Here is a 72,089-nt window from a genome sequence, read left to right as displayed (position 1 = left end):
CACTTGAGAAATGACTGTTTTGTAACTTAGATTTTTATTTTCAATTTATTTTTCAGTTTCTAGTTATTTTTAGACTTAGGATTTATTTTTAGTTATTTCTATTCGTGTTCATCAAAAGATCTAATTTGTAGATTCAATGCAAACTCTGTGGATTTATACGCTTCAAATATTCTATACAATCAGGATTTCTTCTTAAAATCTTATTCTTGATTCATTCATAATGTTTATTTATCTATCATGTTTATTGTGTTTATGAAATTCATGAGGAACTAATCCTCTTATGGGGGATTAGCGAGTGGAGGTGTGATTAATTAATTTCTAAGTAGGGTTTTCTTAGCGCATCAACTATTTGGGATAAGAAGAACTTAAACCCTAGGCTAACAACCCTAATAAGTCATCTAGGTAGGAATTAACCCAAAATTGGTACTGCCTACCTATGAACCCTTTACCCCAAGCCGATCTAGATTGTGAGGTCGAGAGATAAATAGTGATTAATTAATTTCTATGTAGCATTTTCTTAGGAGATCAATTGTTTGGGAACTTACACTATTCAATTATTATTCATGGCTACTCTTTCTATCGAGTTTATATTGTTTATGGTATCCATGAGGAACTAATTCTCATGTGGGGCATTAGCAAGTAGAGGTATGATTTGCTTTGTAGGGTTCTCTTAGTGGATCAATCGTTCAGGAAAGGAAGAACTTAAACCCTAGACCTAACAACCCTAAGAAGTCATTAAGGTGGGAATTAACTCAAAATTGGTATGGCCTATCAGTGAACACCTTAACCCCACACTAGTCTGGATTGTGAGGTCAAGAGATAAGTAGTTCTTACTGACTTGTTATCCTAGTGGAACATCAGAAGATCTTGCTAGGATATCGACTAGTTGATTGAACAATAAACTCGAAGCGACAGTTGATTATGATTACCAAAACAAGCTAATAACCCATGCTCAGATTTGATAAATTTACTATTTTATTTTTCATTATTTCTTTTCTTTTTATTTTTATTATTATAAAGAATCCTAAAAACCTTTCTTTTTATTTGATCATAATATAATTCACCTAAAGTACTAATTAGACCTATTTATGCTTAAGTTAGAATTAATTTAGTGCTTGCCTCCATTGGGTACGATCCTCAGAGTGCCCATCCACTCTATTGTAACTATATTACAACCTAACCCGTATACTCGCAAATATCGCTTTTTCATATATTAGCACATCATCATTACTATCATTTGGCACATGCCCACAACACAACACAATTCACAATAGCCATCACACACATCTCATGTCACAATATCGCATCATATTACTCAGTCCACAATTATTCACATAATCACACATTTTGCCAAAATAAATCAAGGGGAAATAGAAATCTTACACTTGGAACTTAGGATACGGGTTTAGGCTATTCCTAAGCTCCCAATTAACACTATGAATCGTGTCTACTAGCAGTGATTCCAAACACTCACAATAACACATCATATTACTCAATCCACAATTATTCACATAATCACACATTTTACCAAAATAAATCAAGGGGAAATAGAAAGCTTACACTTGGAACTTAGGATAGGGGTTTAGGCTATTCTTAAGCTCCCAATTAACACTATGAATCATGTCTACTAACAGCGATTCCAAACACTCACCAATCACTTGAAGCCTAAGATAAGGGTTTCGGCTTTTCCTTGCCTTATTCCTTGCTTGTAGAAGGCTCCAATGGTTCTGATGCTTCACACATAATAACCACACAATATACACAATTAAATAGCAGCCAAAGACTCACCTAAACCAACCAATAAGGCAAGCCTAAGCTATATTCCTCATGAAACTAAAATGACTAACAAACTTGAAAATCAAATATATTAATCTTTACTCATTCCCAATGCCTATAATCGATTCCAAACATATAATTATACAACTAAGAACAATTCCCAACCTTCAAACTACTCAAAACTATGCAGATTCATGGATTTGAAATTTTCACATACAATGGAATTTTCACAAAAACTCAATAAAATGTTGGAATTCCTTAACGATACTTTAAGGAATGTTTAGAAACCTCTAATCACATCAAAACTAATGGAAAACACTTTGAACCCTCGTTTTTATTCAAAATCTTAAAATCCACCACTAATGAATCAATTTTCGATTTTTATTCAAAACATTCAATTTAATGGGTAAAAGCTCAGTTTAAAAGATCAGATAACATTAGCAACTAATAAGAAATCAAGTTGTTACCTTCGGTGGAAGAGAAACGAGCTTTTGGTTGAAAACTCGAAAAACCACAAGCTTGAGATATGACAAAATCAATGGTGTTTTTGGTGTTTTTCTTCGAGTTCTATGAAGATTAATGGCTTGGGTGATGATAGAAATTAAAGGAATTAAGGTTTGTAAAATAAAATCAAATGGGAGAAGCTTGGGTAGAACAAGAGAATATAACAAAAATATGGAGAAGAAACCAATGTGGGTTTTATGAAGATGAAGGGGGAAAATAGGGTATTTTTTAAAACTTTGGGATATTTACCTTAATGGTACTTATAATTCAAACCCTTTAACAAAACAGTCCTTATTTTAAAATTAAAGATCTTTTCTACCTTATTTTCAAAAAATTAATTTAATTTTCAAAAGGGTATAGTCGAAAATAATTTTAGGTTACCATAATTCAAATTGTTCATACCCATTCCAAGCCAAAATTCCAAATTTACCCTCAAAAATTCTAGGCTCAATTCTAGGGTGTGACAAGAGATGCCAAAGAACTAGGAGTATATCGAGAAGAGACAAAATGCCACAAACTGAGACACTTGAAGTAGAGGTATTCTATGTTTGGGGAATTGACTTTATGGGACCGTTCCCAAGTTCTTTTGGGAACCAGTACATTTTGCTAGCTGTTGATTATGTCTCTAAATGGGTGGAAGTTGTAGCATTATCGACCAATGATACTAAAGCAATAGTGAGATTTTTAAGGAATAATATTTTTGCTTAATTTGGGACACCCCGTGCATTGGTAAGTGATGAAGGATCACATTTTTGTAGTAAACTATTTGAAGCTGCCTTAGCCAAGTACAGTGGGAGACATCGAATGACAACATCATATCATCCTCAGGCTAATGGCTAGGTAGAGGTATCCAACAGATAAATTAAAGGAATTTTAGAAAAAATAGTAAATCCAAGTCCGAAAGATTAGGCAATAAGATTAGATGATACATTATGGGCTTATAAAACAACGTACAAAACTCTGATAGGTATGTCTCCTTATAAATTAGTTTATGGAAACAAATTGTCATTTACCGATTGAATTAGGAAAAAAAATCATATTGGCAATCAAAAAATTGAATTTAGATCCAAAACTAGAAAAGAAAGAAATACTATTTCAATTACAAGAACTAGAAGAATTTTGTTTTATGGCATATGAAAATATAAAATTATACGAAGAAAGGAGTTGACGGCGACATGATGCAAAGATTAGGAAGTGACTGCTCCTACTTGGACAAAAAGTGATGTTATTTAATTCAAGATTGATGTTATTCCCTGGAAAGCTCAAATCAAGATGGACTGGTCCATATACCATAAACCAGGTGACACCTTATGGGGCAATAAAACTTATATAAAAAGGAGGTCAATTTTTTCTTGTACATGGGCAGAGAGTCAAACATTAATTTGGAGGAACAAAAAAGGAAGTCATTGACACTCAGACCTTACAATGCAAAATTATATGAAGCTAAGATAGAAACGAGGACCAATTGAACAAAAAATGCGAACCAAATGAAATAAGTGACATGATAGAAAACATTGAAGTAAGAAAAAATTGGTTTCAATGTCGCAACCTCCACACTTCATGTCGCAACATAACACGAAATTTAGAATAGGTAAACTGCCTTTAACATCGCAACATATTTCAGGGATGTTGCGACACACATGCATAATCTATTGATCAATTTTAAACTAACTACTGACGTCTTTATAATTGAATTCCAATAGATTTAGAACTCTTTAACCTTCTAACAATTATAAATATTTTTCCTAACACAATTGTAATTCCCAAAGTGTATTAATGTCTTCTTCAAAGATAAACAGGTCACATCACTCTTCTAATTACCTACACATCATTGTCGAGAAAATAAGATTCCTTGGCCACTATTCAAGAACGTGACAAGATCAAGAAGAGCCACTACAACCTGTTCAGGTTTGAAAACAAATTTATAACATCATGAATTCATCTGTTTAATTCCAGGAAAGTCGCATAGATGAATGTCTATAGCAATTCCAACCTTACAGGTTTATCCAATAACAAGGATTTGATCTATTAATGAGAAATTATAAAGGCGTGTGGGAGATTACAACAAAAAGAGAGTGAACTAAATTCTGGTTACCACCTGAAGAATAAATAGTTATACCCATGGTACAGGAATTTTATCTTGAGCTGAAAGAAAGGGAAGCAACAAAACCCTTCTATAAGATGCGAACCTTTGTTAAAGTCAAAGAAGTTAATGTCCTGGTAATTGAAAGAAGTATTTTTCAATTTTATGATGCTCCATAAAGAATTATCGTGATTACTTACATAAAATAGATCTCAAAGAAATCAAGAACGTAGACATGGAAGATATTTTGAGATTTTTAACAGAGGGAAAAGAAGTTTGGGCATATCAACCAGGAACAACAATACCTAAGACATTGAACCAAGCACTGATGACTGCAAATGCAAAAATATGGATGAAATTTTTGTGTTCAAGGATTTGGCCTAAAGTTGATCTTTTTGATATTAGGTCGATTCAAGCTATTCTAGTTTATGTCATCCTGAAAAAGAAGAAAGTATGCATTGGTACATGGATATATCAAAATATGATCGAATGTGCACAAAATTAGAAAAAATGAGCATTCTTTCAATATCTGATCACAGAATTATGTAAAAGAGTAAGAGTGTCTATTGAGCAGCTGGACAAAGAGATGAATCCCCTAAAGAAATTGCCAAGAGATGATGTCTATAAGCAGTACATAATTCTACAAAGGAAACAAAAGAATGAGAGGAGAACAAGAAGACTCCAGGAGGAAGATGAATAATACGTTAAAATAATATATACATTTAGTAGGATTTTATTTTTCTTTGAGTTTAAACTTTGTTAGGAAAGTTAAGTTAATTCTTAGGATTTTGTAATTAGTCATGTTTAATAATTTACTACTATTCCATTGATATATTTATGAATTTTTGTACAAAATCCCAACATAGTAGAAACACAAACAATGTGAACTTCCAACAATCAAAGGAGGAAGCACCTACCAATTGCCTACAAAACTATCATGATCAATCATGTAACTTTGTTCCTTATCTTTTCAGGGCTACATATTGAGGACAATGTGTTATTTAAAGTGTGAGGGGTAACATAGAAAATTTGTTTTAAACTTTCATTTTTCTTGTCAATTGTGTTCTTGAGCTTGTAGAAATACAAGTGATTGGTTAGGAGCATGTACATAGGTTGATTGTATTTATGGTAATTTTGGCATGATGATATATGATTTTAAATTTTTTATTATTAGACTATTAAGCTCTATATATTACACTGTAAATAGATTTTAAGCAATCAAATGTACCGAATGATAAAGAGAATACAAGGAAACGAGCATGCTAGTATGAATGATAGACTGTTGAATTTGTAATTGTTTGGTTGACTAAATTTGTGAATACTGAGATACCTAGGGATGACCTAAGGCATTTTTTGGTATACACCCATAGCCAAAAAGCTAACCCTATTTATTCATCCTTAGTACCTATTTTGAACCAAAAAAACACTTCTTAATGAACTTCTATACAAAAACCGAGCTAAAATGATAATTTGTGCTTACCCTTTTCCTTGGTCCTGAATTCCATGATTATAGACATCTGGCCATACGTGTTGAGGGTTAAGTAGATACATTACGACAGGTTTTGTAAAAATAGAGTGAAATAAGAAGGATCAATGTGATATAGTGATTATAAAATGATCGGAGCTAAAAATTTGATATAGTGATAATAATATTGTAAAAACACTTCTTGATGAACTTCTATACAAAAACCAAGCTAAAAATGATAATTTGTGCTTACCCTTTTCCTTGGTACCGTATTAAGGCCTAAAGACACGGGCAAGGTAACTTGAGGTTTTTGCTCTCGAAAGAAACAGACCATTTTACAAATTTTTAGAGCAGTAAACTGAGTATGATTTTTCTGAGGCATTATTGAAAGTAAGGGTATATTCTTAGTAATCCCGACCTTCTATATCAATATCATATATCCTTTATTCATTGTCGTTGTATCTTTACCATATCATTCTTAGTTATTTATTTGTTCATTTATATAATATTCCTGTAGTATTTCTCATAATTGCCATTACATTCCTACTCTCATTTTACCATAGCATTTCCAAGTTTTCGTTAATTCCACATATTGCATACATCACTATTCCTTTAATTGCCACTACATACTTACCATAGCTTTACCATAGCATTAGTTCTATTTTATATTATAATAACTTGACCACTTTTGTGCCTCAATCCGATCCTCGTGGGAATGATACTCACTTATCATTTTATTACTTGATTCGACGTGTATATTTTCACAATTCGCATATCATATTCACACACGATAAGTTTTAACGCCATTACCGAGGAATTGATAATTTGGTGTAATTTGGTTTGGTTATTTTACTTAATTCCATTAGTTTATTTAACTTAGTTATATTTAATTTCTATAGGTTTTCCATCAGTGAATCAGAAGAGGCATTCATGTTAACAAAAAATATCCTTTTGACCCAGAGATCGAGAGAACTTTATGAAGAAAGCAGAAAGAACTATGAAAAATGGCTAGGAATGGGAATAATCTTGGTCTTAATGATAATCTAAATGGTCAGGATGCTAATCCTCTTAATCGTAGGATGATAGATGATCGAGACAGACCAATTGGGAAGTATGTTATTCTAATTTTGGATGATCTAAATCCAAGGATAGTCAGACCACAAATACAAGCTCAATAGTTTGAACTGAAACCGATAATGTTTCAAAGGTTACAAACAGTAGGACAATTTGGTGGACTACACGCTGAAGATGCAAGACTACATTTAAGACTTGTTCTAGAGGTTTGTGACTCGTTTAGACAACAGGGTGCTCCTGAAGACGCTCTGTGACTTAAACTGTTTCCATATTCTTTAAGAGATTATGCGAGAGCATGGCTGAATGTTTTGCCATCTAGAACAGTGGCATCATGGAATGATCTTTGCCAAAGGTTTTTGCTACGGTATAGTCCATCAAATACGAATGCCAAGTTTAGAAATTACATCACATCCTTTCGGCAATCAAAGGATGAAACACTATATAAAGCTTGGGAATGATTTAAAGAATTACGTCGGAAATGTCTGATGCATGGATTCCAGCACTGAACTCAGATAGAGATATTTTATAATAGAATGAATGTGCATACAAGGATGGTAGTTAATGCCTCTACCAATGGTACTTTGTTGGATAAATCTTATAATGAAGGAACTGAAATTTTGGAAAAGATTGCCAACAATGATTATCAATATCCTACCATGAGAGTTTGGACGGGTAAGAAAGCTGTTGGTACCATAGAACTTAATGCAATCACTTCATTGACTACCTAGGTATCATCTTTAATTAATATGATCAAAATAATGAAGAGACAACTATAGTTCAGGAATCATGTGTTTATTACGGTGAAGACTTTGTGTTTGAGGACTGCCCATCAAACCCAGCATCTTTGTGCTACATGGGTAATTTCAATTGGAATACTAATCTCTATTCCAACACCTATAATCCAGGGTGGAAACAACATCTAAACCTTGGTTGGAATAATCATGGTAAGGGAAATTTTAACAATGCTGCAAGATAGAATGCCATCAGTGCACCACCTGGTTATAATCAACCTATGCTGGGGCAAAAAGTCCAACAAGTCAGTCATCATCATCACCACCATCTATTGAAAACTTGTTGAAAGAATTCACGACTAAGAATGGTGTCGTAATTGAGAGTCAAGTTAAATCCCTACGAGCTCTTGAAAAGCAAGTGGGATAAATAACAAACGCTCGAAATTCAAGGCCACAAGGAGCATTGCCAAGTGATACTGAAAATTCGAGAACCCAAGGGAATGAGCAGTGCAAGGAAATCACTCTTAGAAGTGGGACTTAGTTGGATGAAGTTGTTTAAGATTCCACGATAGAGGAAGACAAATCTAGTCACAATCAATAAAAGACCTCAGAACCTACTGAACGGCAAACAACACCTGAAAGGGTACATTGAGAAAAATTGTGACAAAATCAGATCATGTTGCCAACAAGAATGCCACAGCAAAATAATATCAGCAACCAAAAGGAAGACCACCTCTACCTTTTCCTTAGCGATTCCATAACTCTAAACAGGATGTTCAGTTCAAAATATTTTTAAAGGTCTTGAAGCAGCTCCATATAAACATACCGCAAGTAGAAGCTTTGGAAAAAAAATGCCCAATTATGTGAAATTTATGAAGGTTATAATGTCGAAAAAGCGTAGATTGGAACAATTTGAGACTGTTGCTCTCACTGAAGGGTGCACAACAATGCTGATGAATAAGTTGCCTCTAAAGTTGAAGGACCCATGGAGTTTCACTATCCCATGTTTTATTGGAAATCATTATATTGGTAAGGCATTATGTGATTTAGGAGCGAGTATAAATCTAATTCCTCTATCTATTTTCAAGAAGCTGGGAATTGGAAAAGAAAGACCTACTAGGGTTACGTTACAACTAGTTAATCGATCTTATGCCCATCCGAGAGGTAAAATTGAAGACGTACTAGTAATGGCACATAAATTTATCTTTTCTACGTATTTCCTTATTTTAGAATGTGAAGCTAATCATGATGTGCCAATTATTCTTAGAAGACCTCTTCTTGCTACTAACAGGACTTTAATTGATGTGTAGAAAGGTGAATTGACCATAAGGATGAATGATCAGCAAATCACATTTAATGCATTTAATGCCCTAAAATGTACTTATGAGAATAAAGAATGTTGTGCCATTGACTTGATAGAAACAAAAGTTGAGAAAGAGTTCATGAGATTTTTCCATAGCAATTCTGATAGTGATGAAGGTTCATTTGAGCGGAAACCCTTGTGTACTTTGCTGGAGTAAAATAGACCTTTTAATTTTGATGAATAATGCTTGGTAGCTCATGTATATCCACATGGAGCTGTTGACGTCAAGGACATGAAAACGAGGGACACATTTAAAGTTAATGGACAAAGCTTGAAGCACTACTTGGGTGCTCATGTGGAGCAAGACAAACATTCCATTAATCTTTGAGATTTTTAAATTCAAAACCAATATTTTAAAATTTTGTAGATTTAAATTTCTCTTAGTTATTCCATTTTCATTGTTTAATAAAATGCAGGAGGGGAAGGGGTCAGTGACGCAGATCCCATTGAGACAAATCCTGCCAATAAAGAGAATGCACCCAAAGAACCAAAGGAAGAACCTGAGAAAATAGAGTATGTTAGCATTGAGACTAAACGTGAGGACGAAGAGAAAGCAAATCCGTCAGTTGCACCACTAGTAGATAGCACTGTGGCTGTTCCACCTCCTTCTACTAAAGTGATGACTGAACAAGATCATGAGATCAATTGGATTATTGATGAACTCATAAGATTTGATAATGAAGAAGAGGATGTACCACCCAATTTACTTAAAAGGTAGATGCGCTATAAGATGAGTGCACAAAAGACCACTTGTTGCAATTAAAGTACCACCATTCAATTCCAAGCTCAGGAAGTTTTTCTCCCCTTATTACATCTCATTATGTATATATATATGTTCTTGCATTCATGATTCATATCTGTACATGCATTGAGGACAATGCATCCCTTAGGTTTGGGGGTGTATTGTGCATCTAGACTACATTAGATATTTAGTTGAGCATGCGTGTCTTAGTATTTTTGTTCCTTTGCCATTCATGTTCCCATATCACACATAACTGTAAAAAAATTATTTAGACTTTGATAAGTGTATTTTTGTCTGTGATATTTAATGAGGAACTTAATTCTTCTATAAACTTAGAAAGTTGTGAAAGTGGATTAGGTGATTTTAGCTTAGGATAGTTTGTTTGTAAATTGATCCCTAAAATTACAATTACAATTGATCCATAGTAAGTTTCTTTTGATTAAGTAACATGGCAATACTCAATAATGAATAAAGTGGCAATGTCTAAGAAAATTCTTCAGAAAAATATGCCATCAATTACTCTAATGCTTAGAATTTCAGAGTAAGTCAGCACCACTTTGTTTGCTCTATTGTGCTGTTGACTAGAAAAGCAAGTTTGATTAAGAGTGTGTAAATTAAAATTAATAATAAGTAGTATAGGGGCACTCCACTGTAGTACTAGGCTGAGTAGCTAAGGGGGTAGTTGTTTGCTCCATCCATCTTTTTAGTCAAAAGCCTTAGCTTCATGAGTATTTAAATCGTGACATGATTGAGTATTTGGCAATTTAGTGTATGCTCCATTGTAATTGTCGAGTCAAAGAATCATATGACGAGCGGTATCCCCTAATCAAAAAAATATGCATAATAAATGAATATGTATGTGTTTGAGTATGTATAAGGCCAAATGAAAAAAAAAACTAAGTTAGTTAAAAGATTAGCTAAGTAAATTAGAAGATACTTGCTATAGTGAAAATTGCATGAATACTTAGGATTTTTCTTTCTTTTAGGGAAAATTTTGTTGCATTGCCTTGCTAAATAAGCTATTAAACTTGATCAATATTTTAAACATAGAAGATTGTTGAGAACTAAAGTACAAAATGCTCTTTAAATGGTCTAACAGTCCAAAGGTAATTATGTTGCTATGGCAACTCTTACATTCATACATTCATGCATATTTTGCTTGAGGACAAGCAATAACTCAGGTTTGGGGGTGTGATAACTCTTAAAAAGAGTTATATTTCATGCCTTTAGACCAAGCTAATTGCATGTACTTAAGTAAATTTAGTTTCATTTTAGGACATTCCATTCATAATTTTCATTGCATTACATTAAGAAGATTGGACTATGCTTAAATGTTCTTCTATGTTACTTTTAATTGCTTAAGGTCGGGCTGTGTTTGGTGGTTTGGCAGATGCAAGTTGAGGAATAAAAAATAAAGGAGTGAAGGTTTGTCGAGAAAAAGGGTTGGACATTTTGTCAACACAAATGCCATGGCAATACCGAGAAGATCAAGTCAACACTTAACGCATACCAATTTCATCCCAACTGTACTTGTACCAAAATAATCTACCTAAAAAAGAGGAGAAGATAATCTTGGGTTGTTGGTTTTTATCCTAGAAAAAAAATTAAAAAATGAGAAGATAATCTTGAGTTGTTGAAAGAAGAATTTAAAAAAAGGAGAAAATAAACATGGATTGTTGGAGTTACCCTAGGAAAACAAAGCTATAAAAAGCCAAAGGAGAAACCCTAAACGGTGAACAAGTGTGGAGAGCCTTAGGCAAAGATAGAGGATAACGACTGAGTAGAGACTGAAAGAGAAAGACAAAAGCAATCCCTCTCAGCCATCACAGGACACTGTGCTACTATAGTGTGAACTAGACACGTGAAAGCTGTCTCCCCAAAGTCTTCCGTATTTATTACTTTTTTCTTCCATGAATTGAATGATGAAAATAGTGTTGGATGTTATTTTGATTTTGAATTTTATGTGCCAACCCATGAGCTAAATCTCATCGGGTTGGGATTAAATGATGAAACTTTTTATTTTATTTAATGGTTAAAGCATAGATCCGAATCAATTTTCTGTTTCATTCAATTGTTTTATTTCTAAATTGTATGCGTGCAATCCCTAGACATAAATGACTGTTCGGCATGCCCATAAAATAAATCTAATTTTGAAAAGGTTAGATTAGTTGGATCAATATTGAATGATATGAGCAAGTACTCCACCGGTACTTGTAGTAGACTCTAGACATAGAGTAGTGCTCATGCAAAAGGAAAACAATACAGGGTACTGTATTAAGGCCTATAGACACGAGCAAGGTAAATTGAGGTTTTTGCTCTCGAAAGAAGCAGACCATTTTAGAACTCTTCTGAGCAATAAATTGAGTATGATTTTGCCGAGGCATTGCTGACAGTAAAGGTACATTCTTAGTAATCCTGACCTTCCAAATCAACATCATATATCCTTTATTCTGTACTGCTGTATCTTTACCATACAATTCTTAGTTATTTATTTGTTCATTTACATAATATTCCCGTAGTATTTCTCATAATTGCCATTACATTCCTACTCTCATTTTGCCATAGCATTTCCAAGTATTCAATAATTCCACATATTGCATACATTCTTTTATTTATATTTCGTTAGCTTGATCAACTAAGTTTGTATGAATATTAGAATAAATTGTGTGGTTTATTTATATCTAGCATGTTTCAGTTATGGATCTGATCTATTAATTAAGTTATTATTTATCTAAAATTGGAGATTATTAAAGAGTACTTAGTATATTAGGAAGTGACGCCTCTAATAGAATTTCGAGATAGGTGAGACCGAGAGGTGGTAGCCTATCAATTATAATTTTTGTCAAGCGGTGAGACCGAGAGGGTATCCGTATGCCTAGGAAGAGGCCGAGAGGGTGACTTAGGTGGTAATCCTTAATGAATATGAGACTAAGAGGGTATTCATAGCTAAGGGTGGTAAATAACTCAGCTAAGGGTAATTAATGACTTAGTTGATACTTAGGGATTCAATCGATTATAGGCCGAGAGCTCGCATTATCGACACTAGGAATAGGAAACTCGATTAGGTTAATTAAGGTTTATTAATTTAATTAATTTAATAAATACTTTAACTGGAATTGCACTACTAATTCATTACTCGATTAGATAAGTAATTATTTTCTGTAATTAATTTAATAATAAATTTCTCCAATATGTAATTACTTAGGTAAGATCCTCAAAATACTTACCGGTGTTTCGTTGTAACACTTCTATATTACAATTTGATATGTTCGCTTGCAGATATCACACTTAATTTATATATGTTTATTTGCACAATTTTAACTCTAAACGTTCACACATTTGTAGGCAGTTTAAAGCTAAGATTGACTTGATTCCGTCTAGCACAAAGCACGGGTACTATTCAGTTAAAGTTTATTACTACAAATATCACAAAATGACTCAGTGTTTAAAATTTTCAAATCTTCCGTTATAACCGTAAAACTATTTTCTTAACCATTTATTTCAACATCAGTGAACCGTCGTCTCCACCTCCATCCACATTTACCCTTCAATGGTATCGAAATGTTTTCACATTTAAAAAATTATAATGTATTTAAATTTAACTATTAACATAGAAATCTTAAAATATATACACTGATATTTATCACATCCACAAATGTGAGTGAAAATAATACATCATATATAATTTTTATTTAAAAATATGATTTTATATATGATTATTGTAGTTTGAAAAATAACATTAGAAATTACATAACTAGTTTATATATTATTCAGGGTTTGATTTTTATCTAGATAATTTTAGTGGGCTGATGATTTTTTTTAAATAATAATGATTTTTATAATTTTTATTTAATTAATTTTGACTTTAGTATTTTTATCAACTAGGTTGGTGTCATTACACTCAAGGGCGAAGCTAAAAGAAAAATTGGTGAGGGTGAAATTCTTTTATAGGAGTTAAAATGTAATTTTATCATTGTATTGACATGTATTTTTATAGTGTTTAGAACGATTAAATCAAAAGTACATTATCTTTATAAGGTCAAACTATAATTTTATCATATATTAACTTCAATTTTTAAAAATTTTGAAGAGCTAAACCTGAAATTTCCCATTTAAGGGGGAATGGCCCCTACCTCCCCCGCCTTCACCTAGACTACACTCACAACATCAAACTCAATTTAAAAAGTTTATATATATATATATATAGATAGATAAATTAATTAATTAATGTTAGCAACACAAGGGAACAGTGGTTAAGATTCTTTGTTAAAACCCTATGACCAAATATGTATTTGGACACCACATGGTAATTGAGTGAAATTGTAATTACTAGAATGGTAATTACAAGATATTATAATTCCCTAAACATGTTTGGTCAATAAAGTGTAATTATATCAAAATTCCCTATTTTGCGTTTGGTAGTACAAATTGTAATTACATAGTTACATAATTTAATTTATTTTTTAAATTATTAATTATTATAAAAAATCATCAATAATACTTGAGAAAATAATTTCTAAACAAGCAACAAAAATCAAAATCAAATCATCGTATGTAATAAGAAAGTAGTCAACAATACAACTACTAATAAAAATAACAAGAAAAAATAAATGTCATATACAATTTTATCTAATTGCTTTAACATTCCATATTTGTTGGGTTTTTCTCTCTTAACATTTAACACATACTCATTATCATCATTTATTGGTCATTGACTAATTTCTTCGTCATTTGAATCAAACTGAATTTGTATGATTAATATTGTTATAATCTTTTTGCATGCACTCTTCAAAGTATGGATCATCTCAATTTTACCTACAAATAAAGTTATGAAGTATGCAACATATTAGCACAACCTAACGTTTTTTTAGACTATACTAAGGAGGTGTTGGTATATGAAATCTTTTTTTTTTTTAGAATAGGAAATTTCCTATCAACCACATTTTGAAGCTTTAAATGTCTCAAATGAAAGAATTCACGAGCCATATTTGGTGTTTGTGTCTAGCTCTATTCTCTCAAATGGTATCATACCCTACATATGGTACAAGAAAATCTTTTGTATTTGCAGAGTCAACATCTACTACACAATATTTTTCTAACATGTAACAATTTGAATAGTTTATAAGAAAAACAAAGTAATTTACGAAAGGTAGTGATGATAATATTTGTGGATTATCAAATTCTATATTTAACCTACTGGATAGTTAACACCCTAGCATTTGAGGCACAAATCAACTTTATAATCCTTCAATTATAATAATTTTTATAAACCTAATTTGCAGTTGAAGGGTGCCCAATAGCAAACCAACTTCATAACATTTCTATAGTATTTATAATATAATCTTTATAAAAAAAATAGCATTCAATAATTTTTATAACCGCTCAAATAAATGTCATGCAAGAGTAATATAGAATTTATAATATAACATTTATAAACTTAATTTGCTATTAGATCAAAGATTGCGTGAAATAATATTATTATTGTATAAAATAATTTTTGCAAACTTGTATAAAAAATAATTTCTTATAGGTAAATCATGTATGTCTGTTTGGGAAGTCGTAGGGTAATTAGTAATTGCATATAATTACTCTAATTCTCAACCTCACCCTAAAAATTGAAAAGTGCAGAACTGAATGGTTACCCAAACATGTCATATTCTGTGTAATTATAAGCAATTACACTCAAATCCAATTATTAAATGTTTTCCAACAATCCCGAAAAATTAAACTTTATTAATGTAATTGCGTCTCCAAATTTATAATTGACTTTGCGCAAAAAGTAACATATCTATTTATTTTACAGCAATCTAGAAAAATATACTTTTTGAAGATTTTTGTGAGTATAAAGTGCATGACATGTTAAAATAAAACTTTATTTGTTTTTTCTTGTGAGTTTTATACCTATAATTTGGTGAATTTCGTTTTCAAATGCCATGATGCCAACATTTTGGGCCTTTGCTTTAGAACCATCACAAATCAATTGCACAATTCCTATACTAATTCATTTGTTTGTATTCCCCAGGTGAATTGTATATATAATTTTTTCACCAAAAATGGTCTACTCAAAGTACTTTTAAAAATATATAACGAATTTAAAATTGATTATATTAATCTTTAAAATAACAAAAAAATCACTATTTGAATATTAATTTAAATAATACTATTAATAATTTATTTTAATGCCAATTTCTAAAAATTTTGCCTACCAACTTTGAAAGAGGTAATTAATTTGGTAGTTTCAAGGGAAGATGTCTAATAAGTCCTCTATGGACAGGGTATCTTTGAAGGACATGCAGCTCAATGCTAACAATAATAATGCTGTGCCTTTTGCTTCAGAGGTGGATGATATTGAGCTTTGGGCCGGTGACGTTATAACCGAGGGTTTCCCCTCTAGACAGAGTGCATCATGTTCTTATACAAAGCATGAGAAGAACAATTATTATAAAACTTTTAGGGAGAAGAATCAGCAATGTCCTACTTAATAATATTTATGCTTTGTGGAAACCTGTTTATGGATTTAGAGAATGATTATTGGATGGTCAAATTCTTGGACGAGACTAATTATTCTAACTCACATTGCAATTGTGATTTATGAGAATTTTAATCTAAATCTTTTGGAGGGATCAGAATACTCTATTCATCGAGTCTTTCTCTGGCTTCATAACGATCTTCCTTCTTCCTCTATTCTACCGGATCGGTCAAAGGTTATCAGGACTTGGTCTCATGATACTTTCCTTATTCCAAAGGTGACTTGATACGAAATAATATCAGCTACATCTGCAGTAGCACTTTCACCGCAACCTTAGTATTTGGTAGTAATTCCAAAAATTAAATTTTGAGTTAATCAAATTGAGTTATTCAATTTTTTCAAATCAATTCGAATAAACAATCTGGTTTTTGAGTTCTAGTCGATTAGACTTTTACAACTCAAATAATTTGAATAACTTGAATAGTAGTTTCATGGAAATACTCATTGGATCCTAACAGTTTTGGAAATATGCAGAGTGATTTCTTTCAATAAAAAATTAAAAATTAAAAATATTTATAAAATATTTTTTCCAAAATTTTATAGATATATATACAATCAAAAAATTAAAAATTATTAAATATATAAAAATTTTAATTTATATATATTTTTAAAAAATTTAAGATGATAAATTTGAGGTATTAAATAAGTAAATTACCAATTCTAGTTAATTATCTTGTTTTTTTTCTCTTATTTTGTTTTAAAAGAGTTTTCAAATATATGTATATATGGTACTTATGTTCTTTTAACCTAGGTTGTGCTTGATAATTTGAAAAATTAAGCACTAAATTTTTTATATTAAAAATTATTTGGTAAACTAGTAAATATAAGTACTGAATATAATTTTATTGTTTGATAAAATTAAATGCATATTTTTTTTAATTTTAATCTTATTAATCTAATATTTTATATTATTTTGAATAGTTTTGGATAAAAGATAAATATGATCATTTGAATATCTCAATCTTTTTAAAAGAAGGATAATTTATTTCAAATTTTTAATAAAATAAAATCAAAATAATATTTTCTACCTTAAGTGATAAGAATTACCTACCTACTTATCTTATTCGACATTTTTTTTGTTGAAAATCTTATATTAAGTAAAAAATTAAAATGATTATCGAGTACATTTGAAATATTAAAATGTTGAAAATTTTCATTTTCACTAAAATGAATAAAAATTTTCAATGGTTTATCAAACACATCCTTAAAATGTAGTCATATTATCAACAATATTTCAATACGGCCGTTGTAAATTTTTTAATTTAACTCGAACACATTTATTCACTCGACTCGAATTGAAAAAAATTCCAAATCGAGTTATGATGATAAAATAAAACTTTTCAACTCAACTGACTCGAAACTTTTTTACTCAACTAGATGAAATGCTTACCCCTAGTATTTGGATAAGCTCGGTAAATTTGAAGAGGTAATTCTTTTGGGTAAATTTTTGTTTTTTTTTTCAATATTATGCATAGGGAACGGAAAAAAAATAATTTCAAAACTAAAATTAAACCTAGCAATATATTTATTAATTTTATATAAAAATATTTCATTTTTCATTAATTAGTTAAATTATATACTAAAATATAAAGCATATATCTTAAAAAGTATTTTTTTTATTTTTTTTAAATTCATGATTTTTGTTGATAATAAATTAGTGTATGTTGATCTCTCTTATTCCTTATTTCTATGTTTAAATAGTTATAATCTTTAAAAATTGTATTTTATAATTAAATATTTATGTGCATTGACTAACACACAAGTGATAACTATTTGTTTTAGATTGTAGGAAGTCATATTATTTGTCAAGTAAATGTTAGGTTTCTCTTATGTTATGTTTTTAATTGAGATAAAATATAATAATTAGGATGAAATTTTATAATAAAATGATATTTAATAAGAAGAGAAACTCAAAAGGAAAAAACAAACTTTATGTTTTTTAAAAACGATTGAAACTTATTATATTTAATGTGTGAAATACCAAAAAATTTAATTATTGTTTCATTAATTTAATGCAAATAAAATTATATTTAAACCTAAAATAAATATTTATTTTTTAATGTAAATTTTACCTTTAAAATAAAAAGAAATAATTTTAAGTTAATCGTATCTTTCTTAAAATCAAAAGACAATTATAAAGTATCAGAATAATTAGTACGTAATTAAAACACCATTAATTTAATTAATACATATTAAAATTTTAACATGTCATTAGTAAATTATATTATTGTTATGAAAAATGTTTACATGGAAATTATTGGGTTTAGGGTAGAAGGGACATTGGTATTTTTTTTATAATAATTATGTTGGTTGTGATGCGTTTAGTTTTATTTTTAAAAGCATATCTTTCTGTTTAAAGATTGGAGAGGAATTATAGGTAGTTTTAGGCATTGTATAAAAAAAACTTAAAAATATGTTATAAATTATAATGAAATTAATGCTCGATTCATGTGTCTTGGGTTAAACGGTGTTCTTATGCTCTTAAATTATTAAAGCAATGATGCATTATCTAAGAAAAATTATGAAAATGTGAGAATATGAAAGTAAAATTGCTACCATCCAAATAATAGAAAAATAAAATAAAATCATTAGCTATACATAAATTATAACATTGCCAAGCAAAAAGGAAATAAATTATGAGTTATCAAAATAGCAATAAAAATGCATCACTTATCCAAATATTTTACCAATCACTTCTTCATGAGATACGAAGGAAATAGAGGAAGCAATAAGTACAAATGAATATTGTACTAAAAAATATAAGTATGCGAGATAAATAAATAAATATTGTAACTTCTATTAAAATTAATATTAAACAAATCACGGGAGTTAGGTTAGATGGCAATGATCTCTCCTACTTTAACTAGTAGTTGAGGGTTTGATCCTCACCTTGGGTGTAGAGTAACTTTATTAAAATTTGTGGTTAGTATCTACCTTCTTAATGGGTCAATTACTTCATTATCTTGAGAATTGAATGATGAAAGGCTCCAATGTTATTCTGTTAAAAATCTTTTCAATTATAAGGTAGACTTTACTCTCTTTTTTTTTCTAGATTTATGTAATTTTAATGCGATTTGCACCTTTCAAACCTAGAATGAGTTGTAACAATTTATTTATAATTATTTGTCAAAACCACTTATTTTTGCTCCTATGTCAATTTTTTATGAAATCTATTTTCATTTTATTACCTTGTATAAAAGATATTGGTTGCATTGTCTTCCTCATCATTCGGAATATTAATTTTCTCTTATTAATTTGATTTTAGCATTATATATATTATTTTCAATTTCTTAAATATCAAATTTAACCTTTAAATTTTAAGTTTTACCTAATTTGCACTTATTTATTCACATAAGAGCTGAAAAATATTATTAGATGTAAATCTAAATCAATAAAAATAAGTAAAATATATTAGAGAAATATGATAATGACTTTATTTACTCCTAAAAGTATAGATATAAATATAAATAATAAAAATAGAAAATAACGACCATTATAATCCTATTTACTGTTAAGACTCACTTACAGAGTTGATTTTATATTATATTCAAGATTTTATTTAAAATATCTTATAATTAAATAAACCTTGATATATTAATAATTCATATAACATATATCCATATATTTATTTATTGACTAGTATACTAAAAACAACCCTTAAAATATTGACAATTTAAAATTTTAATGCATAATTTATAAATTGCATAGTAGAGAAAACTTAGTTAAAGAAGATAAATGCATAACTAAAAATAAAAGTACTTTCATTTTTTAACAAAATGTAAAAAAGATCTTTTTTTAATATTTTCACATCATGAATATGTTTTTGGTAGTGTTGGTTCCGTATATTGCAGCTGCAGGGTTTAAACAAAATATTTGGTTTTAGGTATCTCAAGGAAGGTTTGCCAAAAGGGCAAATAAATTGCGGTCCCCCATTTCTGTGGCCAGAAATTCCAACGTTTTAAACAGGCATAAAAATGGAAAGAAGAAAATTAAGATTACAAAAACAGAAATCCAGATATGCCTATTCTACCAAAACTTGTATTCTAGCAACCAATTATCATTTATGCTGATAACTATGATTTTCTCTTCTTGCTTGTTGATTTCGAACCATGCTCATCTTTACCTCTCTTTTTCCCACTTTTATTCGATTGGACTTCGCTCCTGCTGGATTTCACACTGATGACACCGCCTGAAAGCACCTTTTCACCACCATTTTCCAAAGCATCCTCCAGTTCACCTTCTCTGCCCTCAATCGCAAACTGTTGGAGTAACTGCGGATTTAACACACCATCCGACTTGCCTTTCATTTCCTCCTATAAAATAAGACATCAAGTCAGATCAAAATAGAAATGAGACCCGCCACAGAAGAAATACCATGCTGATGGACCATACCTCAACTTTCTTTGCAGCATCATTGAGGTCCTCATCCACAGAGATACTATGAGGTTCCAACACTCTCTGGAGGGGAAAACCATATATATAAAAATACCAACTATGCAATAAAGGTGGGTGAACTGCAAGTTAAAACTTAACGACTTACTTCTTTTAGTCGAGGTAAAGCAGATTCAATCTCCTTTGATGCAACCCCATACAAATATTTGTACAGCTTTATCATAACCTTCTTAAAATATGATAGTATCTGCTGCCTCTCTAGTGCTTTCTTCAATTGTTCCTGCAAAATGACAATAAAAACAATTAAACACGTCAGTTTTAACCAAACTTGTCTGTCATTCAATTCCTCCCTCTTATATATTGGAAGAGCCCCAAATGCAGATATGTAGGTCACCCAGGTGTGTTAGTCATGTAGGTACCATAATGTTAACAGTACCAAGACCGGATATTAAACCAACACGCAAGGATAGAGTCCTTTTTTCCCCACTATGCAGTTTACAGTGGTCAAAGAGTTGTAGAAGTCTAACCAGGTGTGTCAGTGTTGTGTAAGCAAAGCATGTAATAAGAAAGTTGAGTATCAAACCTCAACATAAGAGACATCCCGGTTCTGCAAGCCCATGCAGAGTAGAATAGAGGCCTGAACATATGTTAAAGTAACTGGGATCTTCCCTTGGAAATAAAGATGTGCGAGGATTGATAGAAGGTCAGTGATCTGAAAAAGGGAAACACAAAGTACTTAAAAAGGCAATACTTTCAACCTTTAAGAGGTAAACTCTGTATTGGATAATGTTACTAAAATAAGTTTCACCACGATGTACATAAATGTTCTCATTCTGCAAGGTTTAATTAGTCTTTGCTACTGAATGGAAATAAGACAGAGCAATATGGCAACATGACAGTGGAATGCTGACATCACAATAATGCTTTACTTTTCCCAACAGATAAATTTCTCAAAGAAATAAAAGAATAGTAAATTAAAACGCAGCTACATTTCATTATCAAGTGCAGATGTCATAATTTGATAACACTATACCAGTTAGGCGTGATATAGGTTTATGAATAAATCACACAATGCAGTGATGTACTGCATTTTCTATCAGAAATCTTACCGAAAGGTAGTCGATCAGATTATTTGAATAATCTTTCAACCGTCCCATATCATATGGTGATAATAGAGTATTAATTAACTTTGAAAGTTCATCTGACTTGGAAGGCGCAGGCTCTATATCCGTAAAGTCCATCTTAGGGTCCAGGACACTGAAAGATAGTAGCATCAGCATATAACTGAGACGCTCTAATTTCCAGGAGATAAAATTTCAACACTGACCTCATAGCAAGCTTATATTCCATGTCACGGAAATCACGGCTTAGATTTCTACTGAACTGTAGCTTGAATTCTGAAACAGTCAAGGGAAATAAAATTAAGTAGGAATTACATATCAAAGCATTGGCAAAAAACATTCTTAGGGAATAAAGGACTTGCCTTGGTAAAATGGACTGAAGAAACCCCATTCATCACATCCACTGACCTCGAAATCATCATTGTTCAATGGTTTAAGGACCATACATGTATGTTCACCCGTCACATTATTCTGTTCCCAGTTAAGGTGGAAAATATCAGACTCCCAGTTGATGCTCCAATCAAAAGGTAAATTTTGATGCACATACAAAATCTAGCCTGGGGCCAAGTAACAAGGTAGGAGAAAGATAATCTTAACTGGAATCTGGCATATGTAGAATGGAGCAAATTTGTGTTTCTTCCAGAAGCGAAAAAGGTCCAAGGTAAGCCCAAAGGAAACACCAAGGTAATGGAGCTTCTCAGGTCGGCGTTCACGCAGATGTACAAGCAAAGGAGGAAGATCTGTCTTAGGTTTAATATTTTCTTCCAACAAGGAGACCTAGAGATACAAATTTATTAGTTCTTCACTGAACCTAAAAAGCTTATACAACTTCATAAACACATCATAAGCATATGCCATTTTTTGGAAAGCAAAAAAACCTGAAAATGTATCAAGGACATAAAACACATCAAAATCTAGTAAAAGGAAAGTATTTTGAATCAAAGAAACCAAAATACAGGCCAAAAAAAAGAAACCAAAATAATTGTTTGTGCCAAGATCTAAGATCTTGAAGTTAAAACCTCAATCCCGCATAATACACCTAGTATGGTTTAGGGTGGAATGCTTGAACTTAAAACCCATTAAATACCATAGAAGAGCATACTAATGCTTAACATGGAAAAAAAAATCTGCAGAAATAAACTCGGTTGTGAGACAGTTTGTAACATTGTATATTACATAAAAAGGAAGAATCTATACAAGCATGCTATTAAGGAGAAAACCCTTGCAACATCAAAGGTTGGAATGTTGGCATGAAACCATGCAAAAATGTTTTGTTTCTCACAATGCCTACAGTCAAGCATAATAAAATCAATTAAAAGTATGAGATAAAGCTTTCTAAAGTCATGAACCTTCTCTGCTGCTTCTGAAAGTCTGAGTTGTGACCCTTGTGGAGTCTCCTCAGCATCTTCAACATCTAGCTCAGAAAAAGACCTTAATTGTCCTTCATAATATCTACAGACAGTCGAACAATTCTTAAAATGATTCATCTTCTACAGGCACTTGACAAATTAATGGTCAGAAAATAAAATAAGTACATTACTCATAAAATGTACAAGTTCTATTATTTATTTACTCAGGAAAAAAAATGCTTCCCCTAAATTGCATAAGTTTATCATATTGACAAATTCTATTACTTATTCAGTTTCTCTCATGCCCTGCAGGTCTCAAACTGGGTAGTAATTTTTTGTCAGCAAAAGAAACAAGATATTGCAACCCACAATTTACTTCTTTCTACTCAAGAGTAGTCCACTCTCCCAAGTTCAAACATCAAACTTGGAACCCGCACATACAAGGTCATGATTCCGGAACAATAAAGCACTCTGATTATTAGGAATCCAGATAGAAAATTTTAATGGATGGAGACGGTGCAAGTGCATTGCACATCTGGAATAGAACAAAAATTGATCAGACCAAAGAAAGAATATACCAAAGATGCACGTACCTTGTCAAGAGTTCAATAGCAGCAGAACCATATCCAAGCTTCATAAGCCCAATAAAAAAGGTGTCAAAATGTTTAATTACAATCCAAACAACCAAATACAACAATATATGCATAGAACATAAATTTACCCTCATAGCACTAGGATGAGTGGCAATGCGAACAATGCGAGCACCAGAAAGACTTGGGAAATCAGGATCTCGGAACTGCTCACAGAATTTCCATGGTATTTGGTCTCCATGAGGTTGATAGCCAACACTTAAGCTTTTGATGGCCGATTTACGCGAAATTTGACCTTCAAGGGAGACCTGCGATAAACTAATGTGAATATATAATGATACAGAAAAAGGACTCTTCATGAGAGTTCAACTTACACTAATTATTAAGTAATTTAATGAAACAGTTGAGAACCATTCTGCTCATAACACAAATACGTGTAGAGCTAATTTTTTGATACCACCGCTGCATCTAGTTCTCTAACAAAATATCACGAGCATCAGAAACAGGGAAATCTATATGGAGGAACTATATGATTACTGATTTCTCTAGCCCTATTCTATTTCTCTTCTATCGTACATCATCATCAGACCAATTACAGTAAAAAAATTACTAACTTATCCAACAAAATTATGGGTAAAATATAGTTTTCCAATATTTATTGCATAATGAACCAGTAACAATAGCACAGAGTTCCAAAATATCAAAACTCTACTAGATAAGGAACAATACACAATTAAAGAATCTGAAACGAACAAGTTTTCCTTGCATATTAAGAAAGACAACATGAATAGAAAGAAACTTGTTAAGAGTTTCATATGACAACGATGCAAACCTGGATAACACACAAAATATCAGGAAGCTGATTTTTTGACTCATCAACAGGACCTGCATTAAAGTAAGTTACAGAAACCCATTCCAAGCTTGGATTGAAAAGTAGACAAGCCAAGCAGACATACCTAGTAATACAAACAAATGGTGAGCTGGAGCATCAGCCATTAGTTGTAGATCATTCGGGGAATTTTTATAGTGAGAAGAAACATATAGGGCCATCATCCGCTGCAAGTATATGAAATATTAGCATTTGTTTCACTGTATATTAAACATAAATTGCATCAATTTTAAAGAAAATCTGATTACCTGTAAAAATAGTTCACTATCTTTGTGATAAGAAAAAAGTGTATCCCGATCAACATAGTAGAGATCACATTCACTGGGTGGAGGTAACCTAATTACAAAATGGTAAATATAAAGGAAATCACTCCTGAAATCGATAAAGTGGAGGCATAATTAACTCATAGATGTGCACAACCCAAACCTGCTAATACTGGCTACCGAGTTTGTAACATCTAGGCAAAGCAAAGCATTCAGCCAGCATTCTATGGGATCAGCAGATGCATATCTAATTGACTCACTAAGTTCTATCTTTTTAAAAACACGACCTGCATTAAAAGGGATTGAGAAATCAGCCCATTGCCACAGAACACAAACTTGAACCAAAAGTATCATATATAACTAAATATTGCTAAAAACTAATTATGTCCAGCGCCACTTTACATGGCAATCAGATGCATAATATTTGTTCATGGAACTAATAATGTCAATGAAGACTGGAAATACCAGAGAGAGAGCCCTCGACACCCTTAGACAGTTGGCTTTGCTCTTCCAATTGCTGCAGAAGTTTTAGGGATAAAGACCGTCCAGTACCTTCGTAGCTTTAAATGGGATAAAAGAACTCAAATTCAGTCAAATCCATATCCTACTAAATATATATTGAGCATGCATGCAGGTGAACTTTTCAAGGGTGCAGATTAGTATGTTACAAACTTATCATACCCATTTACAGTAGATGAAAGGAAGACCAAATATGGACCAAGCAAGGACTTCACAACAGGCAATGGTATAGCTGCTGCTTCATCAACAACAAGAAGCTCGACTTGGGAGAGCTTTTCATGTTCATGTGGCTGTATATACTGCAAGGCCAGGGTAGAAAAAACAGATTTGTTAGAGCTAAGCATGGAGGAACTAGTTGCTAATATAAACTTTGCAGTGTATATATAAAATAAAATGATTAAACAAAAGTTGTTCATCCATGTGTTCTCAACCTGAATCGTTTGTCTGTGCTGCTTGTAAATATTGATACGCACAGTTGCTTTCTTGAACTCAGGATTCACACTCTTCACAACATCATAATCAATGTGTTCCTGGAAACAAAGGAAACAGTAGTAAGTTAAAAAGGTACGAAAACAAAAATAATATAATATATAACAGGACTAACAATCCGAAAAAGATTCAAAGTCATCATATCATTTATCAATAAATTCTTTTGTAGAAAATATATGAACCAAAAAAAAATCGTGTTTAGAAGCTAAAAAATGAAAAAACAGTGACTGCTGATGCTAGAATAAAAAGTGTGCGCCCAGCTATAGACAACCTCCGCTATAAATACTTTTATAAACTCTAAGGTAGAATTATGATTTGGGTCCATGAAAAACAATGTCAAAATTTGAAAAAGATCCTTCTGAAATTATAGAGTTGTAGAGGCAGTGAAACACATCATGAGTTTTTCTTCCTAGTAACTGGCCGAAGATTCTATAAAAGTACTATGAAAAACAAAGCTAAAACCATTTCCTTGCAAATAACCAGATAAACATTAAAGAAAAGTCAGAACATATGCACCTATATAAGCTTGTCAATGTGTACACAGATGAAGGGAAAAGAATGTACCTTATACTCAATAGCATCAAAACCCTTGCACACAAATTCAAACAAGGTCTTTAAGTTCTCAGGACTAGGCGCCGTTACATAGATATTTGAATACCTATTAGAATAAGTTCTCTCATTAGATTGAACAAAGATGAAATGGAAACAAGAAAAGGAAATTATATAAAAGGTAAAAGATTTTCATAACATAAATTCATCTTACCCAGCAGCAATAGCACCAGCGACTGCTAAGCCGAGTGCGGCTGATTTCCCACGACCACGAGCAGCAAGCAAAGCAACTGTGCTGCGCAGGTTCTTGTCCAAAATTGCATCAAGAAATGTAACAACAGCTTTTCCCTAGAAAATAAAATATACCCATCAAATATTCCAGCAAAAGTTAGCCAAATTTGTTAGCCACATGCGAAAATAGTAAAGGAGATACAGTTCCTACCTGATCCAGTGTACAACACTTCTTTATCAAAGGACCAACAGGAAAATCCTCACTTAGTTCTTGTTTTAAATTCTTCAGGTCCCGCTCAGATTCTGACAGCCCTTCAGGGTCCTTTTGCCAATCAGAGTCAGAAAAAAGTTACAGGCATAAAAATGCCTTCACATTCCCAAGTGACTTTCCTAACTTATGTTGACAGAAATGTGGTTGCCAGCAAACAGTTACTTCAAAGATTTCTACGGCACTCACATTCTCTGGTAACTTTTCTATTGAATGTTGGAAAATGTGGTTGTAAACAAAAGGTTAAATTAAAGTTTCCTACAGCACTACAAAAAAATGTTTATAGTTTCTAGAATCATGATACACAGTACAAAACACCTGAACATTTCCAATCGACCCATGCTCAATAAAGAAGTCAGATAGATACCTCATTAACTGGAACTGGGGTTATTGATTTTATATGAGATGAAATTGGTAATATATTTAGCTCATCATCCATGACCACACAGGCTTTGCATGATGCAAGAGATAACAAAAAACGTTCATTAAAGCGCCCAGCAGCTTCAGAATGGGACTCTGTACGATATCGCTCATGAACATCCTGAATCAACAAGCTTTCTATAAGTTACCACAGTGATGGTTTAAGCAAGTAGATTGTGTATGAAAACCAATAGTTAAGCAGGCTTTAGCAATGTAGTTAAGAAAATAGGCAGCCTAACCAATACAATTATCAAATAATTCCACTGATTTCAATAAGTTATTAACTCAACTAGAGCTTCTACACGCATGAGATTAGAACAAGAAGGTAGAGCAGAGAAGCATTAATTTCAAAATAACAACCTTAGATATTGAAATCGGGCTTTATAACCTAAAATACTCGCAAGACAAACCAACTGCATATTAAGAATGAAAAATAAAGGCTACAAAAGGCTGAGTAAAGAAAAAATAAGTGAAGAAAGAAAAAAGGGTGACATTATATATGAGGTTTTTCTTGGAAGAACATTTGAAATTCTTAAACTAGCTTAAATTAACAGACTGAGAGATTTTTCTAAGCTTGAGAAGCCTTTTAGAATCTTAAGTGCCTTTCAAGTGTTACATCTACACAAATTTCTCAATAGTAGGAATCCTATTCATATCTCTGGAGCGGCAAGAGAGTGACATCCTTCACATATCCAGCCCCCAGAAAAAAATAATAAAAGAAAAACTGATAAACACTGATTAGTGATCTAAAAATATCAATCCCAAATGAATTATTAAACAAATGTAGGACTAATACTTTTAAAACAGAGTAGAGATAAAAAGAAATGACAAAGCAAAAGAAATCATGGTGTCATAAGTCAGTACATACAGTTTTCTTAATTTCTTTGGAGAATAATAAAATCAAACCAACAGTTGAACTAATTCATACCATAACCATGGTGTAAAGACTGGTCAATGAAGAAAGGGAACGAAGAAGCAAAATAATTAATCCTCCACCCTGAACTGTCTCTATTGTTCTGGCAAGAAGATTTGGCGTCAGAGCCTCAAAATCCTAACATCAAAGCAAAGTAAACATTTTAAACTAAAGAAATGTGGGAGAAAAAAGAAAAAGATATATAGAATCGAAACCAGGCAAAATACAATCAAAAGGCTACCTGTAATATACACATTCCAAAAGTATTTCCAAGAATTCTCTCTGAATCTTTGTATAAACAATAGGTTAATCCTCCAGTTTCAACAAAAAGAGAAAAAGGATCAACTTTCTCAGGATCCAGCAGCCCTCTCTGCATTAACTTTTTTATCTGTTTTGCACGTTTTTTCTTGTGACTGCATTTACATAACCATCACTTTAAGACATTAATATCAAGAGAGCTCATTCAACAAAGAAAAAGCATCAAATGGATTTTCTGTTTGATTGCTAATTTTTCTACTTGCTTTTCTTTTTTAAATTTCGGTAACCAAAGGTAAATAGCAATATCACCAACTGTCTGAAACTAATATAAAAAACCTGCTGAGTTCAAGTTTGTCCTTGTAGCACCATAAAACAGTCGGCCTAGATTTAACCACAGCCTTACTTAGCATGTAGTGAAGGTTCACAATCTGCAAAAATAATTAAAAAAACAAATTTCAAATTAGCCACGAAAACACACTCTCTGTCTGGCTCCTGAGAAATTTTACAAAGGTCTTTTCTTTTTCTTTTATGAAACAATTTAAACAAAAAAAAAACGAAAAGAAACGGAGGTACCTGATCACGGGACTTGTCACCAATGATGACGAACATCGAACGATGGCGATTTTTCACTCCATTTTCAATGAGAGTTCTGATGCGTTCGTCCACCTTCTTCCTCATTCTGAGCTTCCTTTTTCAAAAATTTTGGTTTTCGGTTGGTTACTTGCAGTTTTAAAGCTCCGCTGCCCTTTTATTTGCGAGGGTTTATGTCTTTACGAGACTATTTGGGCGCTAGGGCATTCGGAGCTATTTTTTAATCGAAGGGTAAACTTTACAGCTTTACCTTTCCTTTTTTTCAGGTAAAAGTTGGAAGGTGGACTGCATTTCAGTCCTTTCACTTGGATAGTTAAATTGATAAACTGTAAATTATTTTTTCACTCAAATGGGGGAAATTACCAATAAAAGCCGGTTTTTTTCAAAATTTACCGAAATGGTCTATTTTTCGGGAAATCACGTTCACGTCAGCGCGATGTCAGGATACATGTCAGGACATCGCGTCCATGTCAGCGCGACCTGCTGACGTGGACGCGATGTCCTCCGCGCATGAACAATATCCCAACGGTCAAAAATTTGACCGTTGCCCCCCCAACGGTCAAAAAAAAATTATAAATACCCCCCACCCCTTTATTTTTTTCACAAACAAATCCTATCTAATATTTCCTCTCTAATCCTCTCAATTTCCTTCCAAAATTCTCTCAATTTCCTTCCAAAATTCTTTGAAACCCATATTTAATTTCAATTTCCTCTCAATTTCCTTCGAAAATTCTCTCAAATCCATATTTAATTTCAATTTCCCCTCAATTTTATTTTTTAAAATAATTTTAAATTTTTTTATATTTTTTTAAAATAATTTTAAATTTTTTTATATTTTCATCAATGGCCGGATCATTGATTCGTCTTGATAGGAATCACATATCGGTGGAGCAAATGAAAATGGTAAGTATTAAATTTAATTTTTAATTATTATTTAAGATTTTTTTATTTATATATTTTTAGATAATTATTAATTTATTATTTGTTATAAAAGTTTAAAGATCGGGTATTGGAATGCAATATCCGGAATATGCATGCTCCTCCATCACCGTCAGTAGAGAACTACCTACGGGAAGCGGGTTTTTAGCACGTGGCAACAGTAGGTCGGGGATGCAAGTTGGACCCGAAACTGATTAGTGCGTTGATCGAGAGGTGGAGACCCGAGACGCACACATTTCATCTTCCATGTGGAGAGTGCACTATCACTCTAGAAGATGTCAGCATGCAGTTGGGATTGCCGGTGGACGGGGACCCAGTCACCGGGCCTGCCCAATCTAGCAATTGGGAGGCGGTGTGCTACGAGCTATTGGGTGCTATTCCGGAAAAAATGGATGGAGGTAAGGTCGAGATGGGTTGGTTACGTGCCACATTCCCCGATCCGAATGCAAATTCAACCGAAATTGAAAGAATCCGATATGCTCGATCATACATTCTTCAAATAATTAGAGGTTATCTGATGCCCGACACGTCACGGAGCCGTGTACATCTAATGTGGCTGCTAAAACTCGTTGATTTTAGAAGAGCCGGTGAATTTAGTTGGGGGTCTGCCGTCTTGGCAACATTATATCGGGAGATGTGCGGGGCGACGCGACCGAGGAGAGCAAACATCGGAGGTTGCCTGTCACTACTGCAATCATGGGCACGGTTTCGCTTTCCATTTCTACGTCCTCGAGTGAACCACCCATATACATTCCCACTCGTAACGAGGTAAATTTTATATTACATTTTGGAATTATTATGTAGATTTTGTAAGAATAAAAGTATGCTAAAAATTTATTTAATTAGGTGAAACCATCCGGCAAGTTATCGTGGATTACCGTCTGAACTTGAAGATATACGGCTTCTATTGGACCAACGGTTGGAAGCAGAAGTAAGTATTTGCAAATAGATATTTCCATACATTCGCTAGTCGATTGATATTTAGTATTTAGTATTTAGTATTATGTATATAACTAATATTTCTATCATGTTCATATAGTTTCAATGGACACCATACGAGGATCCGGCAATTCGGGCAGTAATCCTGGAAGAGTTTTTACAAAATCCGAACGTTTGGCACGTGAAAGTGGTGTTGATCAACTATGCAATGTGGAGCCCCACCAGATAGATAGGGTGCTATGACAGTTTGGATGTAGACAACCGATTCCTGCGGACCTTGAGGAGTTTGACGAGCACCACAAAATCGACCTTCGACTATTAGGTATGGATTGACCTAGATACTGGTCCGAGTACATGGAAATGTGGGAAAATCGGCATGAATATCTACCTACTCGGGAACAAATCATCATTCCGGAGTTAGCGTGCGTTCTAAAATACATGCCATGGTTTAGGATCCATGGCAAGCCGTATTTACTTACGCCAGAGGAGAGGCAGCGGCAAATACGTGTCGGAAGGGAAAGGTGCAGGCCTCTAAATCCAAGACGAGAAGACTACGAAGGCAGCCCCTCAACGAGGCCCAGTCGGTCACCCGACTCATCATCAATGGCCATTCAATCACCGGCCCCAACGAGAGCACCGACGCAGTCACTTGACGCAGCAATTCAATAGATGATACCCATGCAACCGCCTTTCCCTATGATGCCAGGTGTGTTTCCTAGCCCTTATATGTACCCTAACCCTTTATATGTATCCTTTTCCGAATACTATGGCAGGTTGGAGCCAAATGCCCGGTTCAGGACCATTTCCTGTGATGCCGAGCGGGTCGTCGATATCTAGGCCAGCGGCGCAGGAAGGATCGCACATGCCTTCGAGGAGCTCTCATTTTTACCAATCGCCAGCAACGTATGGCTTTCAAACACCGTCGCCATTAATGATGCAAACACCTCTATAGACACTATTCTTTGAAGGTGGATCATCGTCCCAAGTTCGACAACCAGATGCCGAATCGGAAGAACCACAATCACCACCGGAGGAAGAACAACCGCCGCCGGAAGCTAGAAGAAGGAGGAATCCAGCGCATAACCGTCGACGGCCGCCATGTGGAACCGAATCCCCTGGCCATAGACATTGATATAATAGGCATACAAATTTTTTTGAGTTATTTTGATATTATTTGATATAATAAAATAGAAGTTCTATTTGATGTCATAAAAACCCTAATTTAATTTTACTAACACAATTAACTAACTTAATTAAAAACCCTAACCCTAACCTAATTTAATTAAAAACCCTAACCCTAATCTAATTTAATTAAAAACCTTAATTTAATTTTACTAACAATTAACTAATTTAATTAAAAACCCTAACCCTAACCTAATTTAATTAAAAACCCTAACCCTAAACTAATTTAATTAAAAACCCTAATTTAATTTTACTAACAATTAACTAACTTAATTAAAAACCCTAACCCTAACCTAATTTAATTAAAAACCCTAACCCTAAACTAATTTAATTAAAAACCCTAATTTAATTTTACTAACAATTAACTAACTTAATTAAAAACCCTAACCCTAACCTAATTTAATTAAAAACCCTAACCCTAACCCTAACCTAATTTAATTAAAAACCCTAACCTAATTTTACATATTTTGATAATATTACTAACCATTAACAAAATTTTTTTGGCTTAATAATTTTACATACTTTTACATAATGTTAGATTTGGTAAAATGTTTTGGCTTAATAATTTTACATACTTTTACATAATGTTAGATTTGGTAAAATGTTTTATCTGGAACTAACAATTAAATAATTTTGCATAATTTGATAATTTTACTAACAATTAATACAATTATCAATTAATAATTGAAGAAAATATTATTTTTTCTAAAATTACATTCAGCTATTGCGATTAGGGCATGATCGACTTGTATGGCCTGGGTTCCTACACCATCCGCATAACTTCTGTTGATTGGCTGTTTCTCGGATATCCATATTGTTCTGTATTCTAGTGGAGCAAGGTCAACCCTTTGGTTTGCGACGTAATTCTCTATCCGGTAACAGCTTAAAAGGAGCAAGAGATACGGGCGGTCACTTACGTTTATCTAGGACCGGTGGGAAAACGTGTCTCCATACGTTGTACATGTTTTCTAGTTTGTACACTTCGTCCACATAACCCATCGGATCCAGCCGGAGTTTCTGACAAGCTGCAATAACATGAGCGCATGGATAACGAAGTGCGTCAAACTTCCCACAATCACAAGTCATGTTTCACAAGTGTACACGATACTGCCCGCCAACAACACCTTGGTGCGGTCTGTCAAACTCCGTTACGTGAAACCATAAATTGTCTCGATCGTGACACACTGCGTGCATAATGTTTGCCCTCGCCTTCGCCTTGTTAATTTCTTGAACTACCTTACTGCACCATACATAGCCACCCTGCATCTGGCCTGCATAAGTTGCTGCTCACTTTGGAAATAGCGTCACCAAACGGAAATATGTCTCTCGCACAACCGATGTTATCGGTAGATGGTGCGTTCCTTTAAGAACAGAATTTATGCATTCAACCAGGTTCGACGTCATATGGCCATATCGTAGGCCTCCATCGTATGCTTGTGTCCACTGTTCGAAACGTATGTTACAAAGGTAGTCCGCCCATTCTCCGTTTTGGGATCATAAAATTGCCAACATCTCCTGAAAACGATCTTTATTTATTTCATACCCTGCCAATATAAGATAATAGCAAAAATTTTATACCACATCTACCAATAAAACTAATTCAAATTGACAAACGAAATAATACAGTTATAAACTAAATACCCATGTTGGTCACTTGTCGTCGTTCGCTCTTAGATAGATATTGTCTGTAGTAGTTCGAAGTAACGTGTCTTAGGCAATATCTATGGTGTGTACGCTGCCACAAGCTTCCCTCTAGATCAAATGCAGCTAGTATACCGGCGCCCCAATCTGAAATAACACAGATATCAGGTTGAGGGCAGACATGCCTCCTTAACCTAGAGAGAAAGAAATCCAAGTCATCAGACGACTCCCCCGGTGTTATTGCAAATGCAATTGGAAGAATTCTCTCACCGCTGTCTTGTGCCACTGTAACTAATAGCCGATGAGTATACCTACCAAACATGAAGGTACCGTCAATTTGTACCAACGGCTTGCAGTATGGAAATGCGTCTCGGCATTGCTTAAAGGTCCAAAATAGGCATTTGAACACTTGGCATCCACATAGCAATCGGTCGTTGTAGTACGCATGTTCCGTTTCAAGGTCTGTGAAGACACCTGGGACGTATCTCTCTAGCACCTGACACCACTGCCATATTTCATTATATGATGCGTCCCACCCACTATGCATCTTCTCCAACGCCTTTTGCTTAGCTATCCAAGCCTTGCGGTAAGAGGGCGTGTACCCCATTTGGCTACGGATATTGGCAATTATCACCAGCACTGAAGTCCTAGGATCTGCTTTTATCGTGGGTAGTATCAAGCTAGCTAACATAGCTGAATCCATTTTGGGATGATCTTGTGAAACACCTACAGAGGGAGTACATTAAATAATGTAACATTGCAAAATAAAATTATTATTCAGATAAATTCAATCATGTACCTGCAGCACATGTATGTGAACCTTTGTACTTTTTTATCTCCCACAACCCTGTCCTTTTCCTTAACGAGGTGACGATTTTCCATGAACATGTGCCGTCTTGCACCGCACACTTCGCCTCAAACTTATCAGATTTTGATTTAACGACGTGGTAATTAACGCCGTTTTTGATGCTATGCTGTTTCAAAGCACCAATAAAACTATCCTTGTTGGTAAACTGATTACAAACTTCAAGTTCACCGAAATCTACCCCCGAATTTGTACGATCGCGCAACCGGTGTGGTAGATCTGGAAACTCTAACACATCATCTGCTGACAGATCGACATTATGCATGTGGGCTGGAGGTGAGTATGCTCTGAATCGTGGATTTTCTTGATCATCTGAACTCCTTTCAGCATCTTCACCTTCTGTTGGAATAGGCTCTGATTCAGAAAATAATCCCACTTCTGCACCATCCGGCCCGGGCTCTCGAGGTGGATCCACAACGGAGTCATCTTCTAACCCACAATCATCTGCAGCGTACGACGTCTCCTCACCGGTTGACGTCGTAGGTAGTACGTCATCCCTTCTTCTGGGCATTTGATAACATCCCCAATTGGATGTAGATTGGCATCCGTTAGAACTTGATGCAGTTCCCCAGTACGTATTTCCAGCATCAAACGTCGAGCCACCAACGTACATGTCTCATCCACCGACAGAGTGTCTTGCGGGGGATGTGCATTCGACACCGCTACCGAACATGGGCTGTTCCGTATTTTGTAACCTGCTAACCGAGTGTCGGCTAGGGGTCGTGTATACATCTCAAACACCGGACGGAAGTACATCAGTTGGCGACGTAAATTGTACATATAACTCAATATAAGTTGCTCCACTAGCAAGATGAGTCTGCACCATTGCCTCCAAGCTACGAGCACATTTTATTTCGAACGAGTCATATATCACCGGATCAACACAAGAACAAAATCGATACGTGATTGACAGAACTTTCATTGGCGTCGTTCCGAAGATTTTATGCCTAATTCTTTTACGAAGTTCTGTCAAATCTATGTTCTGGTTAAATGACAGTCGCACCGTATTCTCTGACAAAAAAACAACACCATTCTCGTTGTGGCAAACCTCACCATCGTAGTAAATAACAGCACTAATACGGTCACTCATTTTGAAACTCTAACTTTCTTAGCCTCTCTAAATTATTTCTGCTATGACTTATGCATTCTAAGAACATTTTTTGCCTAATTTATAGCATCAGCCCAAACTTGCTACTGTAGCAAAATCGCGTCCACGAGGGCGCAATTTCACAATTTCTTCTCAAATAGCATCCTGGTAAAAGCGATTTTATACTATTTGCTCAGAAACGTCAAAAAAAATTATTTCTTACATGACCTACTGTAGCAAAATCGCGTCCACGAGGGCGCGATTTCACAATTTCTACTCAAATAACATCCTCGTAGAAGCAATTTTATACTATTTGCTCAGAAACGTCAAAAAAATATTTCTTACATGACCTACTGTAGCAAAATCGCGTCCACGAGGGCGCGATTTCACAATTTCTTCTCAAATGGCATCTTGGTAGAAGCGATTTTATACAATTTGACCAGAAACGTCAACTCGAAATAATTTATTCCGGGGCCTAAAAACCCTAAAAAGTCTGAACCCTAAACCCTAAAAGCCAAAAAAAACCAAATGTGAAAAATACGTCAAAATCGCGTCCCCAGGACGCGCTACGTGGCAGGACATCGGACGCGATCTCCTTCAACGTCAGCAGGTCGCGCTGACGTGAGCGCGATGTCTTGACATGTACCCTGACATCGAGCTGACGTGGATGCGATTTCCCGGAAAATGGACCATTCCGGTAAATAATAAAAAAATCAGCCTATTTCGTTAAATTTTGAAAAAACGGCTTTTTTTGGTAATTTGCCCACTTAAATGATGATATGTACATGCTGAAAATTATTTTTTATGGATAAACTTTAAAAAGTCACTCAATTATATCTTTTGTTCTATTTTGTTCAATTAATTATTATTTTTTTTAGTTTAGTCACTAAACTTTTCAAAATTAAATATTTTAGTCACTCTAAGCTGATATTGATTTTTAATTGATCTAGTAACAAAAGTAGCCCTCAATATTTACAAAATTTATCACTTTAGTTCTAATTCTAAAAAAGTCAATAAATTTGGCCCTCAACATTTATAAAATCTATCAAGTTAGCCCTAACTCTAAAAATTAAAAAATATTTTTAAAATAACAATCTTTTCAGCCCTTTATAACTCATCGCCTAACCCATATCAGATATTAAAAATAAGAAAAAGTGTACCCTCTTTAAAATCACTTGCAAAAGAACTCTAAAAAGTTGGGATAAACACAAAAAAAATTTAGCATCCGAAAGAAAATAAATGCATTAAAAATGTTATTTGTTCAAGTAGTAATGCAGTCAATTATTCTAAATAGGTTCCAAATCAATTGGTTTGATCCAATGTGAACCCTAAATTATAGTAAAAGAAATTGTTACAAATGACTTAAAAGAGGGTACTCTTTTTCTTATTTTAATATCTCACATGGGTTAGTCAATGGGTTATTAAAGGCTAAAAATAAACTTTTATTAAAAATATTTTTAATTTTAGAGTTAGGACTAATTTGACAAATTTTGTAAATATTGAGGGCCAATTTTATTAAATTTTTTAGAATTAGAACTAAAATGACAAATTTGTTGAATTTTTAATATTTAAAATCAAAATGATAGCAAGTGTAAACATTAGAAGGCTAATTTTATTATTAGAACAATTAAAAAACTCATATCAACAATTAAAATATTTAATTTCGAAAATTTTAATGACTAAATTGAAAAAATTAATAGTTGGGTGACTAAAATAGAACGAAAGGCATAAATGGATGACCATTTTTATAGTTTACCCATAAAATTATAATTTTTAGCATGACCACATCATCATTTAACATATAAAAATTTAACAAATGGGTCAATTTGCACATTTTAAAATATATAAATGCTAATTTACCCATTTTTTCAGTAGTGAGATTAAAATGCAATTTCCTCCTAAATATTAGGGTTTTTTTTTGGTACATTTACCCTTTTTATTATTATTAATGGTTACAAAGGGTTTACTTTTTTCTATCCACTTCAAGCGGATTTTTTTTATTATTTTTAGTGTGTTAGGACAATTTTATTTTGGTCACTCAAATTTTAATGTGCTTTTATCTTGGTCATCCAAATAAAACTCATTACAATTTAGTCACCATCATTAGAGAATGTTTATATTTTAGTCAACCAAACATTAAATCTCTTTAACTACAGTTAATTGTACATGTCAAATCATCATTTTTTATTATATTTTGACCCATCACTATTCATCTTCTTCTTCTTTAACCCATTTTTTCTCCAAGCCACCCTCTTATGCCTTCGCTTCCCAAAATCTATTATTACCAAATCCGTAAAATAACAAATTAGTATGAGAGAAACTAGGTGCTTGCTAATTGAAAACACCTATGATCAACCTGTGAGTTTTGAGAACGGACCACCTTAAATGCCAGTAATAAGTAGCTTGAAGCAATGCCAAAGACAATACAAATATCTAAGAGAAAGTAATCGGTTTAATAAGTTGATTCGATCAATTTTTTTCAAACAGGCTTTAACATGAGAAAATCGACCCAATCCTGATCGATCTGAACCGACTTTGATTTGGTCGATTCGACCGATTTATTCGATTAACTTACCTTGGGATACTAAGTTGGGTTTACATGGTTACATATTTATATATATTATAAAATATAAATATATTTTAAATAATTTAAAAATAATATAAAATAAGTCAATTTTTTCGATCAACTCAGTTACAAGATTCAAAAACTGATAACCAACCAAATTAATCAATTAAATCGAGGTTAAAATCGATCAATCCGTCCCACCTGACTAAACCGAAACCAAAAAATCAAATAAGTTATTTTTTTCAGTTTTTTTATTAAAACCAAATATTGTTCTTCCCTACAAATATCCATTTAAAACCCATCTGCATTAGATGACAGAAATGTCAAAAATAGGTTCATTAAGCAAAAGTCAATCATTTGATGAATCAATTGATATAATAATACGACTAGCTTCCTTTCTTCCATTTCAGATTCGGTTGCCCATGACAAAAATGTAACCACATCTTTCCCCATCTAAAAAATCGCAATACCAAAGAGTGGGCCACATACACCAAAAAGCATGCAATACATTGAAGGGTTTTCGAACACATTGGTAATAAGTGATAACACTCTAGGATAACGTATTTTTATGTATTAATTATGTATTTATTCTGAGTATAATCCTGCTAATTTGAGCTATTTATGATCTTTTATCTCATAGGGACTAAATTTGAGGCAAAAGCAAAATTAAGTGCCAAAAGTGTAAATTTAGAGATAAAATGGGCCAATGTGCGACACAAAGAAAAGTTGGTGCCAAAAGTGCAAGCATGGAGGACACAAGGGTTGAAATGCAAAAAGAAGAGATTTTATTCTATCAAACTCTATTTTAATTATATTAGGATAAATACTATTAAGATAATTATTAAGGATTATCTAATTTTAGGATTTTATTTTATGTATCTTTATTTATCTTCAATTAAATGTATTTATCTTTTGGGAGTTTAAGTAGGATTAGACTATCTCCCCTAGTAATATAAATAGGGGTGAAGTAACTCAAAAGAGAGGCATATTTTTCTGTAAACACTTTCTCCCCAAAAGTCTAGGCTTTTGTTCTTCTCATATTTCCTTTCAATAAAATCTCTTTTTTTATTTTATTTATTTTCTTTTCCACCACAACCATGAGCCACTAAACCCATCTAGCCGAAGGTTTTCGATATTCCCCAAAAAAGGTTCTTAAGGCTTAGAGTCCGTACTTAGCCTCCTTGCCGAGTATTCATCATTTCTCCGCACTATGGGGATGACGCTTCCGTCCATATCCTTTAAGAAGTAAACTTTTCAACGTATGCAAAGGCAGTCGCTTTGTATGTTTTGGGAAGGTTGTACAGTTGGTTCGTTAGCTTACTGCGTCAGATGTTGGTGAGCCCAAGAGACAAAATGGCGTGGGATTTGCCATTGAGAAGCGTTGATCTAGCATAAAACGATCCCACAGAAGCGATTGTTGGCTAGAGTTAGGTTCCACTAAATCGTAAGTCTAAATCCTTGGAGCTGGTGGTCGTAGGCGTCCTCTTCCACTATAATTGGCTTATTCGGTTTGGGAAGGATCATCTAAAAGCCGAGGATTGAACCCAAGGCGGAACGAGGCAACTAGAGGCTAGAACCTCCCATAAGAATTTTTTTTCTCTCAACTCTATTTTTAGTTTCTCAAATTTTCGATTCAATATTCTTAATTCTGTTTTTATTTTATTTTTCGTTTCCAGATCCAAACCTTTAATTTTGTTATTTTCTTTTTTTTTTTAGGAACGCAGGTTTTCTTGGGCAAAATTCTGCCTGGGATTTCACGGAATAAGATATTGTGCAAATCCAGTCCCTGATGATTTGACCCTACTTCCCTTTTACAATTCTTTTTCATTATTTATTAGGGATAGGATATTTTTGGTACTTTCAACGACCGCATCAATAAGAAAGAATTATAGAAGTTGAAACTGTTGGAAAAATTGATTTAGAAAAAAGTTATTTTAGGAACAACGAAAGTTTTAAAATTTTCTAAAATCAAGTTTGTTGTGTTATTTATAGTAATAAATTTAATTAAAATATACCTGTACTTTGTACGATGCAATCTAAAGTTGATCTCACCTTTCTATTGAATGTCATTCTTCATTATTCTTGAACCATGAACTGCTTTGAGTGTGGGCTCAAAGATTACTAAACCAATCACACAGAACGAAAAACTTTATTAATTTTCAGTATGAAAGTTAATTCTCTCAATAATTAGAATTATGCGTTTTTCCTAGAAAATAGAATTTTTAATATTAAAATAAATTACCATTATTTTTTGACAGAATAGCAATTGTGCAGATGAAAATAACCTTGGAAGACTTGGGTAGCACATCGACCTATGTCCAGCCATACAAGGGCTATGGCATGACACTACATGTGATTTGTGCCTTGTATGGTTCATTTCATGCTTTGACAACTCGAGAAGCTTGTGCGTCACTAGTCCCTTGCTCCTACATCAATTAGGCCTATAATTCATCATCCTACACACTCAATTCAACACATTTGCACTACCTAAAGCCTGTGTAGGCCTAATAGGTCACAACACTCACAAAATTTGTAAAAAAACACTTGATTTTATTAACTTTTACTACTAACTACTAAATACTGAAAACATAATATTAACTACTAAATTGCCTAGAAAAACAAGCTCCTTAAGTGTGAAAATAGACCAAAATTTGTAACACCCCTCACCTGTCTCCATCACCAGATTAGAGTTATGAGATGCTACAGTAAATAATAGAACATAATCATGCTATTTAATTCAAAAACTTATTAAAACATTCATTAATCATCAAACATTTAGTTAAACATATTATACATGTAAGACTTGGCTTAAATCGAGCTTACGAAAGCTTTCAATTAACTCGGCATCAATCAAGGATCAATTTGAACAAATACAAAAGATGGGAAAATTTTGTAAACAGGGGTCACACGGCCATAAAGACAAGTCGTGTAACAAACTAAGCCATGTGGACCTAATTGTAAAACTTTGCAAATGTTCACACGGTCGTGTCGTCAGGCTGTGTAAGAGACTGTGACCGTGTGCACCAATTATCACCCAAAACATACAGATAACACGGCCGTGCCAAATGCTCGTGTATGGCATATGACCGTGTCACAGATCGTGTATACCTAAAGGTACCTTTCAAAACAAGCTTTTTAGTCCTAAGTTCACTTAAGCCACAAGCAAGCATTATACCATCTCTCAAGTGATTTCAGTGACTAAATAATGTTGCAATTAATAGACAAAAAGTTGAAACTTTATTTGAGCCCTAATTATATATTTATAGTCAGTCCCTCTACTAGCTCGAGATAACCAAAAACAAATTGCATTAGAACGAAATGATATGGAATGAATGAAAATGATAAAGTAACCAAAATAGGTTGCATGTATCACTATTCATAGTGAGTGCGTTTTAACACTAAGTACAAAAATTACTTAGGAATTAGTTTAATGTTTTCAAATTATTATTTAATTAATTAAAATTAAATAATTTAATTTGAAATAAGAATTAAATTAATTAGTCATTATAAATTTTTTGAATAAGACAATGAAATATATTTCATCGTAGATTCTAATACAATAAAGTTGCAATGACTTTAATGGTATTAGAATTGGGTTAAAAATAATTTAATTGAAAAATTAATCTCAATAAAAGCTAATTAAATTAAATAAATAATATTTTAGGTAATAAAAAATAAATATTGGGTTGGATAAATTATAAATGTTGAACTAAAAGTCTAGGAAATACATATAATTGGAACCAATACAAGAAATGCCCAACTAGGCCTTATTCCATGTGAGGAGCGGCAAACCTTAGTGTTCCATTTAACGCTAAGTACAAAAATTACATAGGAATTATTTTAATGTTTTCAATTATCATTTACACTTTGAGAGTTATGGTTGATTAGAAACACACTTGTATTTGGTAATTCTTGACCTAAGAATTGTTTGTACAAAGAATTCTTTATGATATAGGGGAATTAGTTGCCATTCCCCCTTCTTTACATAGAATCTCGCTACTTTCCTTTACCTCTGTGACCTAGAAACCTCTTGCTTAGGAATTTTATAAACTTAACATGGGTAGCTCTTTGTTAGGTGATCTGGGGAAGGCCAAGGCGAGAGCCTTCATACGAGATCATCATGGCAACTGAATTATAGGCACCTTTTGCAATATTCCAAGTGCTATTAGTGTTCAAGTTGAACTATGAGCCCTCAAAGATGGACTTTAATTTGCTAAAGACCTAAGCTTAGCTAACCTAGAAATTGAAGTTGATGCAACCACTCTTATTTAGCTATTGTCTAATTCTAATATTGCTAATCCTTTTTTTTCTCCCATGATTGATGAGTGTAGGATGCTACGCTGATTTTTTTTTGTTAGTCTTATGGAACATGTCTTTCGAGGAGGGAACCAATGTGTAAATGCATTAGCTCGTTTAGGGAGTAATTTTCAACCTCCTTCTCCCTCGAATGTTTCTAGATTATCTAGTCTTTTTAATATTTGCAGTACTCCTCCTAGTAGTGTTAAACCCTTATTACTAGGTGATAAGCAAGGATGTATTATGTATCATTCATGACTTTAATATTATGTAACACCCCAAATCCGACCTAGACGTTATGACCAAATATCGAAAATTACATTAACGGCGTGTGAAATTATTTGTTTATTTTGAAAAAAAATAGAGGTTTGAGTTTGAAATCATAAAAAATTCTAAGATTGACTAATTTTATCTCTTCGAAAAATATTTAGTAAAATATATTTATTTTTAAAAGAAAATCATCATTTAATTGTAATGTTGTTTGAAAACATCTAAATATGAAGGATATTATATTATCATTATAAAAATGATTTTTTATAAAGAAGCCCGCAGTGGTTTTCATAAATCTGTTTAGGAAATTCACGAATTATTATTTTGTTTAAAATTTAAGAAAAACATAATTAATTTAGAAAAATGACATTATTTAAAATACTTAAAATCTCATAATTTTGCATGCATGGATGATAGTTTTAAAGTCATAAAAATATAAATCACAACCAAAATAAAGGTAAAGTCTAAAGTCCACAAAAACACAACCCAAAATCCAAATAGTTAAAAATCCAATAAATATCCATGATGTAAATTTTTCTGAGAGACTTCACCAAGTGCTGATCCAAGTCCTATGTTTGAGTGTTACCTAAAAGGTTGAAACACTAATGGGTGAGCTTTTTAAGCCTAGTGTGGGATTAACACAAACTCATTCACAACATAAAACATATACGATACAAAGTAATAAAATCACATATCTCAATATTTCATAAGCATATCATGCATGATCATGTCAATGCATAATTCGTAAAACAATGCAGATTTTAGGAAAACGATCCTACCTATCTCCGCTACACACCATAATCAAGTTTACCCAGAACTCGTCCAACCAACACACCAAATTGTGAATAGTGTCACAGTAACACAAATAAACTGTTATATAAACAAAATTGTGGACAAGCCACCAGAGTCGTAGAATCATGAACAGTGTCACATTAATGCAGATAAACTGCCATATACTTCCACCTTTCACATATCCCACCCATTGCATATGATATGACCAAAACACTTGAAATCATATAGGCATGTTTAGCATGCAAATCACATACATACTCAAGGTACCAAAATTTCACATCTTGTTTTCATACAAATATCACATATGCCATATAATCACATAACATGAGAATAAGATGTACATATTTTTCATATTATTATCAAACATCAATATCACACAACATGCTTTTCATAAGTATACGGTTTAAGAAAAACACTTACTTGATAAAAATCCATAAGGATGACTTATCTCACTTTATGGATATAGATAGTATCCCCATCAAACAACATTATTTTAATAGCAACATTTTTATCAATATAAAAATAGTCTTAATTTATTTAGTGTTAAAACCCACACCTAATCGTAGATTCGATATGCAATAAATCTCTCAAAACCCCCACACGTGGATCTACAATTAGATTACCTAATTGAGTAACAAATGATGATCTTAAGTTAAGACTATCGTCTTAAGAGTTAATACAATAAATTGATTATTGATTATTATTAACACTTACCCTTAAAAGATCTATTGGATTAGCGGTTTAATCCAAACAGTTAGCGATTTCTTGGGTTGACGTCGATTAGCCCCTCTACACATAAGATATATGAAATATTAATCATTGAGAAAATAAATTACTAAAGTCCCCTTAAAGTAAACGGCCAAGCGAGAAACAGTGAGGGAGGAGTTGTTCTCATTCAACCCTTGTACTTACTCTATTTCAGTTGAAAAGGAAAGGTCGTTGGATCATCTTGATTTCGATCCAAGAAAATTGAACGATCTAAAGAGGGGGTTGATTAAGAGTAAGTTTACGAAGTAAAGACTTAGAATTTAAGAAACTAAGTGAAATAAAAAATGCATAATTTTATTTACTAAAAGAAATGATATAAGTTGAAAAATGATGAAGAAAAGAAGAGGAAATACAACCATCAGCGTTGATGCTACGACGGTGACGGCGGTGGTCTGGCGACGGAGGCGGCAGTCTGGCGGAGGAGAAAGAAATGAAGAGGGTTTTGGTCACTAGATAAAAGAAGGAGAAAAGAGAAGAAAGAAGAAAAAAATAAAGAAAAAGGGTGATGTTTCGTAGTGGCGCTCAGTGGTTGTCACTGTGGTGAAGGGCGGCACTAAAGGCGGCGGTAGAACTAAAAGAAGAAGAAAAGTGGTGGTGCAATAGAGGTTCGGTGGTGGTGAAGGTGGTTCAAAACCAAAGAAAGGTGGAGGAGAGGAGGAATTAAAGAGAAAATGGGTGGTTGATGACTAAACAAAAGAAAGAAAAGGAGAGAATGGGGAGGAGCTTTAGGGAGGTGCAATAATGAGAGGGGAAGAATGAAAAGACGGATGAAAATGGGTGCTGTCAAACATGTCTAGGTTCAATGAACATCACTCACGGTAAGGGTGAAGAGAATAGCAAGTTAGGGGGACAAAGGAGTGAAAAGGGGATCATGGTTGTGAAAATGAGACTTAATGAGGGAAGGTTGACTCACACAAAAGGAAAGAATCTTTCCCCATGCATGGCAACTAGCATGGATGGTTTTGGGGGTGTCGACCACTAAAGTTGGCAAAAAAATCAAATAAAAAAATAAAAAGGGTAGAGACTTAAACCTAGGACTTTTAGAAAACTAATAAAGCACTTAACCATTAGACCAACTTATTTATTTGTTATCATTTTAATAGAAAATATTTAAAAACATGGGATGACCTTTGCTAAGGGTTTGAAACAAATTTGCACCTAATAGAAATTAGTGCGAGGTAAGAGATTAGAACACAAATAATCAAGGCCAGGTCCACCACTACTCAATCACTATAATTGATTTTTATTCATCAAAAGTGCGAAAATAACCTTAAAAAATTTTGAGGTGTGACTGCTCTCAGTTCACTAACTTAATTTCTACTAACCCAAGTTTTGGGATGTGACATATTATGTTATATTCCCTTTTCCAGAAAGTTATAACTAAAAAAACTGCAAATAATTTGGCTCAATAGTTAATCCTATCAAAATAAAATTCTAAACAATAAAGTTCTAATAAACTAAAATACAAAAGTACTAATATGGTTTTACTTTAGTCGTACTCGTATCAATTTTGATGTAGTTGCTTAATTAATATTACAAGTGTAGTGATTTTATTAGAAAAAAAACTAGTCGATGGTGATTTGTTAGTAATATTATAAGTTAATGTGAACTAAATATAAAAAAATAAATAACAAGTAAGATCATACGATATATATGTATATATCTTAGGAAAAAAAGCACATATGACATAATGACTAGTATATATTATATAAATAAAGAAAGAAGTTAGCTAGTAATTTAAAAGAAAATATTGAGGCTGAGAAAGAGAACTGCTCTAACATTATTCTACGGAGTGAGAGACCAAACTCATTTTATGGAATGGTGTAGAATTTGAGTCTCAAACTTACAACAAAAAGAACAAGGTGAGTGATGAAGAAATAGCTGCAACGGCTCCTTGCGCAAAACTTAGCCTGGTGGCCCCATCAACCTTTATTTGAGTATTGAATCTGCAGGACATGGTGGAAGGATCCTTGGATACAACAGTGGCTAAACCCTCGAAGTCACAGGCATCTTCATCTTGGTTATTCATTTGATAGTAACTGTTAAAAGCATAGGAGACCGTACGGTCGGGATCCAGATTAGAACAAGACGCACCATCCTGCAGGGCAGTGCAATCGGATCTGGCGCAAGCCCAACCGGTCTGTTGACCAATCAAATCTTGGTTGGAGGCGTAGCTTTCCAAAACGCACCATTGTTTGGGCAAGTACTTGACCCCTTTGGCGGCCACTAAATGCTTGTCACCTCCCTTGCCAGATATGTCCATTGTGAATTTGGGTTTGCCATCAAAGTCAAAAATTCCCCAATGCCTCTCGAAATTCCCTGGTTCAATGCTCTTGGTGTCCTCATCAAACAAGCCGAATAGGTAGACATCCATTTCCCCAGGACGAAGTGGGGTTCCCTTTTTACTAGCCAACACTTTGAACAGACCATCATAAAACTTCTTAGCACTGTTCTTATTTGCCTTTTTGTGGCCATCTGTTGGCCAACCAACTTCCCCCACAAGGATCGTCAAATTAGGGGTGCCCAAGTCTTTCAATGCGTAAATAAGAGTGTCAAAGTTTGCCTCAAAAACGTTATTATACTGAATATTATCGTCCTGGATGGGGTGGCCTCCATCAAAGAAGGCAAAATCCGAAGGGAACTTACTATTCATGGTGAGACTGATGAAAGGGTATATGTTCACCACAAATGGGGCTCCATTTTCCTTCAAGAAACGCACAATTTGGGCCATCACAGCCTTTACGTCTCTGCGAAACACTCCGTCGGATGGTTTGTCTGATTTTGATTCATAAACGTCCGCGTTCTGTGGTACGACTGCTTTGATTTTGTTCCCTAAACCTGCTTCATTAAGGGCTTTCTGAATGTTTTTCAATGCTGGGAAGGTGGTTTTGAGAAATCTCCCTTTGTAGCTAGTCAAAAACGGCTCATTTCCAACGGCTACGTACCTGCAATATATGACACACAATAAATATTAACAACTTCCTTTCCTTGGACCTTTAATTTCCATGGAACAATTGAAGTACGTACTTGATATTGACACCTCCCTTGCGAAGATGTGATGTGCAGTTTTCTTTGACCCAATCCTTTGCATTGCCGTAGTCTTGAGACAAAAACTCAAGCTGATCATTAGGGATCCCAAGCATGACCTCGATGCCGGTTCCGGCCAAATACCCCACCATCCAAGGATCTGAATCGAAAAGCTTAACCTTTTCAAACCCATTATCTTTCAGCAGCTGAACCACTATTCTAGGATGCAATGGGTGCGACGTCATCGTGCCCCAATTCACACCAATGTTATCTGCAACAACCTTAACGCTGGTTACCACCAGGATCAGGGCACCCGCCCATAACACTGCCATCACTCCAGCCATGACTTGGGACACAAATTCCTCTAAAATCTTTTGAAGTGTGTTAGGGTCTCACTCTGATGATACTTACGCTTGTGTGGGAGAATTTTGTTAATTGTTGAGGTAGAATGAACTACGGTGGAACGACGATTTAGCGACTGTTGGGGTGGTTTCTTTCTGGTTGTGTTTTGTTGTCTGATCACAGACACTGTCTAGTCTGAAGTAGTTGGTTAGACAATCTGATTTTCTAATTTTAGTTTCTACAAATAACGGATTTGCTAATACCCGACTCTATGTCAGTTGATTCATTCAACTACATTTTAGTTCATTTAGACGAACCCTCTGTATTTTAAGACTTCAAAACAAGCTGAAAACAAAAAAGAAGCTTTCAAACTTTGTTAGTATCAGCTAAAAGATGTCCGAAACAACTTTTTGCTATTTTTCAAAAAATCAAAAAACAAAAAAAACTGCTACGAAGATATACTTCTTATAAAGTAAATTAAAAAAAGATTTTAATGTTGAATTTGGTTCTCAAACTATCCATATATTTATCTCACTTTCATATTTAATTTGTTCTTCATTATCTACATTAACTCAGCATTAGGAAAAATAATGACTTACAAGTGGCTCTATACGTTAGTTTTTTTTTAATTATCTATATTAAATTGATTAAAAAATCATATAAAATATATAAAAAATTTAAAAAAACATTTTTTTAAAAATAAAATTTTATAAAGTTTAAAAGTTAATAAATATAAATTTAAAAAGGGGTAAACTACGCCGCAAATCACCCTAAAATAGCGCGTTCCTATTTTGGCCCCTTTAAATTTTTTTGTCAAGTTAGTTACTCTAATGAAGATAATTGTTCAAATTGATCACTGCTGTTAAAAATTTCGTTAATCAACTAATAGATTGCTGACGTGTCCAAAGCATTTTTTTTGTTTATTTGCAACATAAAGATTCAATGGTAGCATCGTCAACATTTGAATCCTCTTTAAGAAGATAAAATCTAACGACCACAACAATGAACCATGATCATGACCTCACCCTTTTGGATGAGTCCACCAACCAGCATAACACCACCAGTCACCCTACCCCCCACCGAATACCAAGACCATGAATTTTTTACTGGTTTTCATTCTTTATTGCTCTTACAATTGGGTCATTTTCTAAGTCTAGCTTATCGTCATCATCAAGTTCATCTAATATTGACTGGTCAATCTTTTTGCATGGTTGCCTCCTATGTTTCTTTGGTTCCAGTCGAGGTTTAGCTTGCTGGATGCCCATCTTTCCCACCTTGAACCTGCCAATGGCATTCTAAATTTCAGAATGAAGTGGAAATATTCAGAAGTTGTAATAAAATTTAAACAATTTATAGGATGAGAAGTTGGATTCTTAAATTATTGAGCATGGAACATGACCAATAAAAAACAAAGTTATGTGGTAAAGACATGGTTTTAAGTTAATTGTAAAAGATACTTGGTTCTACAAGTTCTTCTAGATAAAAGATACTGGCTTGTCATAGCATATCAACTTGAAGAATAAACTTTAACATATTCTAGATCCAAGCATTTCTCACTAGACTATCATTTCAGAACTGTAGGAACTACTGCAAGTATGAACAGGATATAAAAAATGATCCCTTGTTGCAAGATTTGTAATTAAATTAGCATTGGATTAACCAACCACCAACACTTAAAGCCCTTATTAAACCTGCCTTTCGTCACCGGCCAACTTGAGCCAAGTAACCATCACTGACGATAATGGCGCGTACAGAGGAAGCAAAACTCGACCACTTCCTTCAATGGCTTCAGTTTAGCTCTCTAACACATTGAACTCAACTTCAAGTCTTCAGCTCTACATTTCTATTCCTCTGCTTCAACAAACATCGATTTTAATTCAGGTCAACGAAGCTCAATTCCGCGGATGCAATATCAAGTATTGCGACGATGGTCAGTAGCAAAAATCCCTTTAAAAAGAAAGTTAAACATAGAATTATGTTTGATTGTTTATAAGGTTTTCATTAATTTTATGAGAACAAAAAAACTAGGCAGGGGTAATCGATGGCGCCCGGTTAGCCAGTGGTGTTATGTTGGTAGGTGAGTTCATCGGAAAAGGTGGGGTTATGGTCATAGTTCGTTGCCATCTTTGTTGGGTTTCCTCCGTTTAAAGATGACTCAAGTGTTGATAATGCTGTAAGTAAACAAAAAAAGTTTTTTGAATTAATTATGAGATCCTTCACTACACCAAAATAAGCTTTTAGCGGCACTTTTAGCGGCACTTGGATAAAAAACGCCGGTAAAAATCGAGCATTAGGGGCACTTTATGGAAATCGGCACTAAAGGTCGAAAAATGTCGCTAGAAATAAGCATTCGCGGCATTTTTCAGAAAAATGCCGTAAAAAGCCAAAGCCCAACGGCCTCTTTTTCTTACCTTTCGGGGCTTTAGCGGCGTTTTCAAAAAAGTGCCGCTAATGCTCGGGGCTTTAGCGGCATTTTTGAAAATGCGCCGCTAATGCTTGGGGTTTTAGCGGCGTTTTTGAAAAAGCGCCGCTAATGTTTGGTGTTTTAACGACATTTTTTAAAAAGCGCCGCTAATGCTCGGGGTTTTAGCGGCGTTTTTGAAAAGATGCCGCTAATATTGGGGGCTTTAGTGGAATTTTTGAAAAAGCGCCGCTAATGCTCAGTGTTTTAGCAGCGTTTTATAAAAAGCGCCGCTAATGCTGGGGGTTTTAGCTGAGTTTTTGGAAAAGCGCCGCTAATGCTGGGGGCTTTAGTGACATTTTTGAAAAAGCGCCGCTAAAAACATTTTATCTTAATTGGTTTATTTATATTAATTAAATAAAATTCAATTTATTTCTAATTGAATATTTAAAATCTTCAGAAAAAAATAATGACACATAGAAATAATTTAAAATAAAACACATGGAAAAATTAAAATACTATTATTTAAAATAATTTTAAAGTTTTTTGGGTACATGATTACTGATTGTTTTTTAATTTATATATTAATAAATTTCTTATATAATCGTAAAAGAGATAGTATTAATTTTAAAATATTAAATTAATTATCACTATAGTTTAGGGTTTTTGGTTTAGGGCATATGATTTATTTAAGATTTAAGGCCGGTTTAGGAGTTACTATTTTAAGGTTTAAGGAGTATGGATTTAGGGATTATGATTTAAGGGTTGGGATTTAAGGTTTAGGGGTTAAGGGTTAAGTGTTTAGGGGTTAGACGTTAGGGGTTAAGAGTTAGGGATTTAAGGTTTAAAGATTCAGGGGTCGGGTTAGGGTTTTGGGTTTAGATTAATTATTTTTTAATTTATATTTTAAATATGTTCTTATATAATTGTAAAAGAGATAATAATAAATTTGTTTAGGGTTTTTAGTTTAGGGTATATGATTAATTTAAGATTTAATGCCGGTTTAGGAGTTCATATTTTAAGGTTTAGGGAGTATGGATTTAGGGATTATGGATTAAGGATTATGGTTTAAGGGTTGGGATTTAAGGTTTAGGGGTTAAGGGTTAGGAGTTAGGGTTTAAGGGTTAGACGTTAAGGGTTAAGAGCTAGGGATTTAAGGTTTAGGGATTCAGGGGTCCGGTTAGGGTTTTGGGTTTAGATTAATTATTTTTTAATTTATATTTTAAATATGTTCTTATATAATTGTAAAAGAGATAATAATAAATTAAATATATTGAAATTATGAGTATAGTTTAAATTATTTAAGAGATATATAATAGATAGACTTTATATGTATTGAATGGTTAATTTAGGGCACGTTTGGTTCGCTATAATGGAATAGAGGTGTAATGGAATAGAGGCGTAATAGGTAATCCTTTTGTTTGATTGAATGGAATGGAATAGAGGCGTAATACTATTCTTGTGTTTGGTTGAATGGAATGATGTTGTAATAGCATAAGGAAAAAAACTAAAATGACTAGAATACCCCTAGCAGAATTTTTTTAGGTAGATGATTTATTGTTATTGTTATTAAATTTTAATAAGATTATTAATAAAAATAATAAATAATTTAATAATATTTTAAAATAATAATTATTAAATATAATTTAATAAAAATATATAATTTAATAAAATTCTTAATATTAAATATTCTTATATGAATTTACTAAAATCATAATATATAATACTATAAAATATAATTTAAAATAATTATTATTAAATATAATTTAATAAAAATATATAATTCCCCCCACGTTATTTGGAGATACAGGATACGAAACGAATTAATTGTTTGACTAATCAAGGGACTAATTTTGTTTAGCCATAAAATACATCAATATATATATTCATTTGATATGAATATGTTTGGATCATACATGAATTTGTATACACTATCAATCAATTAATTACAACTTGTTTAACATCCATCCATAAAATGTTTGGAAATTTCTTTTCTTGATTACATATAATAAGCTTAAACTTCTTTAAAATGGATGTGAACTCAATAGGTCAAAATTGAAGATTATGGGGGACGCAAAGCACATCGACTACAAAAACCAACCAAATAATTTTAACCATTGATTTTCTAACACACTTGGACAAGGTTTTGTTACCCAGGGACGTAAGGTTCAAAGAGTGTTATCTAAGGATTTGGATCATACTGCATTACATTAGCCGCTCGTTCAAACTCTTCTCTTATAACTTTAATGCTGAGCTTGTCCACCACTCGACCAAGGTCATGAGATACCACAGAAGGATCCTCTATGCAGATTAAATGATGATCATTGCCAATTCTTCTTGTCCAATCTTTTTCTCCCTTACTGCACAAATGGAGTCATCAAATTAAAAACGTTTTTGTTTTCTAGAATTTATTTATTTTATCCCCACCTGCAACTATTTAGTCCTTAGTTTATGCCAAAATTGTTTATAGCATCTATTGATCACTTGCAAATTGCAAGCCATTCTAAAAGAGTGCACTAATGTTTCTCCCTGCTCAAAACTTACTACAGTAAATGGGATCTATTAATAACATAATTCATTCACCACAAGATGCAACTAATACCCAAAGAAGGTATTTAAAACGAAACCAGATACATGCATCTTAACTTGTATTTATAAGTTCAGAAACCGTGAAAACATTTTTATAAACCATGAAAACATCAGAATGATACATGCAGAGAAGTTTTGTCAATAGGTAGGAAGGTACTACATGGGTTACTACTTCTCATAGCAATGATGGTTGGGCTGGTTGGGACGAAGCCAAGGATGATGGATATGATAATTTCAATAATGGCACATCTAATAAAAGAAGTTGACCCAATATCTCTCCATGCCTTTGTTCAGCCTGACAAATTGTAACTAGAAATTTAAACTAGGTCAGTATTCCATCTAGAGAAACTGCTTCAAGAAAAGCCGGATCAAGGTTTATGGATCAGGTACGCAGATAGTTCTTCTCTAAGTTCATCCTAATCATTTACACGTGGTTAAAATGCAGAAAAGCAAAAAAAAGGTGAACTTTTTTCTTTATATATGATTGCGAAGGTACAACAAAATTCACATTCACTCCAGCCAAGTTATACAACAGAAATAAAACAAATTAGATAGATAACAGGCCTAGAACACACCTTCCCAAGCTGTGTCAACCCATCCCTAAACTTTGGAATCACCAAAACATGAACAGGAGCCTGCGGACTGATGTCTTTGAATGCTAAGACTTTATTATCTTCATACACGATGGTTGAAGGAATTTCCTTAGCTATGATCTTGTCAAATCTAGATGGGAAGGGAAAAAAGAATCAATAACCAGTACAATGATAATAACAAAATCAATGTGACCCCGTTCTTCAAGATCTCATAGAGAAGTTATCAGCAGAACCAATTCTATCTAAATTTTAGCAATACAAAATTACAAATAGCTTGCTTAAAACTCAAGTTATTCCCAAAGTTATGATTTTTTCCCCTTAAACTCGTATTAAGAGGGAGATGAAATCCCAAACGGATATAGGTCCAACAACATAATACATAACAAATTCCAGGCTAGAACTGGAATGTGAATTCAAAGTAGGGTGTTAAGGATGATACATACATGGTTGGAGCTCCACTATCAGAATTGATTGCAGCTGCCTTAGCCGTAGCCTCTTCATCATGTGTAGGACTAGCACGCATAGATATCTACAAAAAGTGATTCGAAGGTATCAAGAAAGGCCAATAAAAATTCAACATCTGAAATTTTTCTAGCTCTTCTTCACTTCTTTGGCTGGCTAGACTACTAAAAAAACCACGATTAGAACCCAATTAAACCTTCTCTCTACCCCCATTTCATTGATCAACCAACCGATAACAAAAAGAATAATAGTAATCATCAATTGAATGCCGAAATAAGAGAACTTCCCAACCAAATAAAAAGAAAAGAAAAATACCTGCGTGAGTGATTTGGTGTTAGAAAATTGATGGAGGTGAGAGAAGAAGAGAGTGGTGGTAAGGCTCTCACAATTGCAACAATCCTTCCAGTCGTTGCATAATTACTGTCCAAATCAAATACCCAGAATCAATACTTTATCACTCTGTCCTTAACATTAACAAAATATAAACAGATAAAAGAGTACCGAAAAAGAGAGAAAGAGGTGAAAGTAGCCATAGGTTTGAGTGAAACAAAACAACAGCCCTGAGAAGAGAAGATATAGGACGGACAAAGCTAAGGAAAATTGGAAATAAAAGATGAATAACGGAAGAAGTAGAAGGAGGAAAGTTACCTGGATGAAGAAGGAGAAGGAGGAAAAAAAATAAAAATTACCTTAAATATCTAGGTCTCCTCTGCAATCAAAGGAAAAAAAGGGAAACGTGAGATGGTTGGAAAGAAAGTTACAGAAGAAGAAGATGAAGCTGAGGGCAAAAATTGAAAAAGAAAATCAGAACAGAGAAGTAGTAGCTAAATGCTGCTTTTGGAAGGGAATAGAAATCGGCTAATTTTAGGAATACAAACGTAATGTAATAAGCCCGTAATAGGGCATTACACCCAACCAAACAGATGATTAGGTGGGGCCCACGAAATAGGGCTGTAATGGCATAGCCATTACACCCAACCAAACATGCTGTTAGGGTTTAAGGTTAAGGTTTACTTGAGATTTGTTAAATGATAAAATTTTATACAATTAATTAATGCTTTTAGGAGTTACTATTTTAAGGTTTAGGGATTATGGTTTTAGGGATTATGGATCATGGTTTATGGTTTAAGGGTTGGGGTTTAAGGTTTAAGGGTTAGAGGTCATGGGTTTAAGGGTTAGGGTTTATGATTTATGATTTAAGGTTTAGGAGATAGGGGTTAAGGATTTAGGGTTTAGATTAATTGGTGTTTTTTAATTTATATATTAAATAATTTCTTATATAATTGTAAAAGAGATAATATTAATTTTAATATATTAAAATTATGATTATAGTTTAAATTATTTAAGAGATAATAGACAAATTTTATATATATTAAATGGTTTAGAATTTAAGGTTTACTTTAGATTTGTTAAATGATGAAATTTTATACAATTAATTAATGCTTTTATATTTAAAAATTTTTAATCTAAACCATTTGATATATTTAAATATTAGATTTTAAAAAAACATTGATAAATAAATAAAAAATGTAAGAGATTGATATGGATAGGTAACTATCTATTTTGGATAGGACCAAATTATAACAAATAAAAATGAAATATAAAAACTAAAATCATTCCACATCGAACATCTAGCAAAATAGTTATATTTTAGTTAGGAAGAAATATTTCTAATAAAATGGAGATTAGATCGGAAATGAATAATATAAAACCATGATTAACGTCTCAATCTTTAATAGAAATTTGATATGTGAGAGATTAATTGCTTACATTGGATAATTCTAACTTAATAATTAATTACAACCATTTAATCGTGTTTTTCTTATTAAAATATACGATATTTATTTTGAGAGTATTTGGTTTTTTTATTATAAAAATTCAATTTATAAAAAATAATAATAAATGTTTTATAAAATCACTTAACTAATAATTTTTAACAAATAAAATAAATGACTTTTAGCAGAGCAAAACAGTGTCGTTTTGTTCAAAATGAAATGGTTTTTTGCTGCGTTTTTATGAAAAACACAAAAAATGCCGCAAAAATAATTTTACTTTAAAAAAATCTCGCCATTTTATAAATTTTCTCCCTGATATCCCCAACTTTCCCCCCTGATATCCCCAACTTTCCCCCTTGAAACCCCCAACTTTACCAACACACCGTCCTTTTCATTTATTATCATTTTCATTGTTTTCGGTTTAATAAATAAAAACTTTTAACTCCGTGCCCATTGCTATTTTTTCTTCCTCAACCCCAATTCTTAACGCCCAAATTTGGAACCCTAGATTTTTCTCTGCAGAACTTTTCTTAATCCACAAGCTTTAGCTGCTCTGTGCGATTCCATCACGGATCCGAAGGACTCGAGCCTTTGTGAATTAGGTCAGTCTTTTATGTTTTTGTGTTTTTCTAAAAAAAATTTCTTAGGTTTTCTTTTTTTAACGACTTCGATCTGATTTACTCAATTGATTGGTGGATCTTTGTGATTTTCAAATGTATAGCTCCATTTTCAAAAAGAATTACTTACCATGCAAGAATTTGAAATTGGCCAAAACCTAGCTTACATCCATGAAAGAATTCAGTTGTAAAATGGGGAAGAAGATGACAACCATTCATATTTTACTTATGTTATTATTTTAATTTAATTAATTATCAAATTACCATTTTACCCTTGGTTAATAAATAAAACACCAAAGTCATGTCTATATTTGTCCACTAACCTCTTGAATGGTCTAATTACTATTTAAGTCCCTTTTCCTTTATTCAATTAACCATTAATCACTCAAATCAAATAGCGATTAAATTTTACATCTTTTACAATTTAGTCCTTTTTAATTAATTAACCATTGAAACGTTAAAATTTTTCAACAAAACTTTAAAACCACCTTAATGACACTCCATAAATATTTACGGCTCAATTTATAAAAACAAGGTCCCGATACCTCATTTTCTAAAACCACTTGACCTTAGAGTCTTACCACTTGAACTTAATAAATCGCTTATAAAACAAAAACCACTATATCAAAAACATTTTCAAAGTCACAATTAACTCGTAAATATTAAATATAATATTTACAAAATTACTCATCAGATTTGGTGGCCTCGAAACCACTATTTTCGACACTATTGAAAAACGGGCTGTTACATAAATGGTTAGATTTTAAGCTGAGATATGATAAAGGACTCGTTTGTAAAGTAAAAATTATTAATTTTGAACATAGGGACTAAAGTGTAAATATTTCAAAATTGGTATAAAATTTTTATAATTATGGATAGTAAATGATCTTAAAAGAATATAGTTGAGATCAGTTTTAAAATCAAGGCTCAAATTTGAAAGATATTATAATTTCGGTTTTAGGGACTAAATTGAGTAAATGAAAAAGTTTAAGGCATTTGAAAAATAAAATTAAACTGATACATGCTTGCAATAGGATGAAATAAGAGGGTTGTAATTGATAAATTGAACTGAATTATTTTATAGATCGAGAATTGAACCAAATCGGGGATAATTAAGAAATAAAGGTGGAATTGTTGATTAGTCCTTGAAGAGTTGGTTGTTTGTTGTTTTGACTAGGTAAGTTCATATGGTATGATTGTATTTAAATTGTTGTATATTTGATTTATGAATTGTGTTTGCTTAGTAGTAGTTTGAATTGTTTACAAATTGGTACAAAGGTGAGATATAGACTAAATCATAATGAAATGATAAATTAACTGATAAGTTGAATATAATGGATTGCAAAATGTGATATATAATGAATTTATAGTTTATCATAACTGGTTAGAGCGAATTGATATGAAATTGATTAGTTATCAAGATAGAGGATTAAATTGAATAAAATTGAATTTAGCATAACTTGGTGAAAATGGGAAATTGGCTTGGAAATTTAGATGAATTATATTATGTATGTATGAAATGATATTTTGATTGATAATATTGATATTGATGGGATGAGAATTAAACTTATAAGAAATTTGATTATTGGATACCCTATTAATTGTTTGGGTAGAGTCGGATATAGTTGGCATGCCATAGGATAGATAGAGTACGAGTTACTTCAACTACGCATCGATGAGTGATGGACACAACTTTTACTTCGGTTATACTGATGAGGCACTGGGTGCCAAACACATTGATGAGCGTTGGGCACAAACTATTTACTTCGACATTATTTGATGAGGCACTAGGTGCCAAATTGGTGTGTTAGTTGGATCCGTGTATCTGTTCAAGTTTGAGTCAGGTTAATAGGGGTATAAAGTGTAAATTGGAAAAATATATATGAATTGAGTTGATAATATGATTTAATGATTTGATTTGGAATCCGAATAATGAAATGAAATAATGAATGTCGTTATATTGAAATTGGATGTATTGTTGATGATAGATGGAAAATGATATGAAATTGATATTAATTTGAATAAATATTGGTTATAAGTGATTGAGAATTTTATATGCTTGATTTATTATAAGATGCGATATATGTTGATACTCACCTTGTTGATATGTGGTTGTCATGTTAGGTAAACTTGAGAAGCTAGTAGTTTAACGATTAAATTGTAAATCGAGGCAAGTTGTTGTTTAGTGCCTATGAACTTACTAAGTATTTGATATGACATCGTTGTTTCCCTTTCCTTGTAGATTGCCAACTTGCAGAACATGTCTAGCGGATCATCGAGGAGCTCACACTATCCTGTTATTGATTCAGTAGTCTTTCTATCGTTTAAGGATTAGTTTTGTGGCATGTACATAGTGTTGTGAAAATGTTGAGTTTGAGTGTTGTTATAGTTGAAACTTACCTAATGTTTGATTAATTGGTTGTTTCATAGATTGATATACCAAGACAAGAACGTATTGTTGACGTCTAATGACTTAATTGAACTTGGGAATGGTTAATTGTATGTTTTGTAAATAGATGAAATTGGTATGTCTTGAAATTTTATATAATCTACTTGGTATGAATTGTGTAGGTGAAAGTTGCATGTTTGAGTACCATTTGAGACATGTTAGTATGGTTAATTGGATTTGATTGAGTTGTGGTATTTAGCATGTTTTGAATTGATTATATGCAGGTTGATGGGTGCCTATTATAACGACCAAAAAGTTAGTGGTATTCGAAATGGTGGTTTTGAAACTCCATTCTCTAATGATCGGGTTTGTAAATGTTATTAATTAATATTTACGAGTCAATTATAATATTATATTGAATTTTGGTTTGACAAATTTCTTAATTGGATAGTTAGTTAAGTTACAAGTGTTTTGACTATAAAGTCAGTGGAAAATAAGGTATCGAGACCTTGTTTCTATAAAACGAGCCCGTAAATATTTTTTATTAAATATTTATTTATTTATTATATTGGTGAATCGAATTTTAGATAGGTAATTTTTTCGATTTAGTGACTAATTAAGGTACAAGAGCTAAATTGTAAAAGTGGTAAAAGTTAATCGCTATAGATTTTTAATTACTAAAGGACTAAAATAGTAATTAAACCAAGATACAAAATGATAATTAAGCTAATTCGTAATATAGTGGACGGTTGGTAGCATGGTTTCTTAAAATAATAATAAGGTTATAATTAAATGATTATAATGTATATATTATAAAATAAATAACTAATAAAAGTGCGAAAGAAGGAAAAGATGGTCATCATCTTTCTTTCTTCAATTAAAGCACAAAAGAGAAAAAAAATAGAAAAACCATTTTTGAGCTTCAACAATTGGCACTTGCATGGTAAGTGTCTATAGATTTGTTTTTCATAAATTTTATGTTTTTGAAATCGTGGTAACTCGATTTAGTTAACTCGTGTTTAGATGTTTGAAACTTTTAAAGTTTATGAAAATTTTCATTGTTTAATCTTGAAGATTTTGGTGTTAAATGGTTAGGTTTAAAGCCTAGATATGAAAAATGACAAGTTTGTAAAGTTAAACTTGTTAGTTTTGAACGTAGGGATTAAAGTATAAATATTTCAAAATTGGTATGAAATTTCTATAATTATGGATAGTAGTGGGTTGTAGAAGGATGAAATTGAGATTGGTTTCGAAATCGATGCTCAAATTTGAAATTTATAACTATTTCAGTTTTAGGGACTAAATTGAATAAAATGCAAAACTTTAGGCAGCATTTGAAAAATAAAATTGAGCTGATACATATTTATAATAGGGTGAAATAAGATGTTTTAAATTGATAAATTGAATTGAATAATTGTATAGATCGAGAATTGAACCAAATAATAATTAATCGAGGAAAAAGACAAATTTGTTGATTAGTCCTTAGAGAATTGATTGTTAGCTTTTTTTTTCTAGGTAAGTTCATATGGTATGATTGTACTTAAATTTCTATATATTTGAATTATGAATTTGCGTATGTTTGATAGTAAATTAAAGTGTTTGCAATATGGTGCAAAAAGGCGAGGTATGAACTAAATTGTAAGGAAATGATCAATTAATTGATAAGTTAAATATGATGAATTGCAATTCGAGATAATTAATGAATAACTAATTATGATTGATCGAATTATATTGGTGTGAATTTAATATATTATCGAGATAGAGGATTAAATTGAATAATACTGAAAATAGTGCAATTCGATAAATTAAGGAATTGGCCTTGAATTGGACTGAAATAGGATGCGCTATGTGGTAAACTGATGATTTGATAAAATGAGTTGAATTGATTCGATTTGGATTGGTTGATAGTGGTAAGGATCGAATTGAATATATGTGCAAATATTATATATTGTTATAAGTGCGAAATTGAATCAATATTATTATGAAACATGCTATCATATTTGAGAATTGATGATTGGTTGATGAAATTATGAAATGAAATTGAGAAACTGTTACCCTATTAACTATTTGGGTAGAGTTGAATATAGTTGGCATGCCATTGGATAGAAAGAGTTAAGGGTTATTGCAACTACAAGTCGAGGAGTGTTGGGCACACCTACATGTCGGTTATATCGACTAACGCTGGGAACAATTTACTATTTCAGATTTATCTGATAGGCACAAGGTGCCAAACTGGTGTGATTGATTGGATCTGTGCATTCATTCGAGTCCGAGTCAGATTAATAAGGGTATAAAATGAAAATTTGATAAATGATATTTGAATTGGGTTGATATTATGATTTGATGATTTGTTTACATATTCCGATTTACAGATATTGATGGGATGTGAAAAATCATACGAACCTATTATACAAGCTCGGAGGGTTGATATAGAAATGTGATGAATCAATGAATTCGATTTGGAATTCGAAAAATGAAATGAAATAGTAATTGACATTAAATTGAAATTGGATGTATAATTGACAAATAGATGAAATGATATGGTATTAAGAGAATGATGTTCATATGGTTAAATGTTGAATTGGTTTTGAGAATGGTATTGAAATGTGATTCTAGATTATTTTGGCTTATTTCATATTTGAAGTTTTATATGGTGAGGTTAAATGTTAACTCAACTTTTTTTTATATTTAATTTATCATGTTAGAAAAATTTTACCAAGCTAAGTGGCATGTAGTGTTTAATTATAAACTGAGGTAAGTTACTTGGTTTAATACCTATGACCTTACTAAGCGTTTGTAATGCTTACTCCATTTGTTTTTCCTTTTCTTGTAGATTGTCAACTTGTAGAATGCGTCAAGTGGATCGCGCAAAACTCACACTATCCTACCTATTGATTTGGTAGTATTTTATTCTCTTTATTCGGTTATGTGGCATGTACATAAGACTTAATGAATATGTTTACTTTGAATGATAATTTTGGTTGAAACTTTGCTAACTGCTTGATTTTGGAAAAGTTAATACTTATGTGTATATATATGTTTGCTTGGTAACATGTAGTGACATGTTGAATGACTCTTAAATGGTATAATTGAGCATGAAATGGTTTGATTAAATGATGTTATTGAATAACTAATGGACAAAGTTGAGTAGGTTGAATTGGTATAAGTTAGATTGATATGTTGGAGGCCAAATTGCAGAAATGTTGCATTGAATGGTTGAAATGGTTAAATAGGTTGTTTTGGCTTTCATTTGTTTTGGTTTTGTGCAAGTTTAGATGTGCATATATGCATTAAATGAGATTAAGGTTTCGCTTGACATGAAATAGGTACCAAATGGACAAATTTCATAAAAAACAGATCTTTGTCTCGATGTGAAATACCCCTCGTCGCAACATCAATTAACAATTTGTGATGTCCCAATGTCAAGTGGTCTAATGTCGTGTTGTGACTCCCTGTTTTGGCGATGTCACGATGTGGAACTCAAAATTTCAAAACCTTACAATTTGGTCCTAATTCATGCTCGGATCTACAAAAGAGCTTTCGTAAGCTCGATTAAGACTTGAATTTAGTTGTGTATCATAATATCAAGGTGTTTATGATATGATTGAATATTTTAATTATTTATTTATAAAATAATTGATTTGAAAATTTAAGAGTGTTGTGAAAGGTCCTTATTTGATCTTGGGATGACTTTAAAGCATTCATATGCTTATATAAGACTCGAAAAAATGTTCATGATTCTATATTGTATTATTGATTGATTGCATAATTGATGAAGTGAAATGATGTCTTTACTAAGTATTTTTCTTTAATTACTCCAACAACAAATGTGACACTCTATTGCTCGGACCCAGCGATTGGATCGGGTAAGGGGTGTTACACCTATAAGCACCATTGTGTTTGATGTTGGTTTGAGCATGAAAAAGCACCCAAAAGTGAAATTTTTTACCTTTTGAAAAAAAAGTATCTATACCACGTGTAAAGGTATCAGTACTTTACCAAATTGCCATGATTTAAAAAAAAACAACAGAATGCCAATTTGGTATTGATACTAAGGTAAGGTATCGATACCTATAAGGAAGTATTGGTACATTAATCTAAGTATCGATACTTTATGATTTTAATTGGATTTTTTGAAACATCGAAGCTTAAAATAGTATTGGTACCTAGAATGGGTATTGATGCCTATATTGAGATTTGAAAAATTTTGTAATTTAGTCATTGTTCATGCTCGGATCTACAATAGAGCTTTTGTAAACTCAACTAAGGCTCGAATTTAATTGTGTACCTTAATATCTAGGTATTTAAGATATGATTGAATATTTGTATGATTTGTTTATGGTAAACTTGATCAAAAATTTTATAAATGTTACAAAAAGGCCTCTATTTGATCGCGAGTTAACTTTAAAACATTTGTATGTTTGTATAAGACCCGTGAAAGGATGTTCATGTTATTGAATGTTTTTTTTGTTGATTGCATGATTGATGATGTGAAATGATGATTTTAATGTGAATCCGTCAGTAGTTTCCCTAGCAATGAATGTGACATCCTTTTATTCAGACCCGACAATCAGGTCGATAAGGTATGTTACAGAATCTCAATTGAACAATGTCTAAATAAATAATAATATTTTAATAGAAAATTACATATAGCTCCACTTGGACTAAAGGAGGTGGGAGGCACACCCTTTTGGATCACCTAGGGTTGTTGCCCATCATATGAATACTATGCTTATTGGGCTTTTTTCATATATCTGGTACAATCATATGTGCTATTTGATTCTTTAAACCAACTCATATAATTTTACCAACCCAATAACTACGTTTCTATTTCCAAAATATTTTTTAATTATTAAAATAAATTTAATTAATTTCACTTGATTATTTTCTCAACCCAATTCTACTTCTGTTAAAGTCATGACGACTTTACTATACTAGAATCTATGAGCAAATTAATTAATTAACTCATTCACTCATAACCCAATGACTAATTAATTCAATTATCATTTCAAAATTCAATTATTTAATTACAATTAATAAAATAATAATTCGAAGGAATTATATTTAATTTTTAGGTCACCTCTTGTATATTGCAAGAAAACGCATTCACTACGAATAATAATACAAGCAATCTATTTATCTAACTCGTCATTTTCATTTCTCAATATCATTTATTCAAAGGCAAACCATCTAGGTTATATCGACCTAGCGAAGGGTCGATTGGACATATATAATTAGAGCTTAAATAATTTGTAACTAAGTTCCGACTCTTTGTCTATTAATTACAACATTATTTAGTTAAAGAGTCATTCCATTAAAGTACCATAACTATTCTCTCCCATTATATATCATTACAAATGCTACTTATCAAGTGTTTGTCCAATGAACTTATCATATGTGTGTTACCCTTTTAACATATCCTTAATTTCTTTGAGATAAAATTCATTCTCCCAATATGATCTTAGCCAAAATTATGCCAAACTAAGGTAGCTAACATGCTTGTGTATAAACAAGGTAAGCATAACAATTTTTATTTAAACTTACTAAGCATTTATATGCTTACTCCAGCTACTTTCTCTACTAGTAGATCATCACCTTGCGAAACATTGATCGCGCCTTGGTGTTCGTACATTGAGGCTATAAAAACAATGCAAATTAAGAAGAAACGGATGCAATATACTACAAGTGAACAGGTTAAATTATAATATAAATTGATTTTACAACAAAATAATGGAAGTACTCCGAGAATCGTTGTCACACCTGGTCCCCCAATGGACCTGAATTTTAAAAAAAAAGTCTAGGAGCCAATTGATGAAAAAGGGAATTTGAGGACTCAAATAAGGCATTTAGAAAACTTGAATGACTGGTTGGGGGATGATTAAATTCCAATCCTAGTTTAGTTAGATTGGAACCGACAAGTTCCATAATGGGAGACATAATAATTAGGATTGAGTGGTGGCAAGGGTCTTTGGAGACCGTGCTGATGGTGTATATATAGGTGTGCATGGGAACAGGGTGCCTCTTAGCTTAGAAGAGGATGTGATTCAGAACGGAGTGCCGATGGTATATAATTAGGATTCAGTCGCTTTGAAGAAGAACATGATATAGTTGAAGGAAGATTGGGAACTGGTAAGTTTCCTTAACCCTCCGAACTTGTGGATTAAAGAAAAAGAGTAAAGCAAGAATCCTTGAAGCTACGGTTTGGATTTTGAGGCTTGAGTGTCTTCAAGTTAATCGATAAAGGTTGTTATGCCTAACTACTATGAAGAAAGAGGCTTTGGCATTCAGGTAAGCTAAGTTATAAAGAATAAGGAAGCGAGGCAAGTTTCTGTACTTCAATTTTTAAATGATAAGTGATTTCTGTTGTTTGTGTATGCTATGAATGGTTAGAAATTTCATGGTATATGGGTGTCTGCTTTAAACTCTAATTTATATAGAGTTTTTATAGTTGTTTTTAGCACCTTTTTACTTAGAAGTAATATTAATTCCAAGTAATTGATCACTAATTAGGTGAATTTTTGAATAGTTGAAGTTATTTTCATACGAGAATGCCAAAATATGTGAAGAAAAGATTAAAAGATGGCATGATAGTTGTATACAACCTCTAGAATTCAGAGAAGGGAAAAAAGTGTCGTCGCTTAATTCGAGGCTAAGATTATTTCCAGGAAAGCTGAAATCCCAATGGAAAGGACCTTATACCATTCGTAAAGTTTATCCATATGGAGTAGTAGAATTACACGACAACAAGGGAGGTACGTAAAGTTAATGGTTAATGTCTCAAACACTATTGGGATGGTGAAGTTGAGCAACTTGAACCCTTGTTCTATTTAATAGACCATTGATTTTTCATACTTTTATCTTTAATAAATGGCATATTTAAAAATTATTTTTCTTGAATCAGTACATTAAATTAATTTTGTCTAAGGAGATTGGAACTTAAGTAGAACCTTTTATGACCCTCCAACCTTTCCTGAGATATTAATTTAATGTAATTTTCCAAGAAGAAATTTTCTAAGCAATCCAAAAGAAATTTTTAATTTTAATTTTTATTTACAATTTTAATTTAATTATTTATGTTTAATAAGAGGGTAAATTTTGCCCAAGTACTAATCAATTTATTTCTCTAGTTTAGTTAGATTTTTGAAGAAATAATTGTAGTTTGTGCTTGAGGCCTCAGAACAGTGAAGAGGAGGAAATTACCCATTTTATTGTCATTCATATCTCCCTCAAAACCCTAAAATTTTGCCGCCATCTTAATTCCTTTCATACTTGCCGCCCTAGTATCCCTTTGTAGCTAACTTTTAGCTCAAATTTACCCTAAGCTACTACTATATAAACCCCTCTTTACCATCATATTTTTCACACCATCCAAGCAATGAGCTTTAACCCTAGCCACCCACCTTTCTTCTCTTAGCCGTTGGCCTCAAATCTTAAAAATTCTCCTAAATTTCCTCTCATTGTTGTAGTACCTCTTTTTGTCGTCGTAATACCTTCATCGAAACAACCTTATCGTTGCTGCAATTTTGTCACTGTCATAAATCCATCTCTGCCACAATCCTCTACCTTCACACCTTGTAGATTCCTGTTTCTTCCTTTGCCAAAATTTTTCTTGTTTTTTTTGGGAAAAGTTACCTTGTCTCGCAAAATGACTAGATCTTCCAAAACTACTACTGAAAATCCAATTGTCATTCAAGATGAGGAAGCGAGAGAAAAATTCGATTCCATCTTCAAAAGATCAACCCATGATGCCAAAAAAGGTTTCAATTTGGAGAGCAATGACAAGATGATTATGCCTTTGTCAATTCGAAAAACAATTGACGCTTTGAATTGAAATCAATTTTGTGATGCACGATCAATTTTTGACGAGGATTTAGTGTGTTCTACGCCAATTTAACCACGCCTGATGCTAATGAGATTATTGTTCTTAAAAAGAAGGTACCCCTGACTTCTAAGTCCATTAATGATTTATTTAACTTACCTAAAGTGGAAGAAGATGAGTACTTTGCCATGATGACAAATATCAGTTGGAATTTTCTTCAACAAGTTCTTAATGTGGTTACAAATCTGAGATCCCAAGGGATTATAAAGAAGTACGACAGTCATTCTTGCAGAAGGGAGTATTTCAACTTAGTTGCTAAGGTATGGTTCTATTTTATTCGATATAGCTTCATGCCTATCTCAGATAGTTCTACCATTTCGATGGAACAAATGCCTTTATTATATGCGATTATGACAGAAAGGTCTATCAATTTTAGGAAAATTATTCTCAAGGAGATTCAAAATTGTGCTAGAAAAAAGGTAGGAAGTGCCTACTTTCCATCATTGATCACTTCACTTTGATTAAGGGTCCAAGTTAAAACAAAAGCAAACTTGAAGGGTCATTATGCTCAAGGTTGCATCATAAGACATGGTTTTGAGAGGTTAGTGGAGAATGTTGAACTATTGAACCTAATCGAGCCTATTCAGCCAAACAAACCAGAATCTGACGAGTTGTCAACCAAGTCTAAACTGAAAGTTGACTCGGTTAATAAAATAGAAGTGAAAACTGAAGAGGAACTGAACAACCCTGAATCAAGGGGGAAACCAAATGCTGTTGAACCAATAGAGCCAAGTGTTAATCCTAAGTTGACCATTCCAACACCCACTTCTTCAAACACTATGAATAAATCAAAATTTTCAACTATGGTGGATATGTAGAAATTCATGCATAACCAACAATAGGCTTATTGGAGATATGCAAAAATTAGAAATGATTCAATATAAAATACTTTTAAGAATATCTCTAACACTTTTATTCCTGATTTCCCATATCATATCTTCGAGACATGGTAAGAAAAGATGGTGGGATCAAGTGCAACCAAGAAGGGAAAAGAGAAAGACGTTGATGATGACTTGAATTAAAAAGGGGGAATTTATTTTTCTTATTACTTTTAAGTTATTCAATTTCTTAGTTGGTATTTTGCTTTCGCACAATAAATATGAAATTGCAAACATGAGTAAATTATGCTCAATTCCTCTTCATTATAACAAGCAAAGTGATGTGGTAATGAGAATGAACATGTCTTGGATTGGATTGCTAAGAAAGACTTGGTACTTAGGTAATCTTTATGACTCACCTCTCTTTTATTGCAATCCTACATGGTGTTTAGTTTTCATTCGTTACTTTGTTTCCGCAATGAGGAAATTGCTTCTTTTTAAAGAGGGTAAGGTAATATTTGCATGAATTTTAAATTTTGTTCTTAAGTTGGTGTATATTATAAATGGGAGACAAATCTTGAATATTAAGGAGAGAAAGAAAAATAAATAAATTTCTATTGAAATTTTGAGGAAATGGTGATAAAACATGTGAGCATTTCAATTCTGCCCTAAAGCGGACTCTTTTAGAGAATTAGGGTTAGATACATTCATTTTGGTTATAAAATTGTTTCCTAGACCCCCTTTATTCCTCTAAAATTCTTCTCAGCTCGCTCCCGAAGGGCTATAAATGTTAAGGTCAGTGTTGGTAAACTGGCTAAGGCAATCGAAGTCTACTTGACTTAGGTCAAAGGGACCTGCAGTAACTTGTACGTGTAATATCAAGTTAGCCCTTAGCCTAGGAAAAAAAATATTGAATTCCCTGTTGGGTATCTACCATACACTTCGCCAATGCCTCATCATTCTCTTTTTAGATGCGCTCTATATCGATGAGGTATTATTGTTCGCGGGTCTCCAACTGGTGAACCCTTTCTTCCAGCTCACTTGCTTTGGTCCCTAAGGATTGGTAGTTGGTCTCTCAAATGGATATGGATTCAATAAGCTCAATGATTTGCTTGATAAAATCCTCATGTGATTGGCAGAGTTGGGTAAGAGATTGCTCACTAGAGAGAAGGACCCTTTCTAACTTGGCATGCTTGGCTTCATTTTAGCATAAGCCTGCAAGAGAGCCTAGTTCGCGAGGGCACTCTCTTCTAATAGCATGGAACAGGAACTCACCAACTCCCTGTGAGTGGGCTTATGAATGCCAAAAGAAGAGGAGGAAGGGTAGGGTAACTCTTTTATTTCTAGGGATAACTCTTGGTCCTAATGTTGTTGAACAACAAAAGGAGAAAAAATGATATTTTTCCGTGTAGAGATGATTTCACCAAGGGAAAAATGTTTGAACTATCCCTGATGGGGGAGTATAAGTGATGGCACCAATAGGGGAAGTGAAGGGAACCGAAGTGTTAGTAAACGGGTCTGTGACATAGGTGGACTCAACTCGAGACTCAGGGGGAACTGAAGGTAGGGACAAAAAACACATTGGAGGAATGAATGATGGGAATGTTGTATTAGGTATCGACAGAGGAGTAAGGGATTGACCCATCGAGAAGGCCGACTATTTCCCTATTCGGTGCTGGGGCTACCTAATGCCACTACTCTCTGCGGTATTAGAAGACCCCCTTTCAGCTCTTAACCTTTTGCGACTGCTATTACTAGCTCATGCACTCGAACCAACCGCATCCATAGTTTGCTTTGCACTTTCAAATAGGGCCTAAATATCCATGACTCTTGGCTGGAAATGTCGTATCGGGGGTGAGAAATGAGTAGAACTTGTGAAGGGAATAGTAAGGTCAACAATGTTTTCAATTAAATCCTTACCCAAAGACTTGCCCCTAAAACTTAGAGACGAGGTAAGCCAACGGTGGGGTGGAATATTGCACACAGTATAGAAGAAATCAAGGGCTCCTTCTGTCTTCCCGCAAGAGCCTGAGTTAACTCGTTGTCAGCTTCAAACGACCACGCCTTTTCAATAGACTGAACTATGCTAGGGTTTATGCCAAGATAATGATCAGATGCAAGCCAACTATTTGGGCTTCTTCCCTCGAAGCAGTAGTGAAAGACATTTCTAATAGTAAGGAGTCTTCTTAACTCTAGAATCCACCCTGGACTCAATCTATCAATTTGTACGACAACAATCTCCATGTCTAAAGGTTGAGATTGGAGGCAAGTAGATTTGGTGAGAATGGACCATTTCGTGGGAAAGTTGAAACTATTGGGGGTTCTATTTTTCACCAAAATAAATTTATTGCGGTCTAGATGAATGTCTAAATCTAATCTTTAAGTAAAGGTTCACGGTCTTGGTGAACGCTAAAGTAAACCATACTGTTTGAAGGCCTTTAGGTCAAAACCTTCGATTGGTAAAAGCATTGGAATACACCAAGAAGGGGTGACTCACTGCGACAACCACAGTATAAGAAATACACCATCAAGGTCCATTAGGATAAACTAGATAATTGCCCTAGTGCAATCCTATACTCTTTAAGCACACCACCAAAAAAGGGGTGTAAGGGGAGATGGAAACCATTTTCCAACAAATAGAAGGGGAGAATAAAGCCCTCACTGGAATCGCTTAGGCATCTCTCCCCTATCACAATATCTAATTGATATGCATAGTTGGACAAACAAATACCATGGGCTGCCAGATAGTTTATCATCTCTTCTTGAGTGGTGGAACACCTATACAGTGGCATCCCAGAAGAAGTATTAGTTCCTAGGAGATAGGAACCACCATCATTCCTAACGACAGAATTTCTTGGAGGATCCCTCTAATTTCGAGGATCAGAACCCCTGACCCGTTTACTAGATGACGATGCAAACCCAGATATAATAATACAAAGTGGAACTAAAGAAAATGAAAAGGAAGAATTACTTGAAAAGTAAGAAATGCTTATGGAAGGCAAGTAACCCTAGGTAAGAGAGTAAGAAGGAAAATGGAAGTAAAGATAGACGATTTAGGGTTCAAGAAGGAACTCAAAAAACAAGGAAATTGGGGTAGAAAAAGATTGATACCGGATGAAAGGATTTTCACGTGTTTTAATTTAAATAACTAAATTTCCAAAAGAAGATTTAATTTGGAAAGGGTACTAACTTGTTCACGTCCTTGAACCCATTTTTGATACTTGTCGACCTAGGGAAAGGTATCGTCAACTCCTCGGTAAGAAGAAAAATGAAAGACTCTGCCCAAGTGAATCGTGCATCATAAATCCACTAAGATTATTGTGCGCCTATATAGAATTAGGTAATTAATTTGTTACCATGGGAATGATCTAGTACAAGACGTAAGCCAGAGACTCTGCTATACTTGTAGACTAGTAATCACCATACGTTAGTATTATGGAACCACCATTTCGCACTGGGTGATTTAAAGACACTTAGATACTTAAAGGAAAGATAGATTACTCAGATGAGAGGGGATGTTTGTCTTTGAATTCAGAAGAAGGCTTCCCTACGAAGGATACGTTTCCTAAAGGCTGCTTTGAACCTGTCATGAGATGAAATTTTGAGGAAGAAATTTTCTTTAAGGGTGGGGGATTTGTCACACCCAGTCCCCCTAGGACTCGCATTTAAAGAAAAGTTTGGGAGCCAATTGGATGAAAAAGAGAATTTGTGGACTCAAATAAGATATTTGGAAAACTTGAATGGCTAGTTGGGGATGATTAAATTCCAATCTTGGTTTAGTTAGATTGGAACCGACTAGTTCCACAGTGGGAGGCATAATAATTAAGATTGGGTGGCGACAAGGTTCCATGGAGACCGTGCCGATGGTATATATATAGTTGTGCGTGGGAATAGAGTGCCTCTCAATTCTGGTTCCCAAATCTTTCAAAACATCATCTTTTTCAGTCGCCCTGAAGAAGAAGAGGATGTAGTTAAAGGAAGTTTTGCATGTTATAGTTATCGTGAGAATTTGAGTTCAGAAGTAGGAAGATTGGGAATTGTTAAGTTTTCTTAACTTTCTGAACTTGTGGATTGAAGAAAAAGAGTAGAGTAAGAATCCTGTAAGCTTTGGTATAATTATAAATTTTGGATTTTGAAGTTTGAGTGACTTCAAGTTAATCGATAATGATTGTTTTGCTTAGCTGCTAGGATGAAGGAGGCTTTGGCAAGTAAGCGATATCAGTTTCTGTACTCCATTTTTGAAATAATGAATGATTTCTGTCGTTTGTGTATACTATGAATGGTTAGAAATTTCATGGTATATGGGTGTCTGCCTAAAGGTAGTTCAATTTGCATGAAATAGTCATGATTACATGTTTCAATAGATAACACACTTTATGCTAATATGTAAGTGAAATGCATGTATCGTATGATTTAGAGATTGGGAAATATCGATGGGTTAGATGAAGTTAGGATTGGGTAAAAGGGTGCTCCTGTTAGATATTGCCATACAGAATTGTTAAGTATAAACTATGATGTGTGAAGCTCCAGGCCTTGTGGAGGGGACACTGCAGTGTTTGAGCATCAAAATTAGAAATAGTGAAAATGAATGATGGAACGTAATGGAAGAAGTAAATAGAATGATTATGGCTGAGCCATGGGTTCTGATCGGAGGCTATACGCCAAATATGAGTAAGACTATAGCTAAAAGATGTTATGACAACATGATAGGAATGGGTAAGACCATAGCTAAAAGACGTTGTG

General features: G+C 33.1%; 3 protein-coding genes across 3 annotated transcripts; all 3 read right to left on the bottom strand.

The window, feature by feature from the left end:
* Window positions 1-20,007: 20,007 nt before the first annotated feature.
* LOC107945510 (RNA cytidine acetyltransferase 1) lies at window positions 20,008-29,337 on the bottom strand. Its single transcript, XM_016879548.2, has 26 exons — window positions 29,092-29,337; window positions 28,855-28,946; window positions 28,502-28,673; window positions 28,276-28,398; window positions 27,295-27,468; window positions 26,871-26,981; window positions 26,643-26,776; window positions 26,444-26,537; window positions 25,822-25,920; window positions 25,553-25,689; window positions 25,337-25,431; window positions 25,035-25,158; window positions 24,857-24,944; window positions 24,676-24,775; window positions 24,552-24,604; window positions 23,851-24,027; window positions 23,723-23,760; window positions 23,130-23,232; window positions 22,378-22,557; window positions 22,143-22,251; window positions 21,987-22,056; window positions 21,769-21,916; window positions 21,243-21,371; window positions 20,808-20,939; window positions 20,660-20,725; window positions 20,008-20,580 (listed from the first exon to the last, which is right to left on the bottom strand). The coding sequence occupies exons 1-26, from the start codon at window positions 29,194-29,196 to the stop codon at window positions 20,341-20,343; spliced, it is 3,093 nt and encodes a 1,030-aa protein (XP_016735037.2). The 5' UTR covers window positions 29,197-29,337; the 3' UTR covers window positions 20,008-20,340.
* Window positions 29,338-46,110: 16,773 nt separating this feature from the next.
* On the bottom strand, window positions 46,111-48,072 carry LOC107941914 (glucan endo-1,3-beta-glucosidase 8). The gene is made up of 2 exons (XM_016875543.2): window positions 47,482-48,072; window positions 46,111-47,399 (listed from the first exon to the last, which is right to left on the bottom strand). Exons 1-2 carry the CDS (start codon window positions 47,823-47,825, stop codon window positions 46,298-46,300), a joined length of 1,446 nt encoding a protein of 481 aa, XP_016731032.1. The 5' UTR covers window positions 47,826-48,072; the 3' UTR covers window positions 46,111-46,297.
* Window positions 48,073-52,113: 4,041 nt separating this feature from the next.
* On the bottom strand, window positions 52,114-54,670 carry LOC121224499 (adenylylsulfatase HINT1). Its single transcript, XM_041107928.1, has 5 exons — window positions 54,558-54,670; window positions 54,184-54,428; window positions 53,850-53,935; window positions 53,389-53,536; window positions 52,114-52,584 (listed from the first exon to the last, which is right to left on the bottom strand). The coding sequence occupies exons 3-5, from the start codon at window positions 53,927-53,929 to the stop codon at window positions 52,582-52,584; spliced, it is 231 nt and encodes a 76-aa protein (XP_040963862.1). The 5' UTR covers window positions 53,930-53,935; window positions 54,184-54,428; window positions 54,558-54,670; the 3' UTR covers window positions 52,114-52,581.
* Window positions 54,671-72,089: the final 17,419 nt, after the last annotated feature.

The sequence above is a fragment of the Gossypium hirsutum genome, chromosome D12, assembly GCF_007990345.1.
Source record: "Gossypium hirsutum isolate 1008001.06 chromosome D12, Gossypium_hirsutum_v2.1, whole genome shotgun sequence".
NCBI classification, from domain to species: Eukaryota; Viridiplantae; Streptophyta; class Magnoliopsida; order Malvales; family Malvaceae; genus Gossypium; species Gossypium hirsutum.
This window is presented reverse-complemented; position numbering and strand designations above follow the sequence as displayed.

Bases quoted from the DNA above. Each gene is read 5' to 3' on its own strand.
- LOC107941914 (XM_016875543.2), bottom strand. From the start codon at position 47,825: ATGGCTGGAGTGATGGCAGTGTTATGGGCGGGTGCCCTGATCCTGGTG. The intron at 47,400-47,481 runs GTACGTACTTCA...CATATATTGCAG, and splicing joins AAGGGAGGTGTCAATATCAA to GTACGTAGCCGTTGGAAATG.
- LOC121224499 (XM_041107928.1), bottom strand. From the start codon at position 53,929: ATGCGTGCTAGTCCTACACATGATGAAGAGGCTACGGCTAAGGCAGCT. The intron at 53,537-53,849 runs GTATGTATCATC...CTTCCCATCTAG, and splicing joins GATAGTGGAGCTCCAACCAT to ATTTGACAAGATCATAGCTA.
- LOC107945510 (XM_016879548.2), bottom strand. From the start codon at position 29,196: ATGAGGAAGAAGGTGGACGAACGCATCAGAACTCTCATTGAAAATGGA. The intron at 26,982-27,294 runs GTATCTATCTGA...GATTGGCAAAAG, and splicing joins CCCCAGTTCCAGTTAATGAG to GACCCTGAAGGGCTGTCAGA. The intron at 20,581-20,659 runs GTATGGTCCATC...CTTATTTTATAG, and splicing joins ATGCTGCAAAGAAAGTTGAG to GAGGAAATGAAAGGCAAGTC.